The 71042-nt window shown below is 47.9% G+C and overlaps 3 protein-coding genes across 3 annotated transcripts in view; all 3 read right to left on the bottom strand.

Moving 5' to 3' along the window:
* ASTL (astacin like metalloendopeptidase) overlaps positions 1-759 on the bottom strand; it is a gene marked incomplete at both ends in the record, with an annotated part of 7338 nt that extends 6579 nt beyond the window's left edge. The window contains 1 exon segment of the mRNA XM_081156434.1: positions 671-759. Coding sequence (XP_081012560.1) covers positions 671-759 — 89 coding nt within the window.
* Positions 760-2996: 2237 nt separating this feature from the next.
* On the bottom strand, positions 2997-5088 carry DUSP2 (dual specificity phosphatase 2). Its single transcript, XM_081156286.1, has 4 exons — positions 4659-5088; positions 4448-4569; positions 3969-4188; positions 2997-3861 (listed from the first exon to the last, which is right to left on the bottom strand). Exons 1-4 carry the CDS (start codon positions 5044-5046, stop codon positions 3647-3649), a joined length of 945 nt encoding a protein of 314 aa, XP_081012412.1. The 5' UTR covers positions 5047-5088; the 3' UTR covers positions 2997-3646.
* Positions 5089-32688: 27600 nt separating this feature from the next.
* On the bottom strand, positions 32689-58559 carry STARD7 (StAR related lipid transfer domain containing 7). The gene is made up of 8 exons (XM_081156693.1): positions 56682-58559; positions 47175-47383; positions 46792-46841; positions 45818-45928; positions 45654-45736; positions 44607-44706; positions 35421-35505; positions 32689-34633 (listed from the first exon to the last, which is right to left on the bottom strand). The coding sequence occupies exons 1-8, from the start codon at positions 56984-56986 to the stop codon at positions 34449-34451; spliced, it is 1128 nt and encodes a 375-aa protein (XP_081012819.1). The 5' UTR covers positions 56987-58559; the 3' UTR covers positions 32689-34448.
* Positions 58560-71042: the final 12483 nt, after the last annotated feature.

The following is a 71042-nucleotide window of genomic DNA, read 5'->3' as shown; positions in this document are numbered from 1 at the left end:
ACACAAGCCTTTTTTCTATATAACAGAACTTGCAGCTGATTCTGTGGTGCCCATCAAACAGAGCACTTGTCCCTGAAGAGGCTGGCTAGGGGTCCCAGCACCCCGTGTGGCCTAGTTCAGAAGTGCTCAGAGCTCTGCCAACAGCCCCTCCCTATAGCAGCCCATCCCAGCTGCTGGGAATGGTGACTGCTGAGGCCTTGCAGCTGAAGGCCTTGGGCCAGGGATGCTGGAAGCTCCCCTCCCCTGCCCAGGGGGGTCCACAGTGACTCATGGGTACGTTGGTCTGGCCTCTGCCCCAAGGCAGAACAAGTCCATGGTGCCATTGGAGCCCAGAGCTCCCTGAGATCAGGCTGAGGGGGATCAGGCTGAGGCTGCCCTCCAGCTGATCCCAGTTTGTCCCCAGAGCTCTCTAGCATTCCTTGGTCCTTTGAAATCATTTCCAGATGGCTCACGGCTCTGCTTCTAGGGAACCCAACCTCAGGCACCTCCAGGGTGTCAGGCCCTCTTCCAGGAGTCCTCATGGGCCTCAGATGTTGGGAAAGAGACTGTGGAAAGCGCTGCAGCTGTGGCAGAAAATGGAGTTGGAGGAGGAGAGGAGAGATAAGCTAAGACAGGGAGGGAAGTGAGAAGCTGGGAGAGAGAGAGCCAGGCCCCCTGGAACTGTGCTCACCTTCCTCCTATGTGGTTTGGGCTGGAATTTCTGTCACCACCACAAGGGTCCTGAATACCACACAGAGGGGCAGGAATTCGATGGGGCATGAGGTAGGACAGAGCTCAAGGCGTGTTCTGAGGGTTGGGCTGAGGTGGATGGTGGCGGCTGGAAGAAAGGCTGCCTCCTGACAGCAGAGGGCCTCCACGGGCCTCTGACACAGGAGACAGGGGTTGGTACTGGATTGTGAAGGTCATGAGAGCCATGGACTGCCTTTGAGCAAGAGAAGGGTGTGTCAGGATGAGAAACATCATACTTTTGTAGACTGGGGCTCGGGTGGGTTGCGGGACTTGCCTGAGGCCACACAGCCGCAGTGCCCAGGGGAGCTCTGGCTCCAGAGTCAGAGAACAGACAGCCCCGGGGGTTGCTTGGTCTGGCAGTCAAGACCTTTCGAGGCTGTATCTAGAGCATGTGCTCTGGGGGGGCCTGGGCCCACACACATCTCTCCCTTCCTTCTCAGGGCTCATCCCAGAGGAAACCCCAGAGAGCAGCTTCCTCCTTAAGGGGGACATCCTCCAGCCAGTGAGTGAGTAGGTGTCAGTAGCCTCACAGATAGTGATAGAGGCCTTTGAGCTCCTCTAACCCCTAGGCGTCTTGGGGTGTAACATGGGAGGGATCTCTTTGTTGCTCATAGCTTGGTAGACACCCCTTCTTGCCAAAGTCAGAGTGAGTGTTCTATTAGGAACAGCCAGCCTGAATGTGAAGGGAGGGTAACATCTGGAATGGTGGTAGCTGGGAGGGCTTCCAGAAGGACCGGGTTTGAGCCCTCCAGACCCAGCTTGGTGCCCTGCCCAGAGGAGATGCTCAGGAAGTGTTGGGATGAAGGGAGAGCTGAGCACAGGTTGGCAGAGTGGCTGGTGGGGCTCTAGGGTGGCTTTGGTGGTCTGGGGAAGACAGAACAAGGAGTGACACAGACACCATTGTGGCAGGGGGTGATGGGCAGAGTCGAAAGGGAGCAGGCTGGATGGGAATTGGGGCGACTAGCCAGTGGAGAAGGGGACACTCTGTGTTTAGGAGAGCAATGCGATCTTTTAGAAGACTGGGGGTGGAAGCAGGCTCCAGAATAGGACAGTGACCTGGTGAGAGCAAGACTGTTCTGTGGTTTGGAAGCTGCCAGCAGATGGCACAGCGTGAGGCTGGGCTGGGCTGGCTGGGTAACCCCAGGGGCAGGGGCCGGCAGATAGGCCAAGGTGAGGCTCCTGTTCCCCATTACACCCTGAGTGCCTGGTGTAAGAGCAGAATCCAGGAAAACCTTTGGCCTGTGGGGTAGGACATGCTGGGTGCTGTGAAGCCTGTGCTTCAAAGGGTTTTGGTTGGTGGAAGAAAAGAGAAGAGCTGCCAAGGCCAAGGGTAGTGCCTTAAAATCAGGCCAGGGAGGACCCTGCCCCATCTTTCCACCACATATTTAGGGTGCTCAGGAAGGAGCTGCTGTGCTCCAGGGAGGGGCTGCTGGCAGAGCTCTGAGCACTTCTGAACTAGTGACACGGGGTGCTGGGACCCCTAGCCAGCCTCTTCAGGGACAAGTGCTCTGTTTGATGGGCACCACAGAATCAGCTGCAAGTTCTGTTATATAGAAAAAAGGCTTGTGTTGTGCACCACGATTCACAACCCAAGCTGACTTCCCAGCTTCCATCCCACCTCTAATGGCCTGCCCACTCTCACATGCCTGTGTCAGGCCGCTCACATCTTTATGGCTCTTGGGACCTGAGCTGTGGCACCCTTGGTGGTAGGAAGCTAGGTGGCCTGTGTCCCCAGGGGTCCCTGACTTCTGCCCTCTCTCCTCAGTTACTTCAGCCCCAACACCTATGCATGTGACATATAGGTGTGTGCAGGCCAAGCACAAGACACCCACACCCACAGGACAGTCACAAACATGGGTGCATGCACACCCACGCACATGCACACACACACACACGTCTATCCACATGCTCCAGAAGGAAGTGGGGTCTGACTAGGGCAGCGCTGGGCCTACTTCTGAGTCATGGACACAGCCTTTTCCCCACAAGACCAATGCCAGTAACAGGAATAAAGTTGGAAACAGTCTCCCAGAAACCACCTTTCAGCTGAGACAGAATACTTGGGAAAGGCCAGCAGCACAGGAGAGCTGGGGCCCAGAGGGCACCCCCTGTGTTTGAGGGCACCGCCTGCCAATGTGGGTACACATGCACCTTCCTCCTGTTTTCCAGGCCCCAAGGCACAAGGAAAGGTGAGCTCTGATTAAGAAACAGCTTTTGAGCATTTTCCCAGACATTGACTTGAGACCAGATGCTCAAGAAGTTGTTTTTTTAAACAAAACAATATTTTATTGACGTATTCTCAAGGTTCTGTATAAATATAAAGTGCTAAGTTTCCAATCCCCGCCCACAGGGCTGGGAGGAAGTAGGGGAGGAAGTGTTAAATGTCAGTTGAACACAACTTTCCAGCGCCAACAAGGTGTGAAATGCTCAAATACACACATGCAAGCAAGAGGTCCACACGCAAGGGACTCATCAGTTCCCTCAACCCAGCTCCCCAGGAGCACAGGGCTCAGGCTCCAGGCCCTGGGGTGCACCCCCCCCCCAGATGGGGCTCCTGGTTATCACAGCTTGTTCCTTGGGCTCTCAGGCTGCCAAGGGCTTCAACACAGTGGTGGGACCACTGGATCCATGAGAGTAGAGTCCAGTTCGTTTCTGCCAGAGGATGGGGGAGGAGGGAAGTAGACAAACCCTCACTTTTGTCCCCAAATGAGGGCCAGCCCTCAGACCCCTAGCAGAAGAGCAGCAGGTGAGAGAGTGCAGCACTCCTGTACTTCCAGCGCCCCCACCTTGGGGTCTTTCCAAACTACAAGGAAGGGGCAGTTCTCCCTGAGGTGAGGCGGGCTGCGAGGCCCTGAAGAGAGCCCGGCTGTCCCAGGTCAGCTCTCCTGGAAACCACGGCCGTGTACACCGGTGCCCTGCCTCAGTGACACAGCACCTGAGTCTCAAACTGTAGCAGCTGCCCCATGAAACTGAAATTGGGGGAGATGACCCCTCGGCGTTGCTTAACGAAGTCGAAGGCCTCATCCAGTCGCACACGGTGGCTCTGTATAAGGTAGGCCAGGCAGATGGTAGCAGAGCGGGAGATGCCCGCCTGGCAGTGCACCAGCACCCGGCCCCCGCTGTTCTTCACAGAGTCTGCAAGGGAAATGGGCAGGGGTCAGATGGGAAGTTGGGCAGGGAGGACACCATACCCCAGTCCCTCCCCGGCACCCCTCAATCCTGGAGCAGAGTCCCCCTCCTACCAATGAAGCCTATGGCCTCCTGGAACCAGGCACTGATCTCCACCATCTGGTTGTCCTCCACTGGGATGCTCTTGTAGCGCAGAAGGCCCTCAAAGTGGTTGGGGCAGCTGGCGGAGACGTTGAGGACGGCGGTGATGCCACAGGCCTGCAGCCCCTGCAGATCCGATGAGTGGCTGCAGCTGCCCAGGAACAGGTAGGGCAAGATCTCCACAGGGCCGCCCTGGAGGGAGAAGGAAGGGGTGGTGTGAGGTCTACTCTGCCCAGGAGGAGGTCTACTCTGGAGGTGCCCCGCGCCAGTCCTGACTTGGACCAGGCTCCAGGATATGAGGACGCCAAGGGCCACACAGAGATATAAACTCACAGATACACACATCCCCCTTGAGCCCCCCAAACAGGCTACAGACCCACAGAGGCACACACCCCACCCATGCCAGGCACACACAGGGGGACAGAGGCAAGGAGCCCTGATCTCAACTCACCTGGTCATAGAAGGGAGTCCTGGCGTCCGAGCGTCTGTTTTCTGCCCCAGCAGGTGGCATCGCTGGGGCGGGGGTCTCAGAGCACAGATCGGGACAGCAGGCTTGGAAGGCCTCGAAGCCTCCTGCGGAGAGGGCAGGGGGCACCGTCAGCGGGAGGGCCAGGAGGGGGGGCGCGGGCGGGCCGGGCAGGGGAGTGGGCCCCACGGCTCACCTCGGAGGAAGCAGACGGCGGTGGGCCCAGCGTGGGTCTCCTGCAGCAGCGCTGCCAGCAGCACCCGGGCCGGGCCGTCGGGCGGCAGGGCGGCCAGCGAGGCGCCGGCCTGGTCCAGCACCACGGCGCGCGCCAGCTCCCCGCGGGCCAGGCGCGCCCGCAGCGCGCGGTCGGGCAGCAGACAGGCGAGCGCGGCGGCCGGCTGGCCCCGCGCGCGGCGCCGCAGCATCGCGTTCCAGGGCACGGGCCGCGCGGCGCGCACGTGGCACCGGCAGAAGGCCAGGAAGGGGCGGCAGTCGAGCAGCAGCGTGCGCTCGGCCTCCCGCGGCTCCCGCAGCAGCGCGCCCAGCGCCGCGCTCTCCAGCTCGCGCGCCGCCTCCAGCCCCATGGCGCCGGCCTCTTCCTGCGCTTCTCCGCCTGGTCCCCACTCCTCCCGCAACCCCGGCTCTCAGCGAGGTCCCGCCGGCTGCTCCTGCGCCCTCGGCAGCCCCGCCTTTATGTAGCCCGGCCCGGCCTCCGGGCCGCCAAACATGGGCAGGGCAGGAAGGCGCCGGTGACGCCCCCGCGGCCTCACGCGGGCTCAGCGGGGACTGGGGGCGGGGGGAGTGAGGTAGGACTGGGGACCAGGGCAGCGAGGCCCAAACATTCCCGGTTTGCACAGCAGCCTGGGAGCGCGCGCCCCCCTTTTGATCCGTCCCGTGGGGCTCAGTCCTCAAGCGGTGGCCCCTTAGACGCACATACTCCTCCTGCCCCGCTTCCTCTCCCTTTCCTCTGTCCCTCCCAGGATGTTCCTCAGAGGAACTGGTTACAACAAAAGCTGACGTGTGCCTAGTGCCGTGGTGATGTCTACACTGGAGGGTGCACCGTCTCTTCTTCTAGACCTTGGGCAGGAGGGGCTTGATTTTCCCTCTCTCTCCCCCATTTCATGGCTGAGACCAGCACCCAGGGTTGCCCAGCAGGTTCCCCAAGCTGGGCCAGAACATGGTTCTCTGAGGCCAACACCCTGGGCATTAGGGTGAGGAGGACCCCAGGCTGGGAAGGATGGGAAAGGCAAGGGCCCATGATGAATTTCCAGTTACGAGCAGGCAAGGCTTCTTCCCCAGGAGCCCAGGGAAACCCCAGGGGCCCCAGGCAAAGCACTTCCCCAAGTCACAGGCCAGCTCGGAAGGGGAACTCTGCTGACGATGCTGGGCTCTCCCCAGGACCTCAGGGTATTTTCAGGAGTGGCCCCAAGGGGAAGGGGGAGAAGAACTACCAGAGCCTGCCTCCTCCGCCCCCACCTCCCCCTGCTCAGCTTCATCAGTCCTGCAGCAGACCCCTGGACGGCAGGAACCCAGGGCTTGTGCTCCCTCAAGGCCGAGAGCAGTAAGAAGAGGAAGCTCTCAGCGATCACACCCCTTCTGGCCACCCCCATCCCAGCTGAAAGCCCTGGGCGGATGTGGTGAGCCCCAGGTGTGTGTGGGGGTTCTGAACTCCAAAACAGAGAAGTTTAAGTGGGTGGGGACAGTATCCTGGAGCTGGAGCTGCCCCCACCTCCACCCCCAACTCTAAGTCCTTCAGCCCCCTATCTCTGAGTCACTACTCTGTGCCCTTTGTGGGACCCCTCCAGCTCCCCTGCAGGCCCCTAGTACAACCTTCTTGGAGGACCACAGGTAGGACCCGTGGGCACTCCCCAGCCCTCCACTGGGCTTGATGTGTCTGTGTTAAAGCAGCTCTGGATGCAGTTCCACAATGTTTGAGACAGCTTACTGCTTCTGTGTGCTGTGAGGGAGAAGGGACACAGGTGAGAGAACCCTAAGGACGCCCAAGATAGCTGGGGTCACATCACCTTCCTGTGCTTCAGTGTCCCCATCAGTAAGATGGGAACTCATAATAGACCAGTTACTAGCCTACACTGGTTCCAAGGCCACGAGGCCACACCATTGTTGGAGGACCTACAGGGCTCTGTCCCTCCTATCAGGCCAGTCTGGAGGCTGATTCGACAAAGCCAAGCAGAGCCAGGGAGTCTGGGCCACAGATCCCAGAGTCCGATATGGGTCTTATCCTTGGCATCAGCCAGCAGATGACTCAATGGCTGATTCTAGGGGCAAATTACAGAGCGCATGAAAGGATAGTCAGGCCCAGGCTTGCTGACCACGAGGCTGGTCACCTGCTGTGCTGGGAGCCCTGGCCTTTCAGCAAGGGGACAAGTAGTGAGGATTGGCCAGCTGCGACCCTGGCTCAGGAGGAAACCAGCTCGGCAGTGTGGGGACTCCAGCCCCTGCAGTCCGTGCTGGGCTGAGCCTCTTCCCCTGCTGGAAGAGCCAGTGACCTTTCGGGAAGTTCCCCGTGGGAGTGGGAGTGGGAGTGTATTGCTGAGGCTCTGCTCCAGTGCCCAGGCCCCAGGGCCCTGCCTACCACTCTGGCCAAAAGCAGTGATGCTGGCCGTGGCTACGTGTATGCAAAGCCACTTGCTTTGGGGCTGTCCCTTTTCAGCTCTGGAACACAGGCTCAAGGAGGCTTGACTTCACCATGAAGGAGGGACTCCCCTGCCCCCATTCCCAAACTGGGGGAGCCCCCACCCCCATAACTGAGTGAAAGCCTGCTGCCTGGGGAAGAAGAGAGGGGAGGAGAGTGTAGCCGACATCCCACCCTACTTCTGCTCTGACTAACGATCCCCCGACCCTTGGTGAGTCACGCCACGGTTGTCTCGTCTCCTTTGCCACCTCCTCAAGGACCACTGGTTGCCTTGGCAGAGGGGAGGCAGGGCTCTGGGCACATAGGTGGAGGACAGTGTGAGGAGGGGTCTTGAAAACCTGATGCCCACAGCCTGCAGGTCCCAGAGGGAGGACCCTGCTCCCATCACTGGGTCTTGAGGGGGTGGCAGCAGATGTGTGCCAGACTCAAGAGGATTTCGGGTTTTTGTTTTCCTGGCCTGGCTGTTACAGAGCAGACACTATCAAGTAGAGTTGGGGCTCTGCCTTTTTAAAAATTAAAATAGCCAGCTGGAACGCATGATTATTGGGTGGTGTTCTTTGTAACCGGCTGGCTCAGCATCACTGCCCCCTCTGCTTCCCAGCTTTGGGATCCCCGGTCTTTCCCTGCCCCACAGTACATCCAACCCCTCTGCAGAGCGGTGTTCCCGTCCACATCACGAAGCACAAAGCTCTGTGCTGAGGTGGCCTCTGCTGTGGCTGCGATCCATAGGCCAGGGCAGGTATGAAGGTAAGAGTGACGAGTGAGGCCACCCCCAGCCCGGCATGTGGAGTGAGTCAGGATGACGTCAGGTTTCCTGTGCCAGGCTTCTACCCAAGCAGTGCAGCGGCCACCCCCACAGGCTCCAGCCAGGCGAGGACAGTGACATCATGGTCTATGAAGATGGCCCTGTCCACAGAGGGAAGGACAGGCAGGAGGGGAGCTGTGACCGAGCGCCCAGCCCTCAGCACGGCCGGCGCAGGGGGGGCCTGCACGTGGCGGAGGGGCTGGAGACTGTTCGAGCACGTGTGTCACGTCAGGTACACACTTGGACAGCCCTGCTGGACACGGTGAATGCAAGAAGAAAGTCTCCATGTGAGACCGGCGTGGTTCGATGCCTCTCGAATATTTGCTTTTCCTCGTTTTAACAAGCAGGCTTGGTGCCCTCCCCAGGCATCCATTCCAGACCACGCGCTCCTTTCTGCATTTATTCATTTACTCGTTTACTCAGCCCCTCGTTCAAAAGATATACTTTGAGCACCTGTGACGTGCCAGTACTGTCGCGGGAGCTGGAGATACAGCAGCAAATCGCAAACCACTGCCCTTGGGGAGCTGACCTCATTGTTTCAATAATATTTATTTTGTGATTACGTTGTGTTCATGCCAAGTGAGACTGGTTATCCACCTGGAGTAATGATATAGTTTCCTTTTAAAATAAATGTTAGGTTTGTAACAACTAAGGTGAATGGTACAGATGGTACCCAAAGATGTCACTAAGTGTAAGAAGGTAGGAGACATGAGTCAGGACACAATGCCCAAGAGAGGGTCCCTGCAGCCCCTTGCAGCCTTGCACAGTGCCATGCTGTGGGGTCCCATTAGGAATGGAGGGGAGAGGGGGCTGCAACCCTGAGGAAGGGGGTCTGGGAAAGCCAGTCTTGTTGCCAAGTCCAGAGCTAGCTCCCCTCATCTGTGTCCCTTGTGGCTCTGTGCATGTCCATCAAAGGGACCCGGGCTTGGCTGCACCCCTGGGCTTGCCTGGGCTTGCGGCCAGAGGAGACCTTCTTCCCTGGGTATGCACCCATTCCCAGCACCTGTGGCCCCAAACCCCTCCAGCAGTGAGCTAGCCCATTCCCACCCTGTCAGCTGGGTGCCCCTGGCTTGGGTCCAGGTGGCCGAAGAGGAAGAGGTCGTTGCTAAGGAAGGGCTCTGTCACCAGTATAATGGTTGGGCAAGAGGTGAGGGATTCTCCGAAATGTGACCATTGTGGTCAGAGGGTGTGTGGCTGGCTCTGTGTCAAAAGAATTCCCAGGGCTTCTCTGCAGTCCAAGCCAGGCACCATGTGAAGGTGGCAAGGGGACTTCAAGGTCCAGAGGAGCCGGGACTGCTCTTCCCCCTCGTCACACCTGACACTGTTCCCACCACCCAAGACTAGGCTGGACCACCCCCTTAAAGACCAGTACCACCAGCAGCCACAGGGCACGTCGGGGAACCTGGGGGGCGCAGAGGGGGCGTTCAAGAGCCATGTCACCTCGGCTTATCCCCAATGGGCTGCTTCCTCGCTGTGTGGCCTTGGACAAGTGACTTAACCTCTCTGTGCCCTCATTAAACAATAGCGATGACTAGCACTGTGCTAGGTGCGTTCTAGGAGCTACTGCATCCCAGGGGCTCCTCAGGAGATAGGGACCCAAAGGTGGCTGAGCCAGGCCACACACCAGTAAGTTTGAGAACTGAGATTGGAACCTGGGTGTGAGGCACTAGGTGACTCAGCCTCTGGGCAGGGTCTGCGGGGCCCCCTGCGGGAGGACCTTGCTGCTTTTAGGGCGTTGGTGCCATATCTTGGCTCAGCTCTAAACTCCTAAACTCCAGGGAGGGCAGGAGGCACAGGGCACTGGGAAGCGCAGCACCCGTCTCAGGGCTGCCTGCTGCATCTCTGGAAATGTGTCCACTCGCCTCTGTGCCCCCAGCGAGCCCTCACCCGAAGACAGTTACATAGAAAGTTGACAATCCACAATGTCCAACTGAGGTCAGTGTCAGGACAGGGCCCTGCTGGTCCATCACCCCGACTTGCCCTGGCTCCAGGCCAGAAGAGACACCCTTGCGTCCCCAGAACAGAGGATGGTCCCAGAGAGCAAGCATACCAGCATGTGACTGGAATTGCCCCGTGTAACTTGCGCAGAGAGCTAAGTATCTTGAGTTCAAGGGCGAACTCTGCCACTCGCAGCTCAGAGGACCTGGGCAGGCTGCACTGGTTCAACCACTGGGTGTGTATTGAGCGCCAAGCTCTATGCTGGGTGCTGGGATGCACCGACAAGACGGAGAAGGTTCCTGCCTCATGGGCCGACCTCCCAGTTGGGAGACAGATAGACAAGTAAACAAAAACTGTGCTGATGTCAGACAAGGGTAGGTGCGTTGGAGGACACGGGCAGGGAAAATGAGGCCCAGCAGGGGGGCTTTAAGAGGCCATGGCCTTGGAGCTGTAGCTGGAGGGATGAGCGGCCCAGCCAGGGATGGGTAAGAAAGTGCTGTCCAAAGACTGAGGCAGCAAGGACAAAAGCCCTGAGCCAGGATGGAGCCAGCGCCTGGAGAGGTGGAGCCCCAGAAGTGGCCCCCCTTGGGCCTGGTCTCCCGAGAGGGTCTGATTTGATTGAAGGGACAATGGGAATTCTTGGGAGGTCTTGATAAAGGGAACGAACCATCTGATGGACACCAGAGCAGCCCCACTGGCTGTGGGTGGAGGAGGGATTTTGGGAGCTGCAGGGAGAGGTCAGGGCTGTGCCTGTGCTTTAGGGGATGGTGATGGACCCAGGGTGACAATGAAAGTGAGCAGGCATCCAGGATCCGGTGGACAGAGCAGTGGAGGAGGGCTTCAGTGCAGGCTGAGCTGAGGGGGGCAGCTGACTCAGGGAAGGGTGAGGCACAGCCTCCCTCCCCTTCCTCCAAACCCAGAGCCCCTCCTGGGCACCTGCTCCAGAGGCAGGGACTCGGGGACCAGCTGAGAGATGCCAGCCACTGTGTGTCCTCACCCCACCCCAAGACTCAGTTTTATAGTCTGGAAGAGGGGCACACACTCAGCACATGCGAGGGAAAATGACAGAGGGGGGAGGTGGCTGGGGGGGGGTTGGCACCAAGAAGCAGTCTTGGTTAGGGCGCAGGCTGGGCTAGCAGCACAGTTAGCTGGAGGGTGGATGACAGAGAGGAAGTACCTAGAGAGGGTTAGGGAACATGGGGGCCCCAAATGGGAAGGTACTGCCCTTGAAGATGGTGGGCTCCTGACAAAGCTGCTCATAGAGCTGCCCTGGACATCCAGAGAAGGCTGGCACATGCACAGAGACTCATACACTCACATGCCTGTCCTTGTACACATGGTGCCATACACCATCGCACCTGGCCAAACTCGAGCACCCTCCCCTCACCCATGGACACTGGGATGTCCTCCCAGGCTCCAGGACAGCCCACAGCAGCCCCTTTGTGAGCAATCCTCCCACCCCAGTGTCCACAGGGGCCAGTACACAGGCCTGCAGGCCCAGCCCTGGCCCTGGGGCCCACTGCCCTGTCACATACTCCCCACTTGCTCCTATGCAGCTCACATACCTGCATACCTGATCGCCAGCCCTGAGACTCACCCCGTCTACCAGCACCCACCTGTGTCTGACATGGAACACAGTCCAGCCTGGACACAGCTCTCCAAGTGCATTTCCCACTCAGACAGCTCAGGTGTGACTTCCCCTTCCCTTTGTGGCTTCCCCACCCCACCCTTGCTGAGCCAGAAGGAAACTGGGCTACATGGTCCAAGCAGGGTCATTTCTCAGAGCCTGGCTTCCTAGAAACACACACACACACACACACACACACACCACCACTGCTGCTCTGTGGAGGGGTCTCCATGTGGGAGACGAGAGGCTAAAACAAAATGGCCCATATTAGTCTTTGGTTTTGCAAATGTGGTGGTAAGGGTCCCATGGGTGTCAAACCCTATGCTGGGTGCCTCCAGGGCACCTCACTGTGAGCTGGGCTTTGCTGTCATCCCCATTGACACAGTCCCTGGGAGCCCACCCACTGCCCCAAGTCAGAGAACGCTGCTCCAGGGAGAGGGTGCCCAGCCAGAGCTGTTGGGGGGGGGGCACATCCTCAGTGGGCCCTTCTCAAGCACCCCAACCAGGAAAGCTTATCCCTGCTGGCACTGCTCCTTCCTGGGGTGTAGCTGCTGACTCTGTCCCCAGCTTGACTCACACAGCAGGGCCTGAGCAAGGAATGCCTGCCTCAGTTTCCCCAAGGGCAGGGGCAAGCCTCGAATTTAGTCTAAGATAGGAAAGGCCCTGGAGACAAGGCAGGCAGGGCAATAGTGATGGAGGCCAGCTTCCTGGAGCCTGCAGGGGCCAGGCATGCCCAGGAGCCTAGTGCTCCTGCCATGATGGGACGGGCTGGCTGGGGCTGCAGTGGGCTGAGTGACAGAGGGCAGGAGGCAGGGTGAGACCAAGGACCCCAGGGTGCAGCCCCAAGGACAACAATCATTAGGCCAAAAACCTAGGTGGCTGTGTTGCTGGTAGAAGTGGGGTTCTCGTGGTATCCCAAGAAAAGCATGAGGGAAGATGAGGTCTGGTGATAACATTTACTTGTGGCGCCAGATGCGAAATCAAAGGAGTTTCCCTGGTTTTCCAGTGTCCCATCTCTGTCTGTCCCGCCATGAAAAATCCAATCTCGCCTTCATCAGGCCCAGGAATAGGGCCAGTGTTCACGCATTTTGCACCATGCCAAGGCTAATTCAGTCCAGCCTTTCTCACCATCCAGACAGCTCTGCTTGTTTTCTGGCGGTGCCTTAGCTGGGGTCTGTGAAGGTGGCTGCTAGTCCCACCTGGCTGCTGCGGAGCCAATGAGCGGGGCGTGTTACCAAGTGGGGGCGGGGGGGGGGGGGGGGAGAGAAAGAATAAGTGTGGGGGGGCGCTTCTTTGTTAAGCTGATTATATTATCTTGGGTTTGGGAAGGACCAGACACTTTTTCAAAATGACCAATCAACTTTCCAAGCTTTGGCAGGCTACTGATGGGTCCACCCCCTAACCAATGGATCCTTTTGCAGGTTAGACGGACAGGCCTCTATGGTTGCTGTTTTGGCTCCTATAGGGCATGTGCTTAACCCCCTTTATGGTTCTGTCCCTTCCCCCAGCGATTGGGGAATGGACCAGGTAGTCCCTGGGGGAGTGTGAAGCTGTGACTTCCCAGGAAGCCAGCTGGCTCGGTGTCCGATTCAGCTCCCCAGCCCCTTAGGCTCCACAATGCCCCATTCCCCGTGCTTCCCTTATTAATATCCAGCTGCCTTTGCTAACAGCTGGAGCCTCCCCCACGATGGTCTGAGTGCTGAGGGTGAGGGAGGGATGCCCAGGGCCCACAGGAGGACCCCCTGAAGGGCAAGAGAATAGTGTCCTGGAGAAGTGTCCTGTGCAGCAGCCAGAAAGGCATGCAGTTGGGAGGGCACCTGTCCCACTGGAGTCTCTCTACTCAGGCTGCCGCTGGCCCACCTGCCCCTCTGGGATCCGCTGTGGCTCAGCGCCAGGCATAAGACTACAGTCAAGGAGGGGGGTGCAGAGGGCTCCTTCCTTCTCTGCTTTGCTTCACCCAGGCCTCGCTCATCCCAGGGACTTTCATCAGCCCTACTTTTCATATGAGGAAACAGGCCCAGAGAGGGAAAGTGAGTCCTGCAAGGCCACATCCAGGGCATCGGGCTGGTGGGGCAAGAAAGGTTTTGTTCAGGCTGCCTTGGAGCAGCACTCCCTTCCCTCCACTCCTCTGCAGAGCTCCTCCATGGCCCCTATGCCCAACTACGGAGTGGCACCCCCAGAGCCAAGCTGGGCAGTGGGGCTGTGGAGCAGGTCACAGAGCAGCCACTGGGCTTCTCCTCCATGATCTCCGCCTCCCTAGCCAGAGCCCCAGGGGCCCAGGACTGGTATCTGCCCAAGCTGGGGGTGGCCACATGGGTCTAGGGTCACCGGCAAGGCAGTGTCCAGCAGCCTGAAAGCACTAAGGAGAGGCCATGGAACCAGCGAGCCAGGGCAGCTCCCCCAGACTGAGCCCGGTAAGGGTGACAGGTCATGGCGGGGAAGCAGCTCCCCACAGCCCAGGCAAGGGAAACAGAAACTTCTTATACACCAACAACAGCGCCTTCCCCTTCCCAGGCAGCCCTGCTGGGCAGTCCCTCGGTGTGGGCTGGAGGGTGGCCCAGTGAGTCACCCCAGCCTCAGCCGCCCCTGGGCCCCGGGGGCCAGAGCAGCACAGCCCACCTGCCTGTTTCAAGAATTGAATGTATCACCATTCAGGAAAGCATTTTGGAAACTGTGAAGGGCTGCCTTCGGTAAATAACGTAAATAATTAGGGAACAACAGACTCATGAGCGTGGGAAAGTGCGCTGGCCTCCTCGGATGCGGGGCAGCCCCCACCTATGCCAAGACCCCAGAAAAGGCCTTTCTCCCTTCCCCACCGCTCCCCGGGCACAGGGCTGCCTTCGCTGCCCTGTGTGGTCACTCTCCCACAGCCAAGGACAAACCTTCCCTCAGACCCTCCTCAAGCTCTTGGCCCTTTAAGGCCCCCTGGATCCTGTGGGGGGTCACCCACTCTGTTTTGGGCCCACCACCTCTTGTATCTCTTTCATCCACCCTGGAATTTCCCTGGAGGAACCAGGGCTACCAGACCCCAGACACACACATCAGAGGGGTCGAGCCTGGGCCGGGGGCCCCTGTGATATTCACTCAACAAGTTTGTGGAGCAGCTTTTACACCCAGGGCCACCATGCTCTGGGACGCATGGCTATCTATGCTGGCTGTTCTGTTGGCCCCCCTCTTCCAGGCTCCTCCCTCTCTGCTCCAATCTGTGTGGACACCTCACCTGGGCTCCCTGGCCCTCGGCCTCCTAAGGATCAGCCAGGAGGTACCAGCTGGCAAAGGGAGAGCAGGAGAGTCTGGGTGCTTAGCCCCCACTCCCTCACTGCCCTGGCGCCAAGGTCTGTGCAGTGGCTGGGTCCCCCTGTGACCCATGAGATGGCCCCTCTGCATAGCCCCAGCGCTCATGGGGCTCAGGGACGCCCTTGCCCTCCAGCCCCAGATGCAGGACTGGCCTGTGGAGGCAACAGTAACACATGTTGCTGCTCTGCCATCAAGAGGTGGAGCCTGCTTCTCTGGCTTTGTCAAAGCGAGTCACAGGGACAGCTGGACTCTGTACAGCTGGATGTTTTTCTAATATCCTCTCACTGAGATGTCCGATGGTTTCCTTAAGGTTGGGGGTGGGGTTCTCTCTGTCTGCAGACAAGCCGGCTTGTTCAACTACAGGTGTGTTCCCGGTGGCCTGTGGCCGAAGGGGACTGACAGACCCCACCTCCAACCCGGTTCCTGCCTGTCCGTTCTCCGCATAGCAGCCGGAATGAACTTTCTAAAATGTAAGTCTGACTGTGTCATCCCCTGTTGGCACTCAGGTGTGTTCGTGGGGGTTGGGTTGGGCTGATGGAACAGTAGCTCGGGTGTAAGCTGGGATGTAGGTACTCGGCTGGCCTGGAGGCTCGCCTCCTTTAAGCATCACAAAGCCTGGGCCCTTCCATCCTGTGGCTCTGCAGTGCACGGCCACCGTGTAGTCCCAGCCGGCCGCTCCAGGTCCTGTCGGCGGTCCGGCCAGCAGAGGAAAGGGCAAAGAAAGACGTGCCCCTTAAAAACGTTAAGGGCACTTCCAGAAAGTTGCAGTAACTTCTGCTTATACCCCAATGGCCAGAATGTAGTCACCTGGCCACACGCAACTGCAAGAAGGGCTTCCGTTACCCTGGGCAGCCCTGCGCCCGGCTGAAGTCCCGCAGTCCCTGTCACACCGCGCAGGCTGTCTAAAGCCTAACGCCATCTCACATTCACCGAGACAATAGAAAAGTGGAATCCTAGAAGCAGAAATGAAGAACAGAAGCCTTCTCAACTCCAGCAAACATTGTGCTTGAGGGCGAATCTGCAAGAGGAGTGAGGGAAGCACCCCGGGAACGGCTGCGGGCTGTGCTGGGGGGCCCTGGGCCTCGCTGAGATGCGAGAGATGTGGGGGGGAGCCTAACCATTGTTACTTGCAGAAAATACAACTGCCCACGAGAAAAATCTAAGAAGCATCGGACACGTATGAGAACTAAAAAGGGAGGTCAGCCAGGAACCGTTGCCTTTCCACACACCGGGAAAGGCAACGAGAAACTGCAACAGAGATATGCCTTCCCAAATATCGACAGACACTGGAAAACACCAAGAAACAGGCCTAACGGGAGTGTGTAAAACCCACAGGCAGATGGCTGTAACATCTGGCTGGAGGACAGGATGGAGCGAACTCTACAGATCCTTGTGTCCGGCCCAGGGACATACAGATGCCGTGTCCTGCCTGACTTGATCGGTAAATGTACCTCAGCCCCAAGTTACAAGATGTTTTCATGGGACCTGACACGCTGGTTTTCATATTCACTTAAAAGAGAAAATGTACAAAAAAAGCAAAGACATTTTTGCAGATTAAGAGATGGAGAGGGCCCTGGCCGGCATGGCTCAATGGTCGAGCATCGACCTAGGACCCAGGCGATCGAGGTTCGAATCCCAGTCAGGGCACATGCCCGGGTTGCGGGCTCGATCCCCAGCAGGGGGTGTGCAGGGGGCAGCTGATCAATGACTCTCTCATCACTGATGTTTCTGTCTCTCCCTCTCCCTTCCTCTCTCTCAAATCAATATATATTTTAAAGAACAAGGTGGGGGGGGGGTTGTCCCACTTGATATAAAAATAAACTACAACAAAAAACTTTAAAAAATAAATAAGAAATAAAAAAAGAAAAGAAAAGAAACTATAAAAGCCCAGTGATTTTATAAGTGTGTTCCTGGCATACTAATGGACAAATGGATGGCTGGAACCAACGAGACAGTCCCGAAGCCCAGTTAGTGATAAAGGTGGCTTTTAGAAGCAACAGAGCTAAGACTGGACTGTAATACACAGCAACAGGACAGCTGGCAATCCATTCTCATATCATTCACCAAATGCATTCATGAGGAAGAAGTCACTTAAAATAAAACCAAAATATACAAGGATTAGGGAAAATACATACCAGAATTTGTTTATAACTTTGAGATTAAAAAAAGGCCTTAAGCAAAATGCAGAACACAAAAGCATGTGTGAAAGGACTAACAGGTTTGACCTCATATAAATTAAAATTTTCCATCTGATCAAACTTGCCATAAACAAAGGTAAAGGCAAGTGAGAGACATGGGAAAATATTGGAAAAACAAATAACGATAACAGGTTATAATTCAGCCCCAGCTGGTGTGGCTCAGTTGGTTGGGTTGACCTCCCATGCACCGAGGGGTCACCGGTTTGGGTTTGATTCCCAGTCAGGGCACATGCTCGGGTTGTGGGGCGTGCAGGAGGCAGCCAATCAATGGCTCTCTCTCATCGATATTTCTCTCTCTCTCCCTCTCCGTTCCTCTCTCTCTCTCTAAAAAGATCAGTAAAAAAAAAGATCATTATTCACTCCCTCATTCACGCATATTCATTCGCTCATTCATAGAACAATTAATTAGGGGGTCCCTACTATGCGCCAGGCGCATAGGTGCTAGAAACAATAAAATAAACAAATGACAAAACTCTCTGCCCTCCTGGTTCTTACATTCTATGGGGCAGGAGAAACAGGCAATAAGGAAATAAATTTATAATATGTCAGATGGCAGTCATGGGAAAAAACACAACGGGGAAGGAGGGAAGAGAGCGTGGGGAAGGCAAGCAAAGACGTGAGGCCTCCAGGAATGAGTAAGAAACAGTGGCGAACACAATGGAAACGCAGCGAAGGCTTGGGGGGGGGGGGCTGCAGCTGGAGCGGGGTGGGAGGGGTCAATAGGGGGAAAAAGAGGGACACCTGTAACACTTTCAACAATAAAGATTAATTAAAAACAACAACAAAAACGAACACGATAGGAAAGGAGCAAAGAACAGCAACAAGCCAAGAAGTGCAAGTGCGAAACTCACGTCGTACCCACTGAAACAAGGTGATGGCTTTTTCACCCATGGGGCTGGCAAAGGTTTAGTAAGGGAGGGACGGGTAGATGAGTAACCTCATGCCCTTTCGATGGGAGAGGGTGTTGGTATGGTTTCTTTTAGAGATCAATAGGCAGGACCTATCCAAACGCTGAAAGCGCGCGGGGCCGCACCCCTGCCTCCGGGCGTTATTCTGCACGGAGAGAACTGCAGGAAGATGCCCATCCAGGGCAGCATTGTCTGTACCGGCGGAAACGGGAGACTCAGCTTTTCTAGTGTCTCCAAGGCCCTGCTTACGAATAACGCGGCCATAAGGAGTCGGCTCTGTGCACGCTGCTACAGAACCAGCTCCACGGCCACGCGAGGAAAGCGAGTGGCAAAACAAGGCCACAGAGGAGGATACCATTTCTATAAAAAAGAGAAAGGTCTAGATTCTATATAAACATAAATATGTATGAAAATGCTCCAGGAGAAAACATCTGGCTACAAACCAAGGAGAAGTGTTGAAAACCCCCAGGAGGTTGATGGTGACTCAGCCAGAACTGGGGGTGACGCTGCAGGTTTGCTGGGGGTGGGATACGGGCCAAGGAGCTTGCTCTGACAAGGAAGGAGAATGACGGGTGTCAATGCTGGTGCGAGGCAAGGCCAGAGGAGAGACTGCAGGTCCTGAGCAGGCCAAGGGGGTGGGCTCTGGCCAGGTGGGCAAAAAGAGACCCTAGTGACAATGACCCACACACCTCAGGCCAGGTATCCTGTCAGCACCCTGTGCTGGCTGGCACTGCCTGGGATGCCTTTACCCACCCCTCATCCGCCCATCCTTGAAGCCTTCCCAGATCCTCAGGCTGAGTTCAGGGCCTCTCCCAGGGCTTCCTAGGGCAGGCCCACCTCTGCCCTGCACAGGATACGTGGGCTCCCTGAAGCCAGGGCGTGGGCCTCGGCAGCTTCAGCTTCCCTGCCCTTGGCCCAGCTCAGCTGAGCAGGCCGCTATTAGCACTGGCCGTGTGGACAAGCGAGCCCTTTGCCCTGCTCTTCCTTTCATTTTCGGTTTCGCCCTTGGGTGCCAGGCTCCCCCATCTCTCCAAAGGGCCCCCCCCCCCCATGGATTGGATTCTGCCAGGAGCCAGGCAGGCTGGGGGAGGCCTGGCAGGGCGCAGGATGTGACACCTCCCACGCAGCCCAGGGTCTTTTTCCATGGCTCAGAATACGCTATACCAGGTGGCCGCCTCTGCTGGGAGCCACCTTACTGCTCAGGGTCCCCTCTCTGCTCACATCCTGTTTCCACTCCTCCTACACCCCGGGCCCTGCCTCGGGCCCCCACCCCCGCCTCCTGGGTTTTCACATCACCTTTCCTGGGTGGGTCTACGGGGCACAGGCCTCTTGTTTTCAACTCCTGGGGGTTGGAAGGAATTTATACTCGATTCTGCTCTCCTGAAGGGATGGTCTTAATGTGTCAGATATGGTCTGAGGGGCAGGCTTAGCTTAAGGAGGTGCCAAGGTGGAGGGAAAGGAGTGAAGATGAGGGTCAGGTCAGGGCCAGCAGGCTGGGCTCCCAACCTGGTCCCTCCCAAGTCGTCACAGGACCTTGGTCAAGGCCCTTAAATGACTTGAGCCCCACCTTCCTTGGCTACCAAGTGGAGATCCAAGGGGGTGGCCTCTCTGGTGAAAGCCAGCGAAAAGGGCACCACACACCGGCCAGGAGGCCCTTGAGACCCTCAGTCCCGTCTCCCCGGGGACAGAAGCCTCACCCACCACACCCACCTGCACACATAAACATTTGTTATTTCCCTAGTTGTCCCAGAAGTCTGTCCACACTACGGAAACTGGAACAGAAGGGAGGGGAGGAGACAGTACAGCATCACTCCTAACCCTCCCCCTCCGCTCAGTTGGTGTCACTTCCTCCCAGGTGTGAGCCCTTTGAAGCGCCCTTGGTGAGAAAGGGCAGGAAGGAACCCTGGTAGCGCGGAGACACTGTCCCCCTTCCTGCCAGCTGGCCTCACAGCCCCTCCATGGAGGGCAGGCCTCCCTGGGACCTGCAGGGCCTCCACCATCAACATCTCCCCTCCAGGGCGAGTCCCAGGCCAGCTGGAAGCCCAGGCAGGCCCAGGAGGAGGCCAGTCCTGACTGGGGACACCGCATTGCACATCCTGCGGTGGACATGACTGTTGGTGGCTGCTCTCCAGACCTCACCTGCAGGTCCACAGAGGCCGGCCCTTCCCGCGCTCCTGCAGGCGGGCAGTCATATAACTCCTTCCAGCCAACGAAATGTCACTAAAAAGCCCCGGGGGATTGTCCTCTCTCGCTCTCCCCCTCTGCCCCTTCGGTGGAGAATTCTTCCAGGCAGTGCAGCCGGCAGAGGCCTGGGGACAGCCCTGAACCTTTGCTGACAGGTTCTGTGGCTGGCAGGTGGAGGGTATAAAGGAAACGTCTCCTTTCACGTCACACTGGGGCCCAGTGTTCTGCCCCCACGCTGGCCTGCTGGTCAGATTTTCAGTTATTGTCGTGCAAGCAAGTCCCTGTGCCTCAAGCACCTACTCACAGGAACCAAAGCCCTTGCTCCTGTTTACAGCGCTTCATGGCTTATCGTGTCTACTCCTGCCCCTACCCAGTCCCCAACTCCCTTCCCTCCCGGCCATTCTGACTCCCATACCCGATGCTGTCGCAGTCCAGCTCTCAGCCCCGGCAGCGGGAGAAAACCCCCAAAGCGGGTCAGTCTCTGCTCCCCACTCAGGGCTCCTGATCCCCGGGCCCTCTCCCCCCTCTGCTGCCTAGCGGCTGTGCTAAAGAAATCAGGACACGGAGCTGGTAAACCAGGACAGAGAAACTAATGTTGGATCCCTACCTCACAACACACATAATGGAGTAAATATCTAAACATAAAAGGTAAAGCCATGAAGCTAAGAGGTGAGCATAAAGGAGGACATCCTTTGTACGTTGAGGGAGTAAAGATTCTAAAAGCACAAAGTGCAGCTGAAAAAATGATGGATTCGACCACATAAAAATTAAAGATCTCTGTTCACGAAACACCACAAACAGAGTTAACAGATGGGTGACAGAATGAAAGAAAATATTTGCAGTGTCACATTTACAATGGTTATTGCATACATATATATATTTAACTTCACAAATAAAATAAACTATTAAGGAATTTTAATTTACCATATACAAAGTATTTTTGCAAATCAAGAAGAAAAATAGAGGAATTAATAAAAATATCAATAATGGATATAGCCATAATGGAAAATTCATATAAGGAAAATATGAATGGTTAACAAGCATGTGAAGAAATACTTAAACGTCCTAGCAACTAGAGAAATCAACAATAAAACTGTGAGATGTCCCTTCACACCATCCAAATTGACAAATAAATAAATAAAAACAAATTCAAAGTTCTATAATACCAGGTGTTGTCAAAGACGGAGAGGAATGTGGCCATGTTGAATCAAAATAGCATGCTCCATATTGGCAAAATACCTCTGTATCTTTACTGTTAAAAAAAGAAAAGAAATGCACAGAAAACATAAGTCAGAAAAAGCTTCCCTGTAAGGGGTGCGGGGCGGGTGGGCTAGGCTTTCTCCCCCATGAAATATAAAACAATATGCAGTGTCGACATATATGTAATAATGTAGAACGAGAGATACTTGGAAGTATCCTCAGTGTCAAACATGACTCTTACCTCACATCTTAAGCGGATGTACTTGAACAGATCACAAGCCTAAATGTAAAGCCCAACACTATAAAATGTCTAAAAGAAAACACAGGGGGAAATCTTTGCACCTTTGAGTTAGGCAAATGTTTCTTAGGTGGAACACAAAACATAAAATAAAAATTGATAAATTGGACTTTATCGAAATTATAAACTTGTGCTCTCTGAAAAATCTCATTAAAAAAAGCAAGCCACAAGGCAAAAATATCCCCAACACATATATGAAACAAAGGATTTGGATCTAAACTATATAAATATACAACTCCACAATAAAATAATAAATAACCCAATTTAAAAGAAGCAAAGGTTTTGAGTGGACATTGCACCAAAGAAGATATACAAAGGACCAATAAGCGCAAGCAAAGACGTTCAACACTGCCCTGGTCGGTGTTGCTCAATGGTTAGAGTGTCGGCCCTTGGATTGAAGGGTCTCGGGTTTGATTCTGGTCAAGGGCACGTACCTTGGTTGCAGGCTTGATCCCTGGCCCCGGTCAGGGAGTGTGCAGGAGGCAACCAATCGATGTTTCTCTCTTACATCGGTGTTTCTCTCTCTCTCTCCCCTCCCCCCTTCTTCATCCCCTCCACCCTCTGTAAAAATATGGGGTGAAGATTAAAAAAAAAAAAAAAAGATGTTCAGTATCATTAGTCATTAGGGAAATGCAAGTCAAAACCACATTGAGATACCACTTCACACCCACTTGGTGGCTAGAATAAAAAAACAATAACAAATGGTGTGGGGTTGTGTAGAAATTGAACCTCATAAGTTGCTGGTGGGGTGTAAAATGATGCAGCTGCTTTGGAACAGTCGGGCGGTTCCTAAAAAGTTAAACATAGACTTACCATATGGCCCAGCACTCCACTCCTGGTTGTTTACTCAAGAGAACTGTAAATATGTCCATACAAAAACTTGCACATACATTTTCCTAATGGTATTATTCATAATGGCCAAAGTAAGAAAAACTGAAATGTCCAGCAACTGATGAATGGGTAAACAAAATGAGGCATATCATCAACCCAGTGGAATATTATACAGTCACAAACAGGAACGAAGTACAGATTCATACTGTAGCATGGGGGAGCCTTGAAAACATTATGCCAAGTGAAAGAAGCCAGGCACAAAAGACCGCCTATTGTGTTAATTCCATTTATATCCAATGTGCCACAGAGACTGAAAGTAGATTTGTGGTTGCCAAGCACTAAGGGGAGAGGGTTAGAGGTGGTGTGATTGCTAAGGGTCTGGGGATTACTTAGGAAGGGGGAACAAAAATGTTTGGGATTAGATAGTAGTGATGGTTACACAACTTTGTGAATATGCTAAAAAAAAAAAAACCCACACTGAATTATGCACTTTAAAAGGGTGAATTTTGCCCTGGCTGTTTTTGCTCAGTGGTTAGAGCATCAGCCCATGGACTGAAGGGTCCTGGGTTCAATTCCGGACAAGGGCATGTGCCTCTGTTACAGGCTCTGCCCCAGTCTGGGTGAGAACGGGAGGTAGCCAATCGATGTGTCTCTTTCACATTGATGTTTCTCTCTCCCTTTCTCTCTCTCTCTCCCCCTCTCCTTTACACTCTCTCTGAAAAGCAATGGAAAAAATATCCTCGGGTAAGGATTAAAATAAATAAACAAAAGGGTGAATTTTATGGTATGTGAACTATGACTCATTTTCTGAAGGAGAAAAAAAATTCTAATGTTGTAAAAACTCTTACAGTGTAATAAGACAAACAACCCAGTAAAAATGAGCAAAAGATTTAACATGACACCTCACGGAAGATACATGAATGCCAATAAGCACATAAAAAGATGCTAAACATCTTAGTCGTTAGGAAAATGCAAATTAAAGGTATGAGAAGGCTGGTCATTAACAAGCTTGGGCAAGAAGGTGGAGCAACTGGAACTCTCATACACTACTAGTGAGAATATAAACTGTTACAATCACTTTGGAAAACAATTGTGGTTACTCAAAAAATGTCTAAACATACACCTACCACATGACTCATCCATTCCACTTGTAGGTATTTACCTAAAAAAAAAAAAAACAAAAAAAAAAAACAAAAAAAAACCTCGAAAACATATTCACACAAAGACTTGTACATAAATGTTTAGAGCAGCTCTATTTGTAATAGCCAAATCTGGAAAAAATCCACGTGTCCCTCAACAGTGAATGAATAAAAAAAACTGTGGTATATCCATTCAATGGAATAATACTTAGCAATATAAAGGAACGAGCTATTAATAATGCAACATGAACAAATCTCAGAATTGTGCTGAATGAAAAAAAGCCATAGAAAAAAAATAGTATAGCCCTGGCCAGGTAGCTCAGTTGGTTAGAGCGTCATCCTGATACGCCGACCTTGAGGCGATCCCTGGTCAGGACACATACAAGGATCAACTAATGAAGACATAAATAAGTGGAGCAACAAATCAATGTTTCTCTCTTTCCCTTCCTCTCTCTCTAAAAAAGTCAATAAAAATAAAAAAAGTATGCCCTGGCTGGGTGGCGCAGTTGGTTGGAGCATTGTCCCGTATGCCAGAAGGTGGCGGGTTTGATTCCTGGTCAGGGCACATACCTGGGTTTGGGGTTCGATCCCCAGCTGGGGGGTGTGCGGGAGGCAACTGATCAGTGTTTCTCTCTCTCTCATTCTCTCTCCCTTCCTCTCTTTTTCAAATCAATAAAAAAAACCACCACATCCTCAGAAGAAGATTAAAAGAAAAAAAACATATCCTCAGGTGAGGATTTTTTTAAAAAAGTGGCTGAGTGATTGCCTGGGGCCAGGGTTGGGGGGAATGACAAAGGGGCTCCAGCAAACTTTTGTTGGTGATGAAACATTCATTATCTTAATTGTGACAATGATGTGGCAGATGTACACACGTCAAAATGCAATAAATTGTTCATTTTAAACACAGGCAGTTGGCTGACTGTACTTCGATTAGACATCAATAGAATTGGGAGAATAAAGTTTATAAACAAACAAACAAAAAGAGACCCAGGTCAAGATGTGAGGTGAAAACCCAGGTTTGTGTCTGGCTGCCTCTTGCAAGGCCACTTCAACACTCGTGAAGGAGGCAGAATTTAAGGCAAACCCACGTGACCGAGGAGGAGAGGCAGGATGGGAAATGTTCTGGACACTGGAAGGCGGTGCACAAAATGGTAAATGGCTTAGGAGACACAAAAATTGAATTCCTAGCCGGGAGTGCAGACGAGAGCCAATCCGATTTACACAGCAGAACCCCCCAAAGGCTCCGGATAAGTGGGACGCCAGGTGGGGAGACCCGCTGGTCGCGGGCCCTGCAGCGAGTGAAGTCCCCGCGGGCCACCAGCACGCGCTCGCTCGGAGCCCCCGGGTTTCTTCTCAACATGAACTGACAGGCAGCAGCTGTCAGCCATCCAAGGAGAGCCTCCATCGTGCAGGGGAATCTAACAGAAGAAAGCAACTCGGACTAAACAAATCACGCAGGAGAAAGAACACTTTACCAAAAATCACAAACATCCTTGGAGGGGAAGATGCTGCGCCCATAAAACAAGGGTGGTTACCACAAAGAAGGAGCATTCGGAAAGCAGTTCTCTTGGGGAGCAAAAATAAGAGCAGAAATTAAAAGTTCGCTATCGGGGCTGAAAGATAAAGATGAAGGACACTTCCAGAAAGTAGAGCAAGAAGACAAATGGGGGAAATCGGGGGGGGGGGGGGGAAGGAAATGAGAGGACAAGCGACGAAACATCTGAGTAACAGAAGAGCCAAAAGAGAGAGGAGGGAAAAGGAAATAGTTCCAGGAGCTTCTCCAGAACTGAGAGGCGTGGATTTACTGGTGGGGGCTTAGTGACAGCACAGTAGGTGCAACTCGGAGGGAAACCAGGAACGAAGAGCGGAGCTCGGGGCCTGGGGCTGAGCGTGGGGGAGGCCAGCATCAGAGGCAAGGAATCGGGAACCAAAACACTGTCAGACTTCGCCCAGATTCTAAGGGCCGGCTCTTTCCAACTGGAACTTCCCTCGACGTGCCAGGACTTGCTGAATCAGCCAGGCCGTGAGCAGCTGGAAAGCTCTGCCTCCGGTGGATCCTTCCTCCTTTGCCCATGGGGGGAACCAGGGAGCACCCTGCTGGACATGGAAGGGTCCCGGGCAAGGGGAAGGGGAAGGGAGGTCTCGGGTGCCAAGTGGGCACCAAGCGCAGCTCCACCTGCCCAGACCTCCTCAGGGAGGGGAAGCTGGATACTTGGTTTGGCTGGGTATCCAGAGATCACGAGGGCCACGGGGGTTGAGTTGAATTTGTGGTAACACAACCAAGGAAGCAAGTGAACCCCAAGCGCTCACTCTCAGAAAATGAGGTTTAAGAGAAAGAAGTCACCTGGTGTCATCTTGTCTGAGTAACGTTGCCATGCTCATGTCAATGTAAATGTGCAATAATGCTGGAACTAACTTTGGACATAAGTGCCTAGGGAGGGTGAGGGGGTGGGAGGGGCAGAGGAAAGGGAAGGAAGAGAGGAATTTTCCTATAGTGCCGATAAGGACGAGTCAGGGAGCGGTAATGTAAGACGTGCTTTACTGACCTGGAGGAAAAGAGCAATATAATCCCTTCGAGAGGCTGAGCTGGCCCTCCCTGGGAAGGGGAAGTGACAGTTTGTTATAGTTTATAACAAACTTTTTAAGAACAATTTGACTTTTTAAACTGTGTGCACAAATGCTTAGATAAAACTAATGTTATGTACAGATAGAAGTATAGAAAAAGACACTGATTCCTTGGCTGGTAAGGGTTATAGATCATTCTTCTTTATATTTTTATGCATAAAATAAATTTTTTTCCCTTTCAATCACATGATTACTTTGGAAAACAAAACTATGAAGGCAAAATCCAAAAGACACTATTCTCAGCATGTCCCAGGCTGTCTGCTGGTCTCGTGACTGCCCACCCTCTCTTACCACACGGAAGGGCTACTCCTTTTGTTCTGTCTACTTCAGTGTCATCTCCCCAGGGCCTTTGAAAGCCATCGGGCACATAGTAGGCCTTCATTAATTCCTTGCTTAATATCACATCATGCAAACAAGAATTATTAACAGGAGGATTGGAACCTCACACGGCTCGGTCCCCCACTTGGCCTACCAGTCCTGCCTGGACCTGTGGGTGACCCACCTCCCGAGATTAAAAATTCTGAGAGGCAGGAGGCAGCAAATCGGGGCTACCGCCTCTCCGCCTCTGTTCCCCAGGCACCCATGTTCCTGGTCCTGGGCTGGGAGCCTGGGAGTCTCTTCTTCCCCCCAGCCTTCATGTACCCACACAGGTTGTGGTCATCTGACCCACTTCTCTTGTTTATTCATAGGCCTTGAGGACAAAGCTTTGCGGGTGGAGTGGTGGTGCCCACATAGACTCACATTGAACCAAAGGTTTTTGAGCTGTGAGATCCTTCCAGCCGCCAAGGGCAACCTGAGGACAGGCTCCTAGTAGGAGGCGCAGCCCTGCCCCCTGCTGCCGACACATGAACACCACAGGACAGGGGACCTGCCAGGCCGGAAAGTCTCTCTGAAATCCATAAGGGGCCCCTTATTTTGAAAAGTTATTCAATTGCATTTCTGCAATCTCCCCTTATTATGAATTGAATTGTGTCCCCTCAGAATTCATATGCTGAAGTCCTAGCTCCCAGGACCATGGGATGTGACCTCACTGGAAATAGGGCCGATGCAGATGTAATTAGGTGGTTTAAGATGATACCAGAATAGAGTGGGCCTCTAATCCAACATGACTGGTGTCCTTACAAAAAGGGGGCATTTGGACACAGGCATGCCCACAGGGAGAAGGCCATGTGGATACAGGCAGAGATAGGGGTAATGTGTCCACAAGCCAAGGAATAGTAAATATGGCCACCAGCCATCAGGAGCTCCTGGAGCCTGGAGCAGACCCTCCCTCCCTGCCTCACCAGGAGCCCATCCTGCCTCACCTCGATCTGACTTCTGTGCAAGCCACGCAGTTTGTGGCACTTTGTCATAGCAGCCCCAGCAAATTTGCTGGGAATTTTTTGCCTTTCTGAGGCAGGTTAGTAAGAAACTAGGAAAATTCCCTGGCAAGTGTATTTGATATTGGATGAGGGAGAGGGGCTCTTCCCCACTGGGTGCTGCTGGGGGTGGACTTCTTATGATATCCCAAGAAAAACAATTTTCTGAGACTCATGTGGGAGAGTGATTTTTATTTGCGTGGAATTACATCCCTGGGTTTCTAAAGTCCCATTTCCCTTAGTCTAGTCATAGAAGTGCAGCTGGGTTTTCAGTAAAGCTGGAAGCAAAGCCAGTGTCCAGTCTCCTCTCCACGTTGGAGCTGGGTCCAGTCCAGCATCAGGCTAGCTGCAGTCCATTAGTCCATTGTGTGGGGTCCGCATGGCTGTGGGCCACACAGAAAAATGCCAGGGACCCAAATGTGAGCCATAAGCCAAGGGTGATAGAGAAACCAAGAGTGGGTTTCTTTGTTCAGGGAATTAAGTATCCCCAAATTCATGGGCTTGCAGTGGCCACACCCATTGCGGCCAGCCAACCACCTCTGTCCCTAGGTGTGATTGACCGGCAAGTGTCTTCCATCACCCCAACTTTACGGGGCATGTGTCTATCTTCCCTTCGCCCAGTGTTTTGCAGGGAACGTGCCAATAATGTCTGGCTTTCCCTTTGTTCCTTTCCTATTATTACTAATTAGCTAATTATAGTGGTATCAGAATGAGGAAACTGGGACAGAGGGTAGGAACCGCTGAGCAATTAGCAGCCAGCTAATAAATCACAAAGCGCAATTCTCCCTAAACAGACATCTAGGAGCAGATGGTTTAATCTCTCCGCCCCAACCAGAGATACCTAAGAGCAAATGGCTTAAGTTACTCTACTCAGGGGAACAGATAACAAAAACCCAATTAAACCCAGAAAACCAATTAGAGCCAGACTAACCCAAGACAGAGGTGAAACTGACCAAGCTCATTTTGATACATCAACATACTCAAGGATATACCTGGAAAAGCTAAATAAATATTAAGACCCTTCCCTGGGCTCTCCCCTGAAATTCCCACCCACAGAAAATAGATAAAAGCCTCAGGACAAAGGACCCAGCCCTTGCCCTGCTCTCCCTTGGGCACACCTGAGCCTCCCTTCTCTCTTTTTTCCTTTTTAAATATATGCTTTTATTAATTTCAGAGAGAGGAAGGGAGAGGGAGCTAGATAGTAACATCAATGATGAGAGTCATCGATCCACTACCTCTTGCATGCCTCCTACTGAGGATCAAGCCTGAAACCCAGGCATGTGCCCTGACCGGGAATCAAACCTGCGACCTCCTGGTTCACAGGTCAATGCTCAACCGCTGAGCCACACCGGCTGGGCTTTTACTTTCTTTCTCCTAAACTCCAAGGGCCCTCCCCTTGCCTCGTTTCTCAGAGCCACAGCAGCCCTGCCTCAGCTCAACACTGTTCCTGTGATTTTGCTTCCTCTGTCCTGCCCCAATCTTTACCCTCATTTCCACCGGGATTCCGATCTTGAAATCTTTCCTGCAGGAATCAAGAACCCATACATCCCAGACGGTGCCGGGCAGACCCTCCTGGGCCCGGGGCCCTTTTTCGGGGACATTTCTAGCCGAATCCAGTCTTTGAAGTGATGCCTTTAAAGTCGCAGGTGAGAATGTTTTTGCTATGATTCCACAGACTGCTAGTTATCCCCTCTGCCATTCTCTCCTTGCTCAGCAAAATCACCTCTGAATTTTAACTGGGCACATGGCTGCCCGAAGCTTAGATTATTTCTCAGCAGCTGCGTGTGGTCTTTTGATTAAGTTCTGGCTCTCAGGTGTAAGCAGAAATGGTGTGCCATTCTGGGAAGTGTCCTTAAGGGAGAGACATTCTTTTCCCCATAAGGCACCGAGGATGCAGCAAGCAGGCAACGAGCAGACACAGCCTCTCCTCAGGGTGCTCACCCACCTGGGAGCAGTCAGGGCCAGTCCTGGGCTCCACATTTTGGGAAAAGCATTGACAAACTATAGTTTATCCAGAAATGGGACAATGCCAGCCCCATGTGATGGAGGAGGTTCAAGACAGCAGCAGCCTGAGTCTGAGGACATAACCCTAACTCGTGTACACAGCAGAGTTTTAAGATATGAAAAAATGCACTAACCATAAAACACCTAAATATTACTACTTTCAAAACATTCACCCTACCTTTTTGGGTGGTTAGGCTCTTTAAAAGTAGATGATAAAGTTACATTATTTGTTAAGTTATTTGAAAAAAATTTTAAGTGTATTTGTGGAGCAAAATCAACCATGAGGCTCTAAGAGCAACTGTGATGGTGTGGCCTGGGGGTTTTAGAATGCTGCTCTATCAAGTGACCACTGAGGTTCATGGAAACAAGCATATTTCATATTAAGATCACTTCCATCCACGTGCTACCGTTGTTCTAGACACTTGCAAGATTACTCATTAGAAATCAAGAGTTCTCAGATTTTATGAAGATTATTTTTATTTTGAAAAGGATTTCCAGCCTAGTCACTGTTGCTCAGTGGTTGGAGCGTTGACCTGTGAACCAGGTCATGGTTCGATTCCCGGTCAGGGCACACGCCACAGTTGCAGGCTCGATGCCCAGTAGGAAGATGCAGGAGGCAGCTGATCAATGACTCATCATTGATGTTTCTCTCTCCCTCTCCCTCCTTCCCTCTTTAATCAATAAAAATATACATAAGGATTTCCAGATTCCTGCCCTACTACCCTGGGTACAGACACAGGTTACCTTGTAATAAACATTTTTAGAAAATGAGACCTCAAGCGGTCCCCAAGAATACTGTCCCCTCCCTTTTTACTAAGTGGTGTACATCCTGAAGTTTTCAGAAATCTGCATGCTTCAATCCTCCTAGGAGTGAAAGTAGGGTTTAAAGCACATACAATTTAACAAAGACGGATAAAAAGAAAGCCTACAATCTAGGTTCCGAAATAAGTCAACAGCCCTGGGAAGGAGTTTGCACGGCAGCATTTGAGATACTAACCCGAGCCATGCTGCCAGAGGTGTCTTTGCAAAGGAGAAGCCAGGTCTGCATCCTGACTCTGTCACTTCCTGTGACCTTGAGCAAGAGAATTATTTAACCTGATGCCCTTTCCTCCCTATAAAACAGGGATAGCTACATACTCATAGGGCTTTTGTAGGGTGAGGTCCAGCACAGGAAGTGCTCAGTAATGGGGGCAATTACTATCTGATCCCAAGCCCAACATAAGCTAACAGTGAGACGGAGTAATGGCACCTTAGCTTATACTGGTTGTACCAGATCGAGAGAGACTACTGCCCATTTTGGATCCTCTTGGTTGCATCAACATTCCACACTTTGGACCCCAGCAATTCTGTGATTGGTCTTCGGGAGCGGGGCCCAGGCAGAGCTAACCCGGAGAACCCCTACACTACGCTGTACTACCTGAAAGCACCCATGAAGCTACATTCCACAAGGGGCCAGTTTTGGCTACCTCAGCTACTTGTCTATTGACTGGACACAAATACAACACAGGATACTTAGCTGGAGCCTGGACTTTGGGGAGGGGTGCTAGGAAAGTTCTTTGGGGGGCACAAGTGGGGAAATTTTAATATGGACTACATTATTAGGTAAATTATCTGTGTTATAATGGTACTGTGGTTACACAGAATAACCTTATTATAAAAAAAACATGCTCACGTGTTTAGGGGTGAAATGTGATGTTTACAACTTACTTTCAAATGGTGACAAGTGTATCAGTCTACTTGGGCTGCCATAACAAAATCCTACAAACAACAGAAATTTATTTCTCATAGTTCTAGAGGCTAAAAGTCCAAGATCAACATGCTGGCCAATTCTGTTCCTGGCGAGCTGTCCCCCAGGTGAAGCTTGCCAATGGCCATCCCCACCCCCTCACATGGTGGGGAGGGAGAAGCAAGCCTCTGCTGTCACTTCTGACAAGGGCATTAATCCTATCATGGGGCTGCACCCTGACCTCATCTAATCCTAATCACCTCTCAAAGGCCCCACCTAGAATGCCATTATGTGAGCCTTTAGCACACAAATTTTATGGGGACACAGTTCAGTCCACAGCATTATCTGTAGAGAAAAAGATAAAACACACACTACAACAAGCTGTTAATTATCTGCAAAGGTAGGGGAGGGGTCTACGTGGTATACAGTTTGAATGGAAAAACACATGGTTATTACAATAAGTTCATTAACTTTCACATACAGCTGTAAACCTACTTTTGCCCCACACTTTATTATTACTCTTTCAACTTGAAGATTTTTGAAGCTGGAGACATAAAGCCTGGGGAAAGCTGAGGGTCCCATGAACATTGTCTCCAAGAATGGCAGTGTTTTTCCTGCTAATCCAAGGACATATAGAACTTCCTGGGAGCCAGAGCTGTCAGACACAGGATGTGCTACCCTCAGTCAGAGCTCAGCTGCTTAGTGTCAGCATTCAACAGAACCTAGAGAACCACTTTAGGCACGCTGTGCAGGGGCCTCTGCAGCAGGAGGCCAGAACAGCCAACTCCCCAAATTTCATATTACATGTGTACCTGCAAGCATACACTTCCTGACAACCAGTCTATCCAGTGATCTTGGAGAAATTCAGAGAAAAAAGTTAAGGTTCTGGGTGTGCACTTGTGTTTCCCACAGGCAAAATTACACATAAATTCAAATTTCACATTATGCTCCCAGTGTCTCCATCAACTGCCTTGGAGAAGTCTGCATCCCAGCAGAATCGCCTGTGTGACACTACTTCCCACAGGCCAAGTGGGTTTTGAGCTCACCACCCCCTCTCCAACAGGGCCCTGAATTGACCCCTCCACAACTCCAGACCCGGGCTTGCTCAAGTCCCCTCCTCTCGTTCCCTCAAGTTTTAATCAGCAAAGTTCTATCACTGTTTCCTCCAATTTGATCCCTCTTTAAAAACAAAGGACATGGGTTAGATCAACACAAGGAAGTGGAAATAGGTGGCTTTTCAGCTGCCAACTGGTCACCTGGAAAGGGCTCACTGTCCAAAGTGGTTAGCTGGGTCGGCCACCACCAGGAAGGACCACACTTACTTCCACATGCCAACTCTACCAGTAGAAACTCTTCTTTTCAAACTTCATAGTCAGGAAGCAATGATAAGCCCCAATATGCAAGATTTCCCCACCACCACCTGTCCAAAAACATACTCCTTTATACCAATCTTTATTTATTCACACATTTGATAAAAATATCAAGAGTGAAATCATTATGACGACACAAGTAACTGTATAGGCCGACCCCAATGCAGTCACGTTCCCAAAAACCAGAACATGAGCTACACCCAGCTCCTGAACACCTCTGCGCTCACACCCACCCACACCTGACAACCGCAGGCGCTAAGTACAGACATAACCCAGGCCTCTCCCTGGCTCGTCAGGTCCTGGGCATGAGAAAACTGATCAAGAAAAGCAGCTGGGGCTGCGCAATGCGTCTCTGCTCGACCAGACTCAGAGGCAGCCAGACCGGAAACACTGGGCTGTGATTTCCTTGGCACAAAACCACACAGGCAACAAAAAGGTTGAGGGGCTTAAGTTAGTCTCAGGTTTAGATCCAAATAGGAAAAAAAAGGGGGAAAACTTGATCATTTAAATCATTTTTTAAGAGGGGGGAGGGGAAGGGAAGAGGATTTAAAACTTGATCCCTATCATCCCACCAGAGGGCAGCACCACCACGAGCAGAAGCAGCGAGGCCAGACTGATACGAGGCCAGACTGATACCATCTGTCTGAGATCGCATCCACACAGCAGTTTGCTTTTATTTTAGCTCTGAAGAGAGCAAGAGAAACTTTCAGAGGAACAAGAGTCACATAAACCCATTACATTAGTCTGGGGCAAGATCTCATCCACTGGTTCACACAGCTTGTCTACAGCTGAGTGCTCCAGGGAGTGGCCCAACCCCACTCCTCCGCCTTTAGCCTTCTGAGATGGACAAGTCCTCGGCATCCAGTCCAATGCGAAGTGTGAAAAATAATGCCTAAATCAAAATGTTGTTTTCTAGATAGTGGGACTAGAGAAATTCTATTCATTCCCAAATCCCTACTTTTTGACACAAAGATTAAAAAATATATATTATACTTCAGAATTCAGTAAGTGAAACACTGAACTAAATAAACTTTTAACATCAAAAAAATATATATTAATGTGGGATGTTTTGAGCATCTCCACTAATCCTATCAAAACAGTAATAATACAGAAAGCTACTGTCTGAAAGGATTCGTTTCCCAGTATTCTTGGTAAATGGGCCGAGGAAGGGGGGGGGGGGCGGGCAAGCCAAATTAACATAGTGCATGAATGTAGAACCGGCCAGACCAAAGGAAATGGCTTTGGATAGTCAATGGGTGGTATTGGGGAAGCGAAGAGAGAAACTTCCTGGTGCAAACTTTATGTTCCTAAAGATAGAAGGTGAGGACAAGGCACTTACACTGCCAAGCAACAGTTCGCATCCATTCACCACCAGGACTATCACAGTACCAAGGGCGCTCCCAAAGACCCCTCACTGAACCATCAACGGGCCTCCTTCACTTTCCAGTTGGACCTTCAGACTAAAGTAGTCCAAACGCTGCAGAACTGATGGTGGGAACTGGAATGTTGGCAGAGGAAACCATTCAGAGGAAGCAGAAACAAGTCGCCCCTCCTGGCCTGGCACGGGTTGCTCCAGGTTAGCACTGGGATACTGAACTGCGGAGCGCTTGGCCTGAGAATAGGACAACACCCCTGGGCGCCGCCTCCTCCTTCGTTTTGACAAAGAGCAAAGGCAGCTCTGAGTGAAACCAGACACCAGTAGTGGAATTATCTTGCACTGGTGGTTATAGCAGACGTCTTCTAGTACGTGTCCCTGTTCTGTAGCAGAGTGACAGGGACCGAGACAGGGCTAGAAGTGGCCTGTCCCTTCTTATCCCAAAGCCCTTCAAGCGTACTCGATCCGGGCAGGGCCACAACTACCCTCATTCTTCCGCTCAGAAGATGGTGTGGTGGCCTTGGCTTCACTGCCCATTTCCACAGGCTTCGATGAGATATAGTCTTTTACTTTGATCTCCATGTTCTTGGCTTTCAGGGTGGCCATGTGCAGCTTCTCCAGGAAATCTGGCATGCCTGTTGGAGAGAAGGGAATGTAAGCAGGCTGACAGACAACCCAGCAGTGGACTCAAAATTCAAAAGCCCTATTTCCTTCATGGTGGAGCCCATCCCTTCTTATAGAGATCACAGCCTGATTGACAACCTGTGGGTGGCAGTTCCCTCTCAAAATGTAGAGTGAAAACCCATGACCTCTGAGATCATTTGAAAAGGGATTTAAGGCACTTAAATCCCAAGTGCCTCTTTCAGGTGATAACGATATCACTTATCAGTGGCACAGCCTATATACCTAGTATCCTCTGCATTTTCCCCGAGGTACAAGAAGATGCCAGAAGAAAGAAAATCACATCAGGATGCTTTTTAAGGCAAGACACTGAAAGAGAAAGGTATGAGTACAGCCATGATGTATAGCCTTTGTTAGGACAGGTGCTGCCCCTTTCTCCAGGTGACTGTCCTATGACCACCATATTTTCTCTGCCAAATTTTATGTCCTCAATACTACCTAAGTAAAAAAATTTTAAGTTCATTAATGTCCACAATCCATATTTAAGGCATTAAACAAATGCCCTTAAAACTCCCCTCTAAGTACAGCTCCTTTCTGGGACTTCATACTTCTCATCCCTCCAAACCCAGCTGGAGGCTTCCACAGCTTCATAACATTCAAGCACAAGCTTAGAAGGATGTTTAATTTCCCCAAGAGGACTCCAGAAACACAAGTACGAATCTAGCTGCTGCCAATAAGAAGCTAGAGAAAAACAAAATGCTCAACCCAGGTTCCAGGCCCTGCACACAAGTGCCCACTCACCACTGGAAACCATCCAACTAACACAGTAGCGAGGAAACACAGTCTGGGGATTGTCGCTGTATGTCAACAAGTAGTCAAAGCCATTCTGAAAAAGAAAAAAAGTGAACATGAAGGTACCTGAAGAATTACCTACCACAGCCTCCTTGTCAAGGCCCACAGGACAACCATGATCTGAGGCTGGGGGAGAGTGCCATTTCTTTAACCCTAAGCAGAAGAGTTAACCCTGAAGACCTGAGAGGTTGCTTGCTATCCGTAGAAAGGCCTGCTGGCAAGGTTGGCTGCTGGCTGGAGCCTAGGAACCTGGATGCAGGAGTGACCCCATTCAAATGCTAAGAATGGCTTCTACTGCCTCCTGCAAATCAAGCAATTTATGCTGAGCACCTGCTTTCCTCCTGGAGCTCTGTAATTTTGGTATGTGCTGGACAGAAGGTGCCTATGGAACCACCCCCAATAAAAATCTCAGGTGCCAAGTCTCTAATGGGCTTTCCTGGGCAGGAGCATCACACCCATGTTGCTGCATTCTTGTTGCTGGGAGAAGAATGGGCTCTGTGACCCTCGTGACAGGAAGAGGGCGTGGGAAGCCTGCACGAGGATCCCTCCGGGCTCTGCCTTTCCCCTTATGATCCAGCTGTGCATCCCTGTGTATCAGTGTGATGAATCTTAGCTGTGAGGACAACTATATGCTGTCCTATGAGTCCTTATAGTGGATCTTCTAATGTGGGGGTGGCATGGAGGACCCCAACACACACCCTCACTGTTGAAAGATCTTAACCTTTACCAAAATGGTATTAACTCTATTACTAACAGCAAACATTCACACACAGTGCTTAACTATGTTCCAAGAACAGCTTCAACTCCTCACAACAATCCCAGAATGTAGGACCTGTTATCCCTCATTTTACAGATGTGGAAACTCAGCTCAGAGAGGTTAAGTAACTTGGCCTAAGGTCACCCTTCATATACTCAATGAGAGCCAACATGAACCCAGGACTCTGACCATGGGGCCCACGTACCCACGCTTTCTGGGTCAGCCCTCTTGCTGCCTGATAGAGTGAAGGACAAGGATTAAGGAGGCCTGTAGGTGTCCTGATCCTGTCCGAACCAATTATGCTCCACCCCCCACCAAGGGGTAAGGGGAACCACTGTGAGTCTGCACTTTGTATGGCAGACAGCCACAACTCCAGGTGGCAGACGTAGACTTCAAGCTCTTGTGCCTTTACACCAAAGTCCATATCCTTTTTCCCTGAGGAAACTGTTCATTCTCTTATTCATGTACTCAATATTATCAGAATGTCTGCTACGTGTCTGGCATTGTGCTAAGTGCTATAGGAAAAAAAAATGTGCTAGTCCTTGCCCTTGGGAACTTCCACTTAGAAGGCTAGCTGGGTGCCTAAATGTGTGCCGTCACAGAGCTCCAGAGGAATACTACGGAGGTAAGAGGAAGGAGAAGTAAGGCCCAGACAGCGGGAATGGGAACAGTACCCACCACAGAACCAGTTATAAACACTCAGGAGACACACATTGTTTTTAGTCATCACATTATTGATCTTGTTGGTATTACTAGTCTGAGACTGCTGTGTGTTTCAGGTTCAAGTAAATGAGTGTTACACTGGGGTGGGGAGTTGAGAATTTAGTTTTTCAGCACAGAGAAAAAGGGTAGATGTAACATATAAATAAAAACTACATAGTCCTCGCCCTGGCTGGTGTGCTCAGTGGTTAGAGCCTCCCCCCCCCCCCCCCCCCCAAAGGGTTGCAGGTTTGATTCCCAGTCAAGGGCACATACCTGAGTTACAGGTTTGATCCCTGGCTCCAGTTGGGGCCCATGCAGGAGGCAACCAATCGATGTGTGTTTCTCACATCGATGTTTCTCTCTCTCACTCTCTCTCCACCCCTCCCCTCCACACTCTCTAAAAAGCAATGGAAAAAATTATCCTCAGGTGAGGACTAACAAAAACAAACAAACAAAATAATTATACAGTCCTGAGTTTGAATTAGTAAATCCTAAGTATTAGTATGCACTTAGGATTTATCTTTAAAATAAACAAATGAAACTTATTACTTAGTTCTATCTTGTGAAAAAGCCTAAGAACAAAGAGCAAGCTGCTACTACTATGAGTACTCCTGGAAGACAAATTTTGATACTTGAGTCACATTTCCTTAAGAGGAACAAGAGTCCCCTGAAAAAATATAAACGTCGAGGTTTAGAGCTAAAACTACACGATAAGCTGGGACATCTTATAATACCAGAAAACAGAGCTCCTGAGATCAAGTCAAAGGATTCGAGCCAGTAAGATGATGCTCCCAGTAGCCAAACATAGGACAGTTTGAGCATCAATAATAACCATAGTAGCCCAGCCGACATGGCTGAGCGGCTGAAAGTCGACCTATGATCCAGGAGATCGGGGTCCGATTCCTGGTCAGGGCACATGCCCAGGTTGTAGGTTTGATTCCTAGTGGGGCTGTGCAGGAGGCAGCCGATCAATGACTCTCTCATCTTTGACGTTTCTCTCTCTCTCTCCCCCTCTCTCTGAAATTAATAAAGATACATTTTTTTAAAAAAAGAATAACCAGAGTAGCATTTTCTCACTCCATTGAGATTTTTGCTTTCCAGGCAATTGTGCTTGGTTTGGCTCAAATAAACTCACTAGAAAAAATAATTAATAACTGTAATGAATTAAAGCTAATAAAATATATACACATTCAGTGAGTTTCTAATGGTATTTAAAAAAAAAGTTATCTTTGGAGAATCCCTAGTTGAACATAAGTCCTGTAACTAAGACTATACAGAAGAGGCTACATCCAGACTAATAGAGGAGTGGCAGAGATCCTAAATGAGCTGGCCCCACAACCACATGTGGCAGTTGAGAATCTGTAACATTATCTCAGCTGCAGAGGTCGCCCCCTGAGGAGCAAGGGGTCTCAAGCCCACGAGGGGCTCCCCAGCCCAGACCACCAGTGCTGGGAAGAGGAGACCACATAATGCCTGACTATGAAAACCTGAGGAAATTCAATCCTTCTGGGTGAGAGGAAAAGCTACTGGAAACCCAGGCATCCTCTTGAAGCAGGGGCGGGGAAACTTTTTTCTGCCAAGGGCCATTTGGATATTTATAACATCATTTGAGGGCCATACAAAATTATCAACTTAAAAATTAGCTATAAAAAAAGCTCCTAGATTTATTGAATTTCAAGTCCCACCTACAGCTGCCTTGGCAGGGCCAGGCCAGACAATACTGGCCCGTGGGCCAGATATTCCCCACCCGTCTTAAAGGGACAGAGCACAAAATCTTGCTTGCAGGGTGCTTGAATCATACAGGGAGAGAACGCGTTGTGTGGCTTCTGGGAGAGGGGTGGAGGGACAGCCACTAACATCCCTGTGTTGAGTCCATCTCCCACAATGCCCATGCATCCCATCTTTCCTGGATCAAGCACTCCTCCCACATGGCATTAGCCTGGGGAGCTACACAAGCCCAAGCCCCACTACTCCTGAGGCCCCACTCTTCCCAACTCCAACAGGGCTGTAAGCTCTGCCACTGGAAACAAGTGTGGGTACACGTTACAGTCTTTTTAAAAAAAACTCTCGAGGCATTCTGGGCAAGCCTGGGCGATGCCAGAGACACACAAGGAGAACGAGTTGTGTGGCTTTAAGGTGAGGGCATTTTTCCTTGGCACCCAACCTGGGTTTCATTCCTGTTGGGCCCACTACATCCCCAAAGCATTAGCCTGGAAAACTGTACTAGCTCCACCTGACCACACCCTGAGGACCCACTGACTGTGACCAGCCTGGGCCTGAGTTGCAGTCTTTCTTGAAAAATTCTCAAAGAATTCTGGGTGAGCTCTGGGGGTACCAAAGACACACAGAGACTGAGTTGTATGGCTTTAGGGTGAGGGCTGTCTTCCTGTGTGCCTGACAGGAGCCACTATTCCTGAACCAAGCCCTTCCTCCACAGAGTCAAATCTTAACCTGCTTTAGCATAACAAACTCCACTGATTCCACACTGATGACTCCCTGAGACCCCTACCACACTGCAAAGGCCTGAAAGTCCCAGATGGGTGGCAGTTGGCCTCGGTGTATGCTGAGACTTTTGCTGAGTGGCCTCACACCCAGTCTATTAACCTGGTGAACATAGTTAGCCCCTACCTGGTGACTCCCTGAGAACCCGCCTCATACAACTCACATACTGTCCGAGGCTCTGCAGAGAGTGCCTTGGGCCATTTGCTGACCTGCCCTAGGCCTGGTACTGGTGGCAGACAGCCACTTTACTACACAGCTTGGCCCCTCCCCCACACACCCAGGCCCACATAAGCAGCTACTTACTGTGGAACACTTTATAGCTCTTAACGGGCAGCCCAGGGCAAGTCATAGGCAGTGTCTGATATTGACTTGCACCAGAGTCCCTACCAGGAGTTCCGTGAACCAACACACCCAGTGGCTGGCTTCAGACCAAAATGAAGCACAACCTGATTAGCTCCACAAGGGAAACACCCAAAGGGAGGTCTTGGCAGGCACTAGACCCTGCTGGACCAAATTCCACCTCCTGGGGTCAGCCCCCGCATAGCAGCTCATACACTGTGGAGGGGCCAATCCTCATAGCCAGCCAGCCTGAGGGTCAACCCCACCCACTAATATGCAAAGAGCAATCAAGACTCAACTACAACAAGAGGAGTCATATAAACCACACAAGGGACACTCATGAAGCATCCAGCTCAAGTGATCAAAGAGACTGCCATTGAGCCCCACAGGACACCTATTACATAAGGCCACCCTACCAAGACTAGGAGACACAGCAGATCTACCTAATACATAGAAACAAAAATAGAAAAGCAGCCAAAATTGGGAGACAAAGAAACATGTCTCAAATGAAAGAACAGGAGAAATCTCCAAAAAAAAGAACTAAATGAAATAGAGGCAAGCAATCTACCAGACAAGAGAGTTCAAAACAATGATTAGAAGGATGTTCAAGGAACTTAGGAGAAGAATAGGTAAACTCAGTGAGAACTTCAACAAAGAGTTAATAAACAGAAAGACGGACACAGAAACCATAAAAAAGAACCAGTCAAAAATGAAGAATAACTGAAATGAAGAATACACTAGAAGGAATCAACAGAAGATTAGGTGAAGCAGAGGATCGAATCAGCGATTTGGAAAATAAACACCCAATCAGATAACAGATAACACCCGATCAGAGCAACAAAAAGAAAAAAGAATTTAAAAAAAATGAGGATAGTTTAAGGGACATCTGAAACAACATCAAGTGTAACAACATTCACATCATAGGGAAAACAGAAGGAAAAAGAGAGAAAGGGATTGAACACCTAATTGAAGAAATAATGATGAAAACTTCCCTAACCTGGTGAACTCATACAACCCAACACCAAAAAAACACAATCCAATTAAAAATGGGCAGAGAACCTGAATAGACACTTCTCCAGAGAAGACATACAGATGGGCAACTACATATGAAAAGATGCTCAATGTGACTAATCATCAGAGAAATGCAAATTAAAACCACAATAAGATATCACCTGACACCTGCCAGGATGGCTACCATCAATAACTTAACAAGTTTTGGTGAGGATGTAGAGAAGAAACCTTCGTGTATTGTTGGCAGGAATGCAAGCTGGTGTACCTGCCATGGAACAGTATGGAGGTTCCTCAAAAAATTAAAAATGGAACTGCCGTATGACCCAGCAATTCTACTGGTGGCTATTTATCCAAAGAAACCCCAAACTAATTCAAAAAGATATCTGTACCCCTTCCTACATTCATTGTAGCACTATTTACAATAGCCAAAATATTTAAGCACCCCAAGTGACCATCAACAAACCAATGGATAAAGTAGTTGTGGAAAACATATACAATGGAATATTATTTGACCAAAAAAAAAGAATGAAATAATACCATTTGTGACAGCAGAGATGGACCAGAGGATATTATGCTAAATGAAATAAGTCAGATAGGGAAAGATAAATAACATATAATTTCACTTATATGAGGAACCTAAAAAACAAAATAAGCAAACAAAACAGAAACAGACTCATAGATAAGAGAACTGATGGTTGTCAGAGGGGAAAGAGGGGGGAGGCTGGGTGAAAAAGGTGAAAGGAGTGCAAGTACAAATTGGTAGTTATAAAATAGCAACGAGGGTGTAAAATGCAATATAGGGAATACAGTCTATAATACTGTAATAACTATGTATGTGCTAGGTGGGTACTTGAAATATCGGGAGGGTCACTTTATAAATTATATAATTATCTAAGCACTATGTACACCTGAGACTATTAAATACTGAATGTCAAAAAATGAAAAATATTAATTTTTCCTTTAAAATTAGACACATATACTCTTCTCGATATCTGAGGATTTATACTCCCCTTCTGAATGCAATTTTATATTCAGTGCACAACCTGTTATTTGGAGGCTGACTGTCTAGTTAACAAGAATTAAATAAACTTTCCATTCTCCTCCCTCTTCTCTCTCTGCCTGATGATCACTGGTCATTTCACTGCTCATTCAATCATGTGCCAGATGGGGAACACAAACAAGCTGACAGTTGTTGAGGGTAGTTATCTTGGCAAAATGTACAGAAAAGTGAGTACCAGTTCTGGATTCTAAGGATGTGAGTTCAATCTGTGACTGTACCACTTACTAGACTAGACAATAAACGCTGCCTTAGTGCTTGTCCTTGGAAGTCAGTCTCACCCTGGATTGAAACCTCAACTCTACCACTTACTGTCTGTGTGACTGTGGGCAGGTGAAATAACTTTAATGCATGTCAATTTATTGATCTATTCATTGGGAATGACAATAATACCTATCTCATAGCATTGTAATGAAACAATTCACACATAAAGCACTAGGGGCTGTTGTTATATATAATGATAACCTTTATTATCACAGTTGTATAAAATCAAATGTGTCCCTTAGCCTTCTGTCTTTGGTGCCCTAATCTGCAAATAATGTCTTCCCCACAGAGTTGTTATAAGAATTAGCCTATTCAATAATATGAAAGTATCATGTACATAATGGGCAATAAAATATTAGTCATAGCAAATTCTAAAAAAAAAAAAAGACACAGTATGAACAAACTTCAACGTCTGGATCTTATTTAGATTCTGATTCAAATAAACCAACTAAAAAAAATCATGGACAACCAGGATATTTGAACACTGACTACATATTTGATATTAGGGATTATTATGATATTGAGGTTATGTTTTCAAAAATCTTTCTGAGATAAATACTAAAATATCTGTAGAAGAATTCTTCTATGGGTTCTATAGCAACACTAGAATTTGCTTCAAAATAATCAGGGGATTGGGAAAGGGTACAAATAAAACAAGTTTGGTTACAAGCTGATCACTGTTGGAGCTGGGATGGATACATCAGGTTGTTGCTAATTCTTTATCTTCTGTATACCATTTCGAATTTTCCATAATAAAAAGTAAAACAAAACACCATACCTTGGCTCAAGGCTCTATTTTCCATCAGGCAAATCCATACTTGGCTGCCTTTTTCAAGTACCCTCTGTATAAGCCAATGTAATTTATCACTCCCCGCAGCCTCTACCTTCCTTTCTATGCAATGTGTCTCTGAACATGACCAGGGCTCATTCTCATCTTTGTTAGACATGTTAAACATGTCTTCTACCCTTAGTGTCCTTCCTGTTTTCCTCTATCTACAGTCTACCTGCTTTTTCACAAGAACCAGCTCAAGCTTTACCTTATGCATAAGAGCTTGCCACAATTATACTAAAAGAATTATAGAGATAATTCCTAGTGTCTCCCCACCCCAGCTAAAGAAATTATTTATTGGGTGCCTGTGAGATACAACATACTGTGCCAGGTGCTGAACTATGGCTTAGCTGTTTTATGCTCACAGTTTCTAAAGGCAGCAGTGCTGGAATTCAAGTCAATTTCTTCCAAACAGGAAATATATGGACAAGGTTCAATTTTCAAAAGCAACATAAGTCTGCCTCCTACAGTGCTCCCAGCCTGATCTAGACTCTTCTTCCTAAAAAGGTAACTAGCCATCAACAGCAGTCTTATTTCTTTTCTGTCTTCTAAAGCAAGGACTTCCAAACATTTTTAACTACAACACACTGTAAATAATCCTTTTTACACTGCAACCCAGTTCTCTCTACACCAAGGGTGGAGAACCTTTTTTCTACCAAGGGCCATTTGGATATTTATAACATTATTCGAGGACCACACAAAATTATCAACTTAAAAATTAGCTATGAGCCCGGCTGTGCGTGGCTCAGCGGATCGACCTAGGATCCAAGCAATCGGGGTTGGATTCCTGGTAAGGGCACATGCCCGGGTTGCAGGCTCGATCCCCAGTTGGGGGCATGCAGGAGGCAGCCAATCGATGACTCTCCCATCACTGATGTTTCCATCTCTCTCTCTCCCTCTCCTTTCCTCTCTGAGATCAATAAAGATATATTTAAAAAAAAAAAAAATTAGCTATGAAAAAAGCTCCTAGGTTTACTTAATTTTGAGTTCCGCCTGCAGTTGCCTTGGCAGAGCCAGACTAAGTTATTTCTCAGGCTGCATATGGCCCACGGGCCAGATGTTTCCCAACCCTGCTTTAGATTGTCAAATAAAAAAACGACAACGGCCCACACAACAACAGCTGTTCAGTGGGAATGAATCAAAATTATACCTTTTTTTTTTTTGTCACAGAGGCAAAAATATATAATATTTTTTGGTGTGCTGCAGAATTTTAGTAATTAGTTTACGTGTGCCATGAGATGAAAAAGGTTGAAAATTGCTGGTCTAACCCTTTCATTTTACAGACAAGGAAACAGAAGTCAAGAACGGTTGCATATGTTCTTTCCCAGTGTGGTGAAATTTTAATGGAAAAGTACTCGCTCCAGTTCCTAAAGAATGCTGCTAACCACAGGCTGATAAGTTAGGGGATATCATCTTCTCTTGTCTCTCAGATAAATGGTACTTTGTCTTTGGGGAATCCTCCAGGTCTATCAGCCCACAGCAGAGGTTCCCAAAGTGTGGTCTCCAGTCCAGTAGCATCAGCCTCACCTGGGAACTTCTTAAAAATCCAAATTCTCAGACTCCAGTGGATTCTGAGAACCAATGCACCAATGACCTCCCCATTTCAGATAAATGGCATTCCTCGAGAAAATTCCAAAGCTCCCACACACGCCTCTTGGATGATGTAAAACTCACCTCATCAAATGACTTGTGGGGACGGATAACCATTTGGGATTCATATGATCTGACCCTTACAAATTCTGGAGACTCCGGCACACTAGGGTGCTCCACAGCACTGGTAAGGAGAAAAGTTAAAGAAACTGAATGTCTACATACAAAACAGCACAGAAGCTAAAGTTATGAGAAAAATCTAAAAAGCAGGCACTAATACTTAAAATACAACAGAGAAGCCCAACCACAGTGGCTCAGTTGGATAAGTGTCACCCCATGCACCAAAAGGTTGCAGGTTCAATTCCCAGTCAGGGCACATACCTGGGTGGTGACTTCGATCACCAGTTGGGGACTGTGTGGAAGGCAACCAATCGATATTTCTTTCTCTCTCTCCCTTCCTCTCTAAGCATGACCTCTATCCCTGGCCCCAGTTGGGGCAAGCATGGAAGGCAACCAATAGATGTCTCTGTCTCACATCAATGTTTTGCTCTCTGAAAAAAACAACTTCTGGTGAGGATTAAAAATAAATAAATAAAATAAAATATAACAGCCCTGGCTGGTGTGACTCAGTGGTTAGAATGTCGGCCCATGCAATGAAGGGTCCCGTGTTCCATTCTCGGTCAAGTGCACCTACCTGGGTTGTAGGTTTGAGCTCTGGGGCTCTGGTCAGGGTGAGTGTGGGAGGCAACCAATCGAGGTTTCTCTCTCTCTCTCCCCCACCCTTCCTTCTTTCCACTTCCTCTAAAAACCAATGAAAAAAAAATCCTTGGGTAAGAACTAACAAAAACCAAGAAAACAGGAGTCACAAGACAAATGAATGCAAACTAACTTCTAAAACAAAGTGAGTTCCCTTGGTAATTCCCAGCTCACTAGGCTTTGTGTTGAAGGCAGAGCACTTCTTTTTTAAATTATCAATATTAAGAAATTCATGTTCTATCATGTTCTAGCTGGGATGGATAGGACCCAGGCTTCACTTATAAGGGCACTGAGAACATGCAAACCCACCAGACATATACGAGTGAAGGACACTGCTAACAGAACTCAGCAGGAGTCCCAGGTAAACATACTTACCGTGACACCAACACCATCACATTGTTTTCCTGATCCACGCTGTACCGCCGAACATAAACATAATCCCGTGAGTACATTGGATACTAAAAAAAAGGGAGGAGCAGGATTATTGTTCTGTCTCACGTGGACGCGGTAAAAGTAAAACCAGAAGTAAAGATACTCACAGGAAAATGTGTTACCCAGTGAAGAACCTCGGAACCACTAATGACGTCCCTCTCAATCACTTCCAGCTTGATTACCAGGGCATCCCACTTTTTTCTGTACTCTGTATCTAGCTATGGAAAGAGAAAGGACAAGAGATTTAAAACAAAGCTGTAGAAACCTTCTCCAGATGCTTGGGCCTCTGATCCAAGGAAGTTTTCCTGAAACAGTGATCCAACCTAAAAGACAGTGTGCTAAAGTGCGAAAGACATGGCTGTGCTTACACAGATGACTTAAAATCTCCACTTGTAGGTCAATGCCATTACCTTACAAGCAAATCTTAACAAGAAAAAGACAAACCAAAGAATAATATAAGATGTAACAGGTATGTCTGGGGAAAATACAATAATAGATAGTGACATAAATGTATAAGGATAAAACAATTCTAAAAAGTTTTCAACAAAAAGTCCAAAAGGATGAGCAGACACCTCACACAAAGAAATGCCAAGTAGCCTATTCTTTAAAAATTTCTAACATCACTAGTACTTAAGGAATTCCAAAATAAGACACTATTACACACATCCAAACCAACAAAATTCAATGTAAATTCACAAAATTCAGTGCTTAGGGGAATGTGTGCACTTGCATATTATAGTGGGTGCTATAATCATCATTCCCTTCTTTTTGGGATTTTGATTCTGGAGGGTGGTACTCAACCCCAGGGCTCTGAAAAATAGGTGACATTTCCTCCAACTATTTCATTTCATCTCATCAATGGATCTGGAAAGGGGTAGAATTGGTCTCGTCCACACTGGACAAAGAAATTGTAAGTCAAACGTTTACCCAGATGCTATTCAATGTGAGATGAGGGGTACAGAGAGGGATGTATGTATTGAAGCCAATGTCTTCTAAGTCAGAGAAATTACTCATGTGAAGGGTGGTTTAAGTGCATTTCTAGGCTTAGAGGGTCCAAATTAGGGAATAAAAATTTACTCACCTGAACATTGAAGAACTGCCGGGGTGTCACATCTGTGTAGGTTCCAAAAACTAGAACGACAAATAAGAATCAGGGATGTTAGCCACACTCTCATCACTCACCATATTCCTATCATTTTACTGTATTTCAATTATAGCACTGACAGATCTAAAAGGCAGATTCAGAAACTAGAAGTCATATTGGTGTGGCAAAGACACCCTACAGAAAAGTACAGCAAAGAGGACACTGAGACTTGTCATCTAGGAAAGACAACAAATAGTAAACCATGGCAAACAAAAGTAAACCAAGAAACAACCAGAACGGAACAGTTTAGAGTCTGAGGAACAGAAGTCCCGGACACCTGGGCAACCATGGAACATACAAGGCAGCCAAGCTGGGCTCACCTCTGTACTGGTAAAGATGAGTGCCTGTAATAGGGCGCCGCCACAGTTTAAAGTGTTTCTTATCCATCACCATTTCCCATGGTGCCTCTTTGCCACCTGAATCTTTATTCCCTTCTGTTTGGGATTTTGATTCTGGAGGGTGGCGCTCAACCCCAGGGCTCTGAAACACAGCTGACATTTCCTCCAACCGTTTCATCTCATCAATGGATCTGGAAAGGAGAAAAACAACAGGTATGTTGCAGGTGGTTGGAGTCAGCCCTGGGGAATGACATGTCCACACAGAGACTTGTATAAGAATGGTGTAGATTTAAAACAATATAAAGTGAATAAAAATGTAAGTTCTGGAGTCTGATTCCCACTCCAACATTTATTAAGTAGTATACTGAATTACTGTCCCTATTTCTTAACCTGTAAAATGGGGTTAACAATAGTACCTACCTCAAAGGTTGATTGTAGAAATTAATTTGTATGTAAAGTGCTTTGTACCTGGCACATAATTAGCCCTCAAATGTTAACTATTAAGGTTTATGACTTATGAAAGGTCATTTAATACCTTTTGCCCATTTTTTATTGGATTCTTTGTCTTCCTATTACACTATAAGAGTATTTTTCTTACTCTTTTTTAAAAAGATATAATTCATACACCATAAGAATCATCCTTTTACAGTATACAATTCAGTGTTTTTTTAGTATAGTCACAAGGTTGTGCAACCATCACCACTAATTCTAGAATGTTTTCATCATCCCCAAAAGAAATCTATACCCATCAACAGTCACTTTCCATTCCTGCCTCCCCACAGCCCCTGGCAACCTCTAATCTACTGACTCTATGGACTTGCCTATTCTGGACATTTCATATAAATGGAATCACACACTATGATCTCACGTGTCTGGCTTTTTTTCACTTAATCTATTTTCAAGGTTCACTCATGTTCATTTCTTTTTTTATGGCAAAATAATATTCCATTGTGTGTATATATCACATTTTATTTATTCATCCATCAAATGATGGACATTTAAGCTGTTTCCACTTTTTGGCTACTGTAATATGGCTTTGAACATCTGTGTACATGTTTTCATATAAATGTAGGTTTTTACTTCTCTTGTGTAGATTCCTAGGAATGGATTTGCTGGGTCATGTTTAACTTTTTGAGGAACTGCCAAATTATTTTTCAAAGCAGCTGCATCATTTTATATTCACATCAACATGTATGAGTTCCAAGTGCTTCATATCCTTGCCAATACTTGTCATCGTCCATCTTTTTTATTCTAGCAATCCTAATGCATGTGAAATGGTATCTCATGTGGCTTTCAATTTGTATTTTCCTAATGACTAATGACGTTGAGCATATTTTCAAGTGTGTATTGGCCATCTGTGTCTCTTTGGAGAAATCATCTATTGAAATATTTGCCCATTTTAAAACTGAGTTGTCCTAGCTTTGCACAGTGGCAGTATCATAGCCAATGAGGTTTATCTGAGGTGCGATTATTGCTAATTAAAATTAAGTTGTCTTTTTATTGCTAATTAAAATTAAGTTGTCTTTTTATTGTTGAATTATAAGAGTTCTTTATATATTCTGGATACTAATCCCTTACCAGATATACAACTTATAAATATTTTCTTCCATTCTATGGGTTGTCTTTTCACTTTCTTGATAGTCACCTTTGATGCACAAAAGTTTAATTATGATAAAGTTCAATTAATCTATTTTTTCTCTATTTATTTTGGTATTATATCAGACCTTTGCCCAATCCAAAGTCTTAAGGACTTATGCCCATAATTTCTTCTAAGAGTTTTAGTTTTAGCTTATATTTAAGTCTTTGATCCACTGAATTAAGTTTTGTGTATAATGTGAGGTAGGGGGTCTAAATTCATTATTTTGCATGTCTATCTCCAGTTACCCCAGTACCACCTGTTGAAGACTATTCCCCCACTGATATGTGTTGGTACCTTTGCTAAAAATTAATTCACAGTAAATTTAAGGGCTTCTTTCTAAACTTTCAATTTATTCCAACAATTTGTATATCTATTTTTATGCCAATTACTGTAACTTTGTGGTAAATTTTGAAATTGGGGTGAGTTCTTCAAATCTTCCTTTTTCCAAGATTGTTTTAACTATTCTGGGTCTCTTTCACATCTATATAAGTATCGGATTGTCAATTTCCACAAAATAGCCTATGATTTTGATAGGAATTGTGTTGAATTTATAAATCGCTTTGGGAAGTATTGCTATCTTAACAATAACCCATGAACACAGTATATCTTCCCATTTACTTGTCTTTTAAAAGGTCTCTCAGTGATCTTTTGCAATTTTCACTGTGTCATGCACTTTAGTTAAGTTTATTCCTTAGGATTTTATTCTTTTCAATATTATTATAAAACTAACTGTTTTAATTTTATTTTTGGATTGTTCGTTGCTAATGTATAGAGATATGATTTTTAAATATTGATCATGTATCATGCAACCTTGGTAAACTCATTTATTAGCTCTAATCAGTTCCTGTGGATGCCTCGGGATTTTCTATATACAAGATCAGGTCAGCTTCAAATAGAATAGCGTTACTTCTGCTTTTCCAATCTGGATGCCTTTTATTTCATTGTCTTGCCTGATTTCCCTGACAAGAACATGCAGTACAATGTTAAATAGAAGCAGTGAGAACAGATTGCCTTGTTTTGATCTTAGGGGGAAAGCTTTCAGTCTTTCACTATTAACTATACCTTAAGCTGCGTTTTCCATAGATACCCTTTATCAGCCTGAGAAAGTTTGCTTCTATTCTTTGTTAAATATTTTGGGGGTTTTTAAAACATAAAAGAAGGCTGGATTTTGTCAAATGCTTTTTTCCCCTGCATTTATTGAGAGGATCATGTGGTTTTTGTCCTTTATTCTATATTTTTTAATGTATTTTTATTGTTGACAGTACTATAGATGTCTCCTATTTTCCTTTATTCTATTAACATGGTATATTAAATTGATTTTAAAAAATTTTTATTTTATCTATTTTTATATGATGAACTAACCTTGCTTTTCTGGGGCAAATCCTCCTTGTTCATGGTGTATAATCCTTTTTATATGCTGCTGGATTCAGTTTATTATTTTGTACAGGACTGCATAAAACTTTAAAACATTCCAAACAATACTGTTGCAGGGTAGTGAAAAGCTAGAAAAATTCTAGGGCAAGTGGAATAGGGAAACTGAGACAGGAATGTTAAAACAAGACCAAACAGTGTGGGCAGTTTGCAGCCAACTTGTAAATTACAGGCCCTTTCTCTAAGATCCCCAGCCAAGGACACTAGAGAGCAAATGGTTAAAAGCCTCCCTAAGGAGAGAATGCAGGAAATGAGGGGGGAAGGGGAAAGAAAAAAAGGGCAGTTTTATTTATTTATTTATTTATTTATTTCACTCCCTAACAGAGAAGCCAGCAGTCTTGAGGCTTGGTAAAATAAAATTGCCAGGTGCTTCTCATGAATTCTGGGAAGGCCACAACAAAGTAAAAAGGGACCTTGAGAATTAATCTATACCAAGATATTCAACAGAGGAATTTGAAACCTAAGGACAGGAGGGTATATAACACCTCAAACTCCCACCCAATTTGCTCTTCAGATTAGCTGAGAGCCCATCCAAGTGCTATGCCAGATGACATTTGCTTGCCTTGCTTCTTTAATAAATCTGCTCGCTTTAACTGATTCATTAAATTGGCTTTATCACAAGGCAATCAGAGTCTCTCCTTTAAATTCATTTACATGAGAATTGACTGGGGACAACCCTCTCCTTCTGACTGAGGGCTGTATGGATAACAGGTTTTCTGGGGTCTGGGCTGCCTGTAACAATACCATATATCATACTATGTGTCATTATACATCATATATAAATATCTGAAACATTTCATAATAATTTTTTAAAACATGGCTTATATTTTCCCCTTACCCTTTAAATAGGAGACAGGAAAGATTGTTGGCTATCTATGTCATATACAACTCTTCTGTGATTCAAGACTAAAGATACCAACTACTGACACACGCTGTCTAAAGTGCCCTTATACTCCTCTACATCTTCCAAACCAACCAACCAACCAACCAACCAACAAAAAACCCCCACAAAGTTCAAGGTTAACTTCTAGGCAATGAACCACATACATTTACTACATTTACTTTTTTCTACAGAAACACCACATTTTAACTAATTTATCTTTATATCTGCCTTCCTTACTAAACTATGAATTCCCCAATGGCCTAGAATCAGTGGTTTGCGTATCTGTACTCCCAGCTCCTAGCCTGGTAAACACTAGATGCTCAACAAATGTTTATTGAATTGAACAAATAAATGAATATGAAAGTGGGCCTCAATAATTCAAATTCTTATTAAAGCCCTCCCTGTTTCCACCTATAAAGTGAGGACATTATTTCTTGAAGGTTTCTATTAGCTCTAAAATTCCAATTCTCTGAATTTTAAACGTTGGAGTTAGATGAAATTATTTACATGGGGGAAATTTGTTGTTCTGACTGCCTGCAATCTTTGGGGAGAATCCCAGAAGAGGTGGGATGGAGCCTCCTTCTCTGTTAGAGCACAGCTCCTGATTTAAGTAAGGTTAGAGACTTCTGGTAGAGACTTTGAATCTTGAGGAATGAGAAAGGCACAGGATCTTTTGGAGATTATTCTCAGTGATCCTGAGAGAATACAGTGCAGTAGTGCAAATGGTCTAGGGGAAACAAAACCAGCAACACTAGCACCTAAGAAGATTATTCCTGTAGCTAGCTGGTCTTGGCAGTTCTCTCAGCCAACCTGTACTTTGGCTCTGAGAGACCTGACATCTTTCTGATTAATTCCTTTTTGTCTTAAGTTAACCAGTATCAGTTTCTTTGTTTGCAACCAAGAATCTATTATTTATACTGATGTTCTGATGAAAAGGTTTAACCATTTTAGAAAAGTTTTGAGTTAAAAATTGCAAAACAGGATTGACTGCTACCACTGCAAACATGTATAGAAATAGGGAAGGAACTCTGGAGTAGGCAATATGGTCTTGCAGAGGAAAAAACAAAACCACAGCTAGACTTGCTCAGAGAACAAGGCAGGCATCACATGGCACTTTTCAGGACTAGTAAAGCATCCTTTAATTAAAATAAACAACATTCTTGAATGTCATTCATATCACATAATAAAGGCAGGCAGGAATATTTTATTAAAAAGTACATCAGGGGCTCACTAAATCACACAGTAATAAGGTTTTAAGAAAATTAAACTATAAGGAATATTTTTAATGGCCTTATAAGACTCAAGGTGGCACAGAGCTCTGATCCATATAATTAAAGGGCACTAAGTGGCCTTTATTAAAATGATGAGACTAAGGTCCTAGAGGGGACAAGAAATGCCTTGTGAAGAAGTAACATTTATTCTTTGAATAGCACAATATTATTGCTGGAGCAAGAATGCATCATGAAAATATAAATGATTATCTCCCCAGGTTGAAAATCTCTGAGAGGTCTGAACTGCTAAATGCTGACATGACAGACCCAGGTGCCAGTCACTCACTACCCTGTATGCAAAGGAAGGAGGGAAAAACCTCTCACCACACATCTGGGTAGCCTGCTTTGCCAAATCTTGTTTGGGCAGGATGGATGCCTACACCTTGTTATCTGAGAGACTTAAACAAGTAATAAGAAGGAAAGAAGGACAAGAGAGATTATTCCAAAAATAGTAACAGAATCAGATTAGTAAGAGGATCAATGCTTCCCTTTCTCCAAAACTAAAGAGGGTTCAGTATTTGAGAGAGGCTGGACTGAGAGCTATGGAAATTGAAGGTGTAAAACCATGAAAACGGAAGAATAAGTAATAATGGTTGGTTCCATCTACGGGATCCTGCCATCAGTGCAGAGTTTGATACAAGGCTCAAAAATGATTCAAAAAAAGCCATACCTGTAATCAGCAATTTCAGTAAGACAACTGACTCATTTCACAAAACCCCCGCCTCAAATTCCATTCTGTGAAAGTTAGAAACTTTTAAGTATAACTGTTATGGGACACACCTAGTAATAAGAGATATCAACTAGCTCATTGCAATTCTTGGCCAACTGGTTAATGGTAAAATAGTGAAGACAACCTCAAACAATTCAAGTCAGCTCTGATGTAGTTCTGACGGTCTAAGGAGGGTTTATCAGTAAAATACCCTCCAGTGACAGTGGTTTTTTAAAAAATCCTTTAAGCCAAAAGGACTTTTTATTGATCATTTATCTAGTTAATAGCATAATGAAGTTAAAAATATTCTGAGTGCCCACAAAGGCAAAAATGAGAAAACAGCCAATTTTCTGTATGAAACTTTACTGGCACTTATTTACTCAACTTTCTAGAGCAATGAACTGTAACTTTTTTAAAAAGACGGGAGGTTAATGGAACATTTTCCCCTGGCTTTTCATATTTCTTAATTTCCTTCCTCTTTTTGTTCCTGTAATTTTTTCTTAATGTTCCAAAGCAACCAAATATTACTATTGTATTTTTCCATAAGATCTGCCCTGGGCTCACAGAATGCCAGGCAGCACCAAAAATAGTGATTGAAGTGATTTTGTTTATTTAATTGAAGCCAGGTGGGTAAAAGACTTGATTTCTACACCTGGTGCCCTTCTTCTCTCAAATTTTCTTCCTGTTGTTAGATTAATAAGACCCTATTTGTTGTTAAGATGTTCTTAAACACAAGAGACTAGAAAGCAAGGTTATTCTTTTTCATTCTGCATAGAAACTCAAATAACAGAAAAAAAAACACATGCCACTTTAAAGCACACAAAGAGATATCCTGCACATTCCATCACTATATAACCAAGACAGCAATCACAGAATTAGTTTGTACCAGCACAAGTTGGTACAGAAACATCACAGAAGAGCCAAAGGCTGTGATTTAAGGACCACGGGACAATTATTCTCTTCTTCCATTAACAATGAAAGAAATGCACTTGTCCCAAGGCACATTCAACTACAGTCCATTATGGAAGCTATCCAATATCATCTCACTAGAACAAACAAAATCTAAGATGTTCTAAGCTAGCTATGACAACCTCAGCAGTGCCTCTGTTAAAGCAAACAGAATAAACACCAAGCAAAAGAAGTTAACCTGTACCCAAAATACTGTATTCAATAAAATATAAGCATGACAAGCTATCAGAACAAAGACCTATGGAACCACTATATAACCAAAACATAGTTGAATAGTATACTGTTTGCCTCCCTACCAAGATAACCTTTTTTAAAATCCTCAAAACGGGTAACTTGAACAAATTTTAAGTATATGACTGAAATCAAGCATGAAATAGACAATGAAGTGTTAAATAAGGGGCTTTACTAGAACAACCCTGGAGAGGGTCAAAAAAGACAACTTAAGTGTTCTGACTGGCCTTCGTCTAAGCTTGAGAAATTCTCAAGCAGGTTAACCCATAACAATATCTCTTTAGGAGTTAGATTAGAACCAAGAGTATTTCAACGGCCTTCTCGTTTCAGAAACAGCCCAAACAGAGGGAAATGGAATGAATACTGGGGGCATGGTCATCAACTGGCCTGATCTTTCTGCCCCAGTGGACAGTGACTACTAAACTCAAACATTTACCACTTTGATTTCATAACTTTTTTTTTTTTTTAATCCTCACCGAGGATATTTTTTCCCCCATTGCTTTTTCAGAGTGGAAGGGAGGGGGAAAGAGGGAGAGATACATGGATGTGAGAGAAACATGTGATCCGTTGCCTCCGGCATGGCAGGGGATCGAGCTGATGCTCTAACCACTGAACCAAACTGGCTAGGGTGATTTCCTATCTTATTTCCCCCACTAGCTCCTGCAAATAGGAGACCTACTCAAACAGAGGCTCCAAGACATTCCTCCATAAAAACACGTGAAGCCAAACAATGTCATCTGCCCCTAGGCTCCAACACCATTCAACTCCCACCCCCAAAACATCTTCCCTCTCTTTCATACCCAGGAGCCCTTTTCTGGTCTTTCTCTTCTTCCCCAAACAGATCCAACTAGAATTTCCCCCTCAAACTTCACCACTGTGGGACATTGGTATCATCATCAAAAACAGAATAAGGTTTCAAACAGCTAATGGATAATTTTTCAACTTAAAAGTCTCCTTTTATTTCTTCCCCCCCCCCCCCCCCAGACTGTTTCTTAGAACAAATAGCCAAGTAGCAATCACGCTTTGCTATCTTAACTTTTTTGTAAGATTGTTTGAGGTTCTGATTTTAAGTTGCATTTATAAAACAGTAATCCTTCCTGCTAGGAAAAGTATTACCAGTCTTAAAATAAACTTGCATTTACCCACAACTCACAGTGTTACACAAATATGCCTGACATCTGGGTGCTACACCTCTAAAGAGGTGACAAATGTTAACTTTAGTATTTCCATTTTTAACCAAACCAAAAATGTGGAATGACAGAAAAATATGTGGAACAAATAAGACTTGTGTGTGATTTATGGTGGGGACAACTGTTCCAGGTTCCTGAAATCAGTTTCAGAGTTCAAGGGGAACAGTGTACGTGTGTGGAGAAAGCAGTTTAAGAATACCTGTTAAAAGAAAACAGAGGCAATTTTAGTAAAGCAAGAAGCTGAAGCAGGGCTTCTCTAGGAGATTACTTGAAAACTGGAAACACCAATTTAAAATCACAGATTAACAAATTCAGTCAATGACACGCAGTTTTCACACTGAGGTTTTGATGAAGACAGCATGATTTCAGAGCCTAACGAAACCAGTACTCTAAAAGTCCTAGTTACAGTAGCAAAACACTGAAGCTTATAGGTTCAAATGTCTGGACTACTGGCTTGTGAGAGGAGGGCAAAATCCCTTCCAGCCTCATCATTCTGCTGGAGTCACAATGACGAGAGCTCTCCTGGCACTTCTGACCAAGTCCCACTTGGAATGAAGTTACTCTGTAAACTGCATGTCAGATTTGAAACTTGGCTTGAATTTGCACCTTTCTGGGTGCCTTTAGGATTAGACGAACGATGGCCACATGTAGGTGCCTTCAACATCTCATATTATTTGTTGCTCCCCATTCAAAGTCTCCCTCCTACATTAACCTACACGTCCTATTTCCTGCCCGACAAATCAAATTAACACAGGCAATTAAACAACAACAACAACAAGGACTGCCCTAGCCGGTCTGCCTCCGTGGTTAGGGCGTCGATCCACGGACTGGAGGGGCCCGGGTTCGATTCTGGCCAAGGGCACGTACCTCGGTCGCAGGCTCGTCCAGGCCCTTGTGCGGGCGCGTGCAGGAGGCAACCAATCGATGTGTCTCTCTCACATCGATGACTCCCATGACTCCCCCTCCCCCCCCCTCTGAAAAGCAATGGTAAAAATATCCTCGAGTGAGGATTAAAAAAACAAACGAAAACCCCGCAAGGATTGCTAAAATAGGACTCAGCCCCGCCGAGCTTCAAGGACTACTGGGAGCCGCCCCGGTTCAAGGTCCCGCCCTACCCACCTGAGCCGGGCACCGGGGAAAAGCAGCGACCTCGCCCCTGGGCCTACCTTTGCAGCTCCTCTTCCTGGATCCGCTCCTCGTCCCACACGAACACTCCGGCAAGCGCCGCCATCACGGCCGAGGCATCGCCGGCCCGGCCCCGGAGCCGGCGCCACAGGCGGCCGAGGAGGACGCGGCGCGCGCTGTCCGAGTAGAGGCGGCCGTAGAGCTGCGCGATCTGCTGCGCGCGCCGCACGCGCAGGCCCGTCACGAAGCGGCACTGATTGGCCAACAGCGCGAGCAGGCCCCCGCCCCGCGGCACGGCGCGAGCCGCCAGCGCCGCCGCCACCCCCGCCAGCCTCCGCGGGAACATGCTCCCCGTCGCGCGCCCTGGGCAGGGGAACGAGTCCGGGAGATCTCCGAGGGCTCCGCCGACTCTTCTAGTTGGTCAGCGCCGAGCCCGTCATGTGTCTCTGCAGCAGCTGGTGAGGAGGGGTCCCCTTGGAGGAGGTGGCCTGCGACTGCTGCAGGAGGCGTTCGTGGGATGGATCGCGAACCTGGCGGGGCGGCGGGCACCAGCCTCTGCAGTGTCCTCACGTCGGCTACAGGGGCCGCGGTGCTGGGCGCGCGGGAAGCAGCGAGGCCGGCGACTTGCTCCCGGGCACTAGGCGTCCGCCACACACGCTGCCCACCTACAACCTACTCGCTTCGCCGCCGCCGGGACCCTGGTTGGGCGCCGGCCGGGACTCCTCGCCGCTGATTGGCCACGCCAAGTGCTCGTCACCGTCCCTCCGCGCACGCGCCCGGGCCCCACTCTAGCAAGGTAGGTGGCGCGGCGGCCGGAGCTAGTCAAGGGCGCCTCGTGAGTGACCGTCGGGCCCCGCCCCCGCCGCCGCCGCCATCTTCCGGTCCCTCGACCCAGCCCCGCGGAGGAAGGGGTGCGGCAGGAGTCCTGCGGAGTGCTGCGTAGCCCCGCTCGCGAAATTGAGCCTAGGGTGGGATGGGGCCTTGGCATTGCCTCTGCGTGGGCGCTGGGGGAGGTGTCCAGGTAGTTGGGACAGTGTAGGAGCCTTAAGGCGAATGGAGACCCTGCTGAGACCCGGCGGCAGCTGCCCTCACACCGTCCTCGGCTTCCCCTCTGGCTGTCCCCGAACCCCTCCTAGTACCCGGGACGCCTAGATGGCCCCTGGGCCGGAGTCTGCGCGCTCGTCTAATCTTTGCGGACCAGGGAGGCCATCCTTAGAGCCCAGGACACTTTCTGGAGAGCCACATGGGCAGGTGGTCCGTCTAAGTCTGGGGATGCGGTAGCCCTGTGGAGTTCCTTGCATAGGCCCCAGGCCCGGGAGTAGCTGCCCGTTTCCCTGTGACCCAAAGGTACCAGCGTGAGGTGACCAGCATTCCTAAAACCTACTCTGCTGCACCCACGAGCAGCCTGGCTAAATGATCTCGAAGGGCCATGCAGTGACTCCTCTGTCCCCAACCTCACAGAAATGAAGCTGGTGGGTGTCCAAAAGTTGTTTCCTTTTCTCCTACTTCTATTAACTACCTTATTGACAAGCAAAGTATTGTAGTGATGTGAAAGGGGCTGTGCTCATTCTGAGGCAATGCATTGGAAATGTTACTCTTACTGGAGCTAGTGGAGCAATTTTAGATGTTCTTAATAAAATGTTTTTCCAAAAAGAGAAAAAGAAAATCATGCTTTACTGGGAGCTGAAATCTATATTAATCCTATCCAGACTGTGTGATTTTACTCTGGGGATTGGTATTGATGTTTATTTTCCCTTGAACGCAGGTAAGAAGAAATGGGTATAGAACAGAAAATTGTATTTGATGCTTTGTTGAGCCGGGCTTTTCTCAATGATGGTAAAGATGGTGGGAGGGGCCAGTTGGCAGAAAAGTTGAACTTTCCTACTGTCCTGCTTCCCTTGATTAAAAGGAGTTTGGTACTTCTGCTTGGTCTTTTTGTTTTGTTTCTGTTTTTATTTTATCAAAATGAACTCTCAGAACTCCAGCTGAGCCCATCTAATCCCTCAATTTTTCTCCATCTGTGCTGCTTCTTTCCCTCAGTGTATAAACACAATCAAGCCCGTCTTCAAAAAGCTTTGAAAAAAATGAGGCTTTAACTCTTCTTTGCAGGTACAACCCAATTCTTCCTTTCACAGCTATGATTTTGTTTTTAAAAGGATAGCGTAAACGTGCTTGCTGTCTCCATTTCTACACCTATCTATCACTTCTTCCTCTTCAGAATTTTAAAAATCAATACCATTTTCTATACCATCTTCTATACCACGTTTTTGTTCAGACCCTACCAGTACTCTCTATACTAACTTGCCAATCCATTATCAACAGATTTGCTTGTGTATTCCAGAACAATATTGAAAAACTTAATTCCCTTTGTATATTTTTAAGTTGATCCAAAATACTTCATCATGAGCTCGTCCTATGTAAATTAGGTTCTGCCTATTAGATCACCAAAACATAAAGTTGAATAAGCCCCCAAATAGCCCATAGTAAGACAGAAGTGGTACATCCAGAATTGGGGCCAGGGGCACAGGCAAGCTACACAAGCAGATGTCCTAGACATACAACATGTCACCTACCATTTTGCACCAACACCTTCCCCTCAGCTCACACACATGACTGCATAACAGATGGGGTCCCTTTATGACCAGTTGACCAAGGAGGGAAAGGAGCAAAGCTTGATTCACTGATATGTCAGAATGGTATGTGGGTGCAAGCCAAAAATGAGTGATGGCTGCACTATAGCTCCACTCTGGGGTGATCTTGAAAGACAGTGGCAAGGGAAGTTCTCCCAAGGGATAAATTCAGTGGTACACCTGGTCGTTGACTTGGTGTGGACAGAAATGTAGCCAAGTTTAGAATATATGTGGACTCATGGCACTAGCTGTTGGCTTGGCTGGTTGATCAGATCCTGAGAGGAGAAAAGAGTTGAAGATCATAGACAAGGTCTGGGTGGGATAGAGGCTCGGGGGATGGACTTTGTGGGTGGGCAAGAAGTGTGCTCACCAGAGCCTCTACATGAAAGAGGCACTGAACGTGCCAATTAATGTCAGCCAGATGCTATTGGCCACCTCACTAGTACAGTGGCCACACGAATGGAGTAGCCATGGTGGCAGGGATGGGAGCCATGCATGGACCCCAGAGCATGGCCTCCATTCACAAAGGCTGACAGAGATACTGCCACTGCTGATTGCCCAACCTGCCAGCAACAAATTCAGTGCTGAGCCCCACAAATGGCAGTCTCCCTCTTGGAGAGCAACCAGCCACTTGATGACAAGATGGCTACATTGGATACGTTCCATCCTGGAAATGGCAGCAATTTATTTTGACTGCATTTGTCACATTCTGGATATGGTTTGCCTTTTCTGCCTATAGGTCTGAAGCCAACACCACTATCTTGACTGTTTACTGAATGACCCATTGGCAGATCCCACATAACGTCACATCAGACCAAAGGAGTCATGACAGTGGGACATGACCATGTGATCCACTGGTCCTATCTCATTCTGTACTATCCAGAAGATGCCAATCTGAACAGAGAGAAGGAATGGCCTGTGAAGGCACAGCTGAGATGCCAGCACAGAAATGCTACCATCCAAGGGTGGGGCACCATCACTCTATCAGCAATCAGTATGGTGCTATGTCCCAATAAGAAGAATGGGTAGGTCCAGGGACCGAGGGATGGAAGTAGGAGTGGCTCCTCTTACCATTAATCCCAATGATCCCACTGGGGGTATTTCTGTCACCACAACTCAGTTTTGAGGGTTTTGAGGCCCTGGTTCCCAAAAGAGAAATATATCAGAGGATAAGAGTAAAAGTCCTATTGAACTTTAATTTACACTTGCCACCAAACACTTTGAGCTCCTCATGCCAAAGGACCAGCAGGCAAGAAGCAGGAGGCACCATCCTGGCAGGAGCAATTGACCCTGCTCATCAGGAAGAGCCAGGGCTGCGGTTACACAATGGAGCGAAAAAGATGTTTGGCACCCAGACGATCCAGTTGGATTTCTGTTACACCCTTGCTCAGTTTTAATGGTAAGTAGGCAAGTACAGCAGCCATGGCTTGAAAATGGCATGGTGACCAGGGCTCGGCAGATGTGCTTCCCGAGGATGAGAAGAATCTAAAGTGGGTAGTAGAGGAGGGAGATGATGATTATCATTTGGGGGCCTCAAGACCAGCTGCAGTGGTTGGAACTGTGGTTCATCCCATTAACCATCACTGTCCTCCAGGAAAAGCAGAGCTGCTCCCAGAACTTATACAAAGATGTGACTGTGTAGCAAAGAGTAGTGGACACCGTGATAAACCATCCAGAACTTATACAAAGATGTGACTGTGTAGCAAAGAGTAGTGGACACCGTGATAAACCATCCAGAACTTATACAAAGATGTGACTGTGTAGCAAAGAGTAGTGGACACCGTGATAAACCATCCAGGTCTACCTTCATGACTGAAGGGCTTCTGCCCCTAGTTGGTGGGAGTGTTGCTGACTAACAGCCCTCTTCAGGAATTGCCCCCAAGTGGAGAGCTTCCTCACCCAAGGTCTCACCCTCCTTTCTGGGGACAGCATGCATTGAATGACTGGCTGAAGCTGGGGTATAAAGGCTCTGTCCATCACCCCAGCTTAGGACAACTGAAAAGATCATCCACCTTCAGAACTCTGTCTCAATGGGGTCAGCTGAGGCCTTTGTCAAGAGTATACCCCACCTTCTCCCTCTGACCCAAGGCTTCTTCCTTCCCTTCCTCCATAGGTGCTGAACCTGAGAGCACCCCCAATATCACATGTGAATCTCCATCTCACAGTCAGCTGCCCAGGGAAGCCAACCTGCAACAGACTGTCACTGAGCGCAGTAGAGTATGCCTGTGCAGAGAAGTTGTATTGGCAGGTCACGGGCTCACTCTCTGCCTGGGAAGTGCTGGGGGCACTGCCCACTCCCCTCTGCAGCCTGCCTTCTCCACTGTCGCTCAGCAGATACCCTCGCCCTCTGTCCTGCCCTTCCTCGTGGTCTGCAGGCGAGATGACTGGACATCATCTTTCCCCGTTTCGGAACCTAGCAGAGTGACGAGGCACCCATTAGCAGTGTTGTATGTAGAAGTTTCTCAGGCCTTCCACCTGAGGATAGGCGTTCCCCAGAACATTAAGTGGATCAACTCTAAGTTAATCAGGGTTGGCTTTGCTGCCTGTGTTTTGGTTCCTTATCCCCAAGTACTGGAAAGTAAGTTGTGTGAGTCTGATACAATACCTGGGCTCCAACTGTCAGGCCAAAAGTCAGCAATAATTGCCTTCTCTTTTCTTCAAAATGGTATGTAACCCAAAGCTCTTTTATTCAGAATGGAAAGTGTTTACAGTGTTCATCCAGTTACTACTCATCAGTATGTGAATCTCTTCTTAGCAGACAATTTCCCCCTGATTCATAACCTAAAACAATTCATGAAAGCATCTGGGTTTGCCATCAAGGATGGGGCTGTATATAGGTCAACCCTTCTCAGAACCAGATCAAAGTTCCCGGAGAGAATCTTGTTCAGACAGCCTCCACCAACCCTGCCCCAGGAGCAAGGCTTCCTTGCCTCCAGTAGGCAAGGATTGTCCTTGTTTCCCCAAGTGGACAGCTTCTTCCCAAGTGACAGTGGAGGGCCTAGAGCTCAGGGAGTGAATTACATGAGACTCCTGCCCCTCCCCCCTTCCCTCCCTCCCTTGCAGCCAGTGCTTTTCTGGCCCAGCCTAGGTTACTACCATGTCTCTAGCCTGCCCCAGGGCACAGTGGAAAGAAGCCCACAGCAGGGCCTGCTTCACCTGAGGATGGACTGGCTCACTGCGAGGTAGCAGGTGCAGAGGAACCAAGCCAGCTGGAGCTGGGGGAGTGTCTTAGGGTTCAGAGATGCACAACCATGTGCCAGCAAGTCAGGACCCAAGTCCCAGGGTGTAGAGGTACTACATATAGCAACCCGGGCTGGGAGGCAAATAGGAGGGCTGCTGTGAGAGCCGTGAGACAAGGATGGGGCCACAGGGGGGTGACGAGAAGCTGTGTCTAAGAGTGTTGGACTGAACACTCCCAATCCCTCCTGCTTAGGACCTAGGTAGGTCCATCTTAAATGCCACCTTCTAGAAACCTTTGGAAACCCGACCTGTTTCCTTCCGTGTGCAAGGAGTTCCAATAGGGGTAATACTCCTGACCTCTCACTGCTCGGGGAAAGTAAAAGATCACCACCCTGGTGATGGGGCTGGGGAACTGGTAATGCATGGGCCAGCTTCTTCCTCTTGGGAGTGTGAGCTGCCTGCAGGGTACAGAATCCCACTGCTCTTGCTGAGGTGGGCCCTAGGACTGCAGGGGCAGGGGCAACGGCAGGGGGGCTTTCTCTGGGTAGGGGGTCGGCCTCGTGGGATTTGTATTAGCAGCCCTCACAAACCTAACGCTATTACTCTATCCCAGCCTATCAGTAATATAGTTTTGGCCCCTGGCTGCCACTCCCTTATTTCTCAGGGCCCTCAAAGAGACCCTAGAATCACTTTCCTGGCCCCTTCAATCTTGCTCTTCTTTGAGTTCCCATTGCATTTTTTAGTGTATCTCTACTATGACATTTCATTATTTGGGCAACTACCTTTTATCTCCTTCCCTTACTAGTTGAGATTTAAGAGAGGACACTCTGACATCAGCTGGGTAAACAAAGACTGAAGAGAAGAACTTGAAGAGAAAGACATGGGGAAAAACAGCGTCAGCGCCCTGTGATGAGTGTGGTGATGGGCTGGAGACACACCTCTCTCAGGAGCACCAACAGCAGCCCAGCCGTGCGGGGGAGGGGACAGATTAGGAGGAAGGGTGGCCCAAGCCCAGTGTCCTCTCCATTTCTGGGAGACATTTGTGTTTCAACCACTCAGCATCCATCCCCCCTGCCTTTAGTAAAAGTACTTTGGTTTCCTTTTCCTCGAACCTCCCCTCTCGCCTCTTCCATGTGGGTAAACAAGTGACTCTAGACCTGGCCAGTCAGGGCACTGAATCCTCCTGGCCAAAGGGACTCACTCAGGAACAAGGTCCATCCTAAGCTGGTCAAATCAGAGTGAACCCTGAGACACAGGTAAACTGCAAGGAAAGAGCTTTGTTTTCTGTTGAACTTGGTGCTCTGAGCAGAGCCTGAGGCTAAGCAGCTTCCTCACCGACACGAGGGGAGAGCCTGGCTGGGAAGTGGAGCAGCATATAAATCAGTGCTGGGAGGTGGGGACAGTCGTCTCCACCTACAGCACAAGGCCACACAGCTAGGAGACAGAGTGTCCTTACATCAGTGCTGGGAGGTGGGGACAGTCATCTACCTGCAGCACTAGATCACATAGCTAGGAGATAGTGTCCTCACAACAGTGCTGGGAGGTGGGGACATGGGGACAACCAGCTCCCACCTACAGCCTGAAGCCACACAGCTAGGGGATGGAAGTATAGAATTTGACCCCTTTTCTGGGGGACTCCTGAGCTTTCCTGCTTAGTCACCTTCTCGTAAGAAAGGGGTCTGCCCTTCACTGGACACTGGTCCACAACTGCAGCAACTGCATATTCTACCACACAGTGCTGGGCCTCAGCCACGGCCCCCTCCCAGCTGCTCCCGGCTGCATCTGGGCACAGGCAGGCCCACCATGGGGAGTGGGTAGAGGGAGCAAGTGGCCCACGTCAGAGATGGCTGGTCTTGCTCCTTGTAGAAGCTGACTGGATATCAGGTATCAGTGGCCCATCGTTCACACTTCGCACTTACATATAGAGCTTATCTTCCCCTGGAGGCTACAAGTATGACTAAGGAAATCATTTAACTAGAGCTTAAAAGGAAATTTAAGGCTTTAAAATACCTGCATATTGTGTCAGAACCTTTGAGGTTTCATTGAGGACACTAACAGGTAGTGGAATTCTATATGAATAATTAAAAGTTTAATTTATGGATCACGGCTCTGAAGTTTTTCAGAAAAAAATGCATCTCAGAAATAATGGTGTTAGTTGGGAACTTATTTAGTTAAAATGGTCTATTCAGATGAAATACTCCCAAATCAAAGCCATATAGTTTTTGTTCACACCTGCCAGGAGAACAGACTAAACATTTACCAGCAAAGAAAACTACAGGCAAATATCCCTTATGAATATAGATGCAAAACCCCTCAATATTACACTAGCTAGCAGAAAACTAGTTTTATTTGCAGGTGACATGATTTTATGTAGGGAAATTATTAAGCCATTTAAAAATAGAAGTGAAAAGAAACTGTTAGAGCTAATAAAGGAATTCAACAGTTACAGGATACTACATCAACACAAATATCAATTGTCATTAAATGCAACTATAGAGATGAATTGCTATAATTTTATAGTAATGAGTAACCTGAGAAAAACAATTCCATTTGTAAGAGCATCAAAACCAGTACTTAAAAACGTATTCAACCAGGAGGTACTAGACTTGCATTTTGTAAATGACAGATTATTTCTGAAAGATACTACAGAGGTCATAAATAAATGAGGACACTCCAAGCTTATGGATTGAAAGACATAATAAGGTCAGACAGCAATACTCCTTAAAGTAACACATACTTTTGATAAAATCACTATAAAATCCCAACAGATCTTTGCTTGCAGAAACGAAAGAGCTAATCCTAAAAATTTATGTGGAATTGCAAGGAATCCAAGTAGCCAAAACAATGTTGAAAAGGGAGAAAAAAATTAGAAGACAGGCACTATCTGAATTTAGTTCTTACTACAAAGCAACAGTAACAAAGCAATACATTTTATTGGCATAAAGATAAACATATAGAACAAAGGAATAGAGAGTCCCATGATTTTCCCCCCTCACAGGATGTCAAGACTGTTGCATGTGAAAAACAGTGTCTTCAACACATGGTGCTGGCGACACGGGATATACACATGCAAAAGAATGAATTTGAATCCTTACATCACACCATGTACAAAACCAAATTCAAAGTGGAGGAAACCTATATTTAAGAGCTAGCACTATAAAATTCTTGAAACAAAGGGGTAAATCTCATAATGTTGGGTTAGGTAATGGATTTTTAGATATAACACCCAAAGCCCAAGCAAATCAAGAAAAAATAGACACATTCCTGAGAATCTGTTAAGAATTCATAAATATGATTCACTTATTGCATCAAAGGACACTATTGGGAGAGTGAAAAGACAACCGGTGGAATGAGAGGAAATATTTGCAAATCATATATCTGATAAGGCTCTAATATTCAGAATACATAAAGAACTCTTGCCACTTGTGCTGATTTGCCTTGTATGTCAATTTGGCTAGGTTATAGCACCTTGTTACTAAATCAAACACATCTGCAATCAGTTGACTTTGGAAGATATTACCCTTGAAAACATGGGCGAGTCTCAGTCGAAACATTTAAGAGGAAAAACTGAAGGTTCCTAGTAAAATCATGCCTCAGGTTGCAGTATAAAATCCTGTTGAATTTCCAGTCTGCTGTTCTGCCCTACAGGCTGCACACTTGACAGCCTCCACAATCACAAGAAAATTCCAAGACATAAGTCCATTCACATGTCTCGCTCTCTCTGTATACATATACATATGCATGCATGCATTCACGTATATATATACACATACATGTACATGTGCACACACATATGTTCAAAGGATCATCACTGGATATTCTTAATCAGATGTTATAAAAGGCAAGATTCTAGGTGGAAATGGGACATCATTGAAAAAGAGTGACAGAGGGAAATTTTCCCAGTGGGGAGAGCTTTGAGCAGTACACCTGGTTGTTGCTTAAAAGATAAATGGCCAGAGGCATGAGTCTGTTTTATTTCATGGTTGCATGGTCGGGCTGAATGTTCCAGGGCTTGGGAAAATGTGATGGGAAAATTGGTGACAAGGAGGTGTGGGGAAGAGGCACATGCATAGACTTCTGTACATTATTTGAATAGGTAAGTCTGTGTCCATGGATGCCCATAGATCATCAGTTTGGTGCCATTTCCCTGCTGAATCCGCCATGGCCGCCATGCCTCATCTTTGAAACAGGCAGGCCTCACACCCTTCATGACATAGCCACAGCACAAGACTGTAGGAAAGAGCGCAACTGTCCAAGGGGGCAACAAGCTTTATAAGCTTGGGCCCAGCTCACCCTTTAGGACAAGTCAGTAACAACACGACTGAATGTGTAAACTGGTGATTGTATAAGACCATGGACCTCAGAACCACATGGCCCAGAAGTTATCTGGGCCAGCAAGGAAGAGTGTGGGGGTTTTCCCTAGCTAAGTACACAGACTCCTGTTCTGGCAAATGATAACCCATCCCTGATCCATCAGGTCCCAGCCAGGGAGGAGTGGCCACAATGTAGCTGACAGAGAGGCTGGGGGCCTCTAGAGTTAAACAGAATTGTGTAAGGAAGGGCAGGGATGCTGCACATCCTAGTTCACATGGAGCATAAATGTTTATGGACTGAGGCCCAGGTGTAGCCCTAAAAGCTGCATCATAAATCTTTCCCCTGCAGAAGAAACCTGCAGGAAAAGGAATTGGAAGATCATGGGCCAGACCCCCAGGATGATTCAAATCTCATGGTGATCTGAGCATGAAACCCCTGCAGGAGGCCTAAGGATGGAAGGTCCCGCCTGCCCTTAGTCCACTTGCAAATTCTCTTCCTGTGGCCTTATCTTTTCCACACCCATGGTTTGATCCCTTTACTTGCTTTTCCCCACTTAGATGCAATTCTTGAGACTGAACTAGAAAACTACAAATTTCTAATATTTGATCAAAAGAAACCTTGGCAAGAGGAGCAGAAAATGTTCCCTCTTTCTCCAAATCATAGCAAGGCAGCCACTGTCCTGGGGCAGGAAGTGTCCTTGTCAAATGCTATTTAAAAGACATCCAGTTTCAGTGGTGGTTGCTATATCTGTGAAGGTACTTTCAACAGTCCCAGGAGTTCTGCCAGGCCGTGCACTTTCCTGACCTAGATCCATAACACTGGGATAAATCTGTCCTCTGAGGAAGGGGACTTCAGGGTGTCCTTCAGCACCCAGGGAGGTAGTGGCTGGCCCTTCTCCCTTTTCCCTTCTCCCACACCCAATAAGCTGATGACACTGCAAGATTTTATGGTTTAAGGAGGAATGTGAGAGTCTGTACCTCATTGAAAGGAGCATGGGAAGTGAAAAAACTAAACCACAATGCTCAGGTTGTAATAAAAACAGGACTTTAATCATAATATTGAATCTGGCCTGTACTATTATCAACCAAAGGTCACTGGCACTAATTCAATGCCAACAAGAGTCCCCAGTGTGGGGTGCAGTGAAGAATACAACTTTATCCAGTGTCAACAGCTTAATTGTGATACAGCGCAGCTACGAAACAGCTGAAGAGTGGTTCAACTTAATTATGAAGCAGCACAGCCAGGCTGTGAGGCAGCTCTCGGGCCAGGACCCTCTCTGGCTAGAAAGCTCTGCTCTATTCTGCCCTGAGCTGATGAGCTCCGCTTTGTTCCAGCAAGACATCTTTAGTTTCAGCTCCAGCCGAGGAGATGCGGTCTTCAGTCTCTGGTGGAAAGGGAAAGCGCACTCTGGGAACCAGAGGGGACCAGACTTTCATAGACAGAAGTCCTCCCCTTCCCTGATTAGACCATCCTCATATAAATGAGGACTCCAATTCCTTGTCTTTGATTGGTTCAAAAAGCACTGTCTCGATTGGTCGTAACGGAGCCTCTCTGATTGGCCTGGGAAGGTGCTGATGGGGATCTGACTGCACAGCTCCGACTGGATGGGGAAAGCCTCAGGCCTGTTGGTTGGAATACTTTCCAGGGCTGGCTCCCCTGGCAGAAAGAGTGCAGGCAGGCAGCTCAGTACAGGCTTCTCTCTGAAGTGTGGTTTGCATGTGAGGCTCCCGTTTAGAAATGACTACTAGCCTCTGCTTTTAAATTCAACCCCAGTTAGCCATAAGGAGCCCTTTTTCTGTAGGGATCCAGTTGTTACAGAGGATATCTTAAATCTTATGCTAACCAACAAAATAACATTATTAAATAACATATAATGAACAGTGCTTCTCCCCAATTCTGGGAACAGGATGTATGCCTTAAAACAAAGGCCTGGTCTCTGGCCAGTGTGGCCCAGTGGTTGGAGCATTGGTGGCGCTTCACTGAAGGGCCCTGAGTTCAATTCCCAGTCAAAGGCACATATCTGAGTTTCAGGTATGCCCCCCCCCCATCAAGGTTTGTGTGGGAGGCAACCAGTTGATGTGTCTCTCTCACATCAATATTTCTATCTCTCCCTTTCCCTCTCCCTCCCTCCCTCCCTCCCTCCCTCCCTCCCTCCCTCCCTCCCTCCCTCCCTCCCACTCTCTCTCTAAAAAGCAATGGAAAAAATATCCTCAGGTGAGGATTCACAAAAACAACCAAACAAAAAAGGCCTGGTTTGTGTTGCTTGCTAACAGTCCTTTGAGCATATTACAGGAACTAGTTTCAGGGAAGAAGGCTGACTCTAGCAACCAGACATTCTGGCTCCAGGAGACTTGCTGACTCTCAACCATAAAAATGGGAACTCTGCTTGACCAGTTTTGAGATAATCATCAAAATGGACTATGCTGACTTACACGTAGAGAACTTTCAACCCCCTCCCCCTGATTTCTTTCTTTTTTTCTTTTTAAATAGATCTTTATTGATTTCAGAGAGGGGGGGGGAGGGAGAGAGAGAGATAGAAACATCAATGATGAGAGAGTCATTGATCAGCTGCCTCCTGCATGCCCCTGACTGGGGGTCGAGCCCGCAACCCAGGCATGTGCCCTGACCGGGAATCGAACCCGGATTACCTGGATCCTAGGTCGAGGCTCAACTGCTAAGCCACGCCCAGCCGGGCTCCCCCTGATTTCTTTGTTCTACTTTCCCTCTCCCTCCTAATAAAAATCCCTGCCTGCACTAAGATGTTAATTTTATAGGACAATGAAAAGCTAGGAAAATTCCAGGACAAGAAGAATAGGGAAACTGAGGCAGGAAAATTAAACAGCCAAAAAGCTTTGCAGGCTTCTTGTAGCCAGACCTTAGCTTGAGAACAAAGGGTTAAAACCTTTCCTCCTCACAGAAAATGCAGGAGAGGAGGGGGAAGGGGGGGAGAGGAGGAGAAGGTATCTAATTCAAACTAATTGCAGATTACTTACTGCAAATCATCCTGAAGCTGTTAAAACAGCAGGGGTAGCGGGGAGAAGAGGGCAGTGTATCTCATCCTACTCTTTAAACAGAAAGCCAGCAGTCTTGGGTTTGTCAAGATAAAGTTGCCAGGTGCTTCTCATAAATTGTGGCAAAACCATAACAAAGAAAATCGGAGACCTTCAGAGTTAATCTGTACCAGGATATCTAGCAGAGGAATTTTGAGACCTATGGACAGGAGGGTACATAAGGCCGAACCCCCACCCCCACCCCCACCCCACTCACTCTTCAGGTTAGCTGAGAGGCCATCTGTATTTCATAAGCCAGATGTATAGATTTGTTTGCCTTGCTTCTTTAATAAATGTGCATGCTTTAACTTTTTAATAAATTCACAACACAAATATTATCTGGAGTCTCTCATTGAAAGTCATTTATACGAGAAGACAAGAATTAAGGTTGGGGATAGCCCTCTCCCTCTGACTCAGGGGACTGTCCGATAATACCCCTCTGGTGCCTGTAAGAGGTGCCTGTCACATTAATGCGGGCTTTGGGACAAGAGTCCCTTATCTTCTCAGGTGGTGGCATTTGATTAAACCTATTTCCTTCTCACCAGCACCTCTGTCACAAGTTTGGTTTTTGTTGCAGCCAAAAGCCAAACCTGGGTTCGGTTACACTCTTTCTCAGAGTCCACATTTTCCCCTTTCTGTCAAAACCTGTCAACAGACAACACTGATGATCAATCAGGTCAGTGTGTGCTGTGTTGGTGCCAGAGTGGCTTGGCTACCTGCTGCATTCCATCTAGTCCCTCGATGGGACTCCTGTGGCAGGACAATAGCCAACAGAGCAACCAGAGCCATTTGCTTACAAGGGGTCTCTCAGGCACCTACCAAACTAAAAAAAAAAAAAAAAAATCAGTGTTTTATAAAAGCAGTGAAAACATCTTGGGAAAGGTTAAAGAGCAACCAGGCTCTTAGTTCATAAGAGAAATCAGGGGTAATTGACAAAAGGTATTTGGCATTAGGAGCAAAGGTTTAACCACGATACATTACAAGCATGGGGGGGAGACAATGGCTTGATGAATCACTTCTATCCTTCATGCAGCCATTACTCAAGGATTTATAGGGGTTTTAAAACCTTTGGTTCACTAGAACATCAATAGCTTGACAATGAAATAAGTTAAACAAATTAAAATAACAATAAGCAAAACAATTTTGCAACTCAGATTTTAAAATAGCTCCGAGCCCATTTGGAAGCCAACTGAAAATGTCAGAAAATTTAAATCCTAACCGGTCATTG

This window comes from Miniopterus schreibersii (genome assembly GCF_964146895.1).
Source record: "Miniopterus schreibersii genome assembly, chromosome: 13".
NCBI classification, from domain to species: Eukaryota; Metazoa; Chordata; class Mammalia; order Chiroptera; family Miniopteridae; genus Miniopterus; species Miniopterus schreibersii.
Note: the sequence above shows the minus strand (reverse complement) of the source record. Positions and strands in the feature narration are given on the sequence as shown.

Excerpts from the sequence above, each read along its gene's own strand:
- DUSP2 (XM_081156286.1), bottom strand. The coding sequence starts at position 5,046 with ATGGGGCTGGAGGCGGCGCGCGAGCTGGAGAGCGCGGCGCTGGGCGCG. Across the intron at positions 4,570-4,658 it reads CGCCGTCTGCTTCCTCCGAG|GAGGCTTCGAGGCCTTCCAA; the intron begins GTGAGCCGTGGG and ends CCCTCTCCGCAG. Across the intron at positions 3,862-3,968 it reads GGAGGCCATAGGCTTCATTG|ACTCTGTGAAGAACAGCGGG; the intron begins GTAGGAGGGGGA and ends TTTCCCTTGCAG.
- STARD7 (XM_081156693.1), bottom strand. The coding sequence starts at position 56,986 with ATGTTCCCGCGGAGGCTGGCGGGGGTGGCGGCGGCGCTGGCGGCTCGC. Across the intron at positions 45,737-45,817 it reads ACTGGGTAACACATTTTCCT|TATCCAATGTACTCACGGGA; the intron begins GTGAGTATCTTT and ends CCTTTTTTTTAG. Across the intron at positions 34,634-35,420 it reads TAGTTGGATGGTTTCCAGTG|GCATGCCAGATTTCCTGGAG; the intron begins GTGAGTGGGCAC and ends TCTCTCCAACAG.